The 72,089-nt window shown below is 43.7% G+C and overlaps 1 protein-coding gene across 4 annotated transcripts; it reads left to right on the plus strand.

Annotated features, from left to right (window-relative positions):
* The first annotated feature begins 20,040 nt into the window (after positions 1 to 20,040).
* Positions 20,041 to 52,091, plus strand: TGOLN2 (trans-golgi network protein 2). 4 transcript variants are annotated; one of them, XM_073622201.1, is made up of 5 exons: positions 20,041 to 20,190; positions 36,177 to 37,393; positions 37,454 to 37,948; positions 41,928 to 42,029; positions 46,511 to 52,091. In XM_073622201.1, exons 1-5 carry the CDS (start codon positions 20,118 to 20,120, stop codon positions 46,514 to 46,516), a joined length of 1,893 nt encoding a protein of 630 aa, XP_073478302.1. In that variant the 5' UTR covers positions 20,041 to 20,117; the 3' UTR covers positions 46,517 to 52,091. The 4 variants fall into 4 exon arrangements, with proteins under 4 accessions (XP_073478302.1, XP_073478303.1, XP_073478300.1 ...); XM_073622202.1 differs by having other exon boundaries at positions 36,177 to 37,363; XM_073622199.1 differs by having other exon boundaries at positions 36,177 to 37,948.
* The last annotated feature ends 19,998 nt before the right edge of the window (positions 52,092 to 72,089 follow it).

A 72,089-nucleotide genomic window follows, 5' to 3' on the forward strand; every position in this document is an offset into this window, starting at 1 on the left:
GATAGAAAACAGACAGGAGACGCAAACAGAGGCACTACAAGAACAAGCGCTGAGGTTGGAAGAGATGGAAGACCGAAGTCGCAGAAACAATTTGCGACTCAAGGGTCTCCCAGAAGCTACGGGTCCTGAGGATCTGGCAGATACAGCAGTAGCCATCTTACACAGTCTTCCAGGTATAGACCTTCCAGACCGCATCGAAATAGACAGGATTCACCGAGCCTTAGGACCTAAACCTACTGACCCTCTGAGACCCAGAGATGTTGTTTGCAGAGTCCACCATTATATACATAAAGAACAGATCCTGCGTAAGGCCTGGGAAACGGAAGACCCAGAATTAGATGGCGTCACGGTTAAGATCCTTCCAGACCTCTCACGTGCAACCCTGCAGAGACGCGCAATCTTGAAACCCCTTCTGGATTTGGCCAGGCGAAAAGGAGCGACATATCGGTGGGGGTACCCCTTATCTGCCACATTCAGAAAGGATCAAAGGTCATTCACGCTACGCAAGCCAGACGCATTACCAGCCCTATTCACTTTTCTGGATGTAGAACCAATAGATGTTCCGGACTGGCTGGGCCCCCTTCCGAGACCGCCTGGATGACCATCAATGCCGAGAATGGGAAATAATTTCCAACCGAGACAGCAAAGAAATCGCCGTCGATCCAGGGCACCTTCCCAAGAGGACGCACGTAAGTCATGAAAACTAAATATCCCAGCAAAGTTATGGTTTTTCCTTTTTCTTCCGGATTCAAAGCAATAGCTGCAGAGTTAATTGATTTTTAACTGTTGGAGTTTAATTGTTATACCTTCACAATGAGGGATACTAGTTCAAACATGCCACGCCGAAATCTGGAACCTCAATTTACCATGCAGTGTGACAGCTGTTCCTGATGGTCACTTAACGTAGCCTGAACCCTCAGCATCGCCTTTACTGATGCTGTTTTTTCAGCGACTCACAGATTGGTGTGGGGACTTTATCCTTGAAAGAGAACAAACACTCTACAGAAGTCACAAGGATAGGAGACTACCGTTATAGTCCAAGGAACTCTTGTGATGGTGAGCTAAGGCATTAACATTTAATCCTCAAGGGTTTATTCGAATCTTTGGGTCTGCCTGTTATCACCCTAAATGCTCACAGAGACTACCAACTTCCAGATCCGACATAGGTAACGGAAAAGAAGCGTCTACAAGATATCTATGAACACTTACCCTTGTAAGATGAAAGAAAGAAATGGCTTACAGAACCTATTCTGGGTGGTTCCATGGGAAAAGACATCAGCTCCTATTTGGTGGAGTGATGAGGTGTTCACCCTGTAGCCATAATGAGGTACCTCACGAAGTAGTATTCCTCTCAGAGATAGGATGTATATCAGCACAAAGAAAGGTTTCAATATGTTAGATAGCTACCTACACCTAATTTTAGGTGACAAAAAGCTAATCAGCCAAGACAGCGGGCATTGGATTGGTATAATTGCTACGAAATGGCATGATGGTAGTTTAATTTAGTTTAATCTATTTTATTTTACACTGTTTTTATTTAATCTGTTTTATGCTCTGCAACAATACAAAGAGATGACTATGCTGTCTATCCGTTTACTATTATAGAGTTTTAGAGGCTCGAAGGTTAAAAGAGATACATAGTTTTTTCATAATTCTACTATGTTAGACATGCTGGGGTGGGGGGGTAGACGGGAGGCTCCGCTTCTGAGCCTTGTCCTTCCTCTCCCCCGACTAGGTTAACATATACTCCTGGGGGATAGAGTTTGTGTCCCCCAGGAGCTATATGCAGAAATACTATCCCCTTAATTTGGGGGGAACATCATAGGCAAGACACTAGGCCTTGCTTGTGTTTTATAACTTTCTGTTCACCCCTTTTCCTATTTTCTTTTTCTTTTCTATACTTACCTTTCCAATCTTCTTCCTTCCCCTGCTCCATTCCTACCCTCCCTTCCCTCTTCCCCCATCCCAATATAAAATGGCAGCCAGCAAAATTAGTGTGATGTCTCTAAATGTAAAAGGACTTAACATACCAGAGAAGAGACGTATGTTACTAGATGACTTAAAACGAAACCATACAGACGTAGCTTTCCAACAAGAGACACATTTTAAGTCTAACAGATTACCGTACTTACAAAATAGACATTTCCCGACAGCCTTTCATTCCATGAATCCAGACTCCAAATCCAAAGGAGTCTCCATCCTCATTTCAAGTAAGATTCCCTGGCAGCACCAGAGTTCCATGATAGACCCGTCAGGAAGATATATCTTCCTTAAAGGCACAATTGGAACTATAAAGGTAACGCTTGCAACCATGTATGCCCCTAATGAACAACAAGCCACATTCTTGCAAGAGATATTAGAGAAACTGAGAGACTTCAGAGAAGGACAACTGATTATGGGAGGTGACTTCAACACCCCCTTGATCCCCTCAGTAGATACGTCGTCGGGTAAAACGTCGGTCCCACCAAACCAACTTAAACAGATAGCTAAAATACGCCACGAATCACAGTTAATAGACATATGGCGCTTACAGCACTCAGGGGAGAAAGACTTCACATTTTATTCCCACATACACCAACTTTACACCAGAATTGACTATTTCATGATTCCACCCTCACAACTCCACGCCGTTGAACAGACATCAATTGGCAACAGGACATGGTCAGATCATGCACCAATATTCTTGAGCTACCGCTTATCGGACATTTCCTCGCCCAAACATCATTTTTGGCGGCTTAATGAAAACCGCATACAAACACCGGAAGTGTTAGCAGAAGTAACTAAAATGCTAAACCTCTATTTCCAGGAAAACGACCAAGCAGACTGTGACCCAGGGATATTGTGGGAGGCCCACAAGGTAGTTCTGAGAGGAACCCTTATGTCCCATGGAGCCCGTATTAAAAAAGAAAGTAATAAAATGCTTTCACAACTTTTACAGGAACTTGCCACTTCAGAAGCCAGACACAAGCATGCCCCTACTCAGGCATCAGAAACACAGCTGTCAACTATTCGACGGCAAATCACTGACATCTTACAATACAGAGCAAAAGCGGCCCTACAAAGCGGTCGCACAAAGACTTATGAGTTAGGGGATAAATGTGGGAAGCTTTTAGCTAATACGGTCAGAAGCCATAAATCGGCAACCTATATCCCACATATTACCACATCAGGAGGCAAAAAAGCATCCCTACCCGCACATATAACAGAGGAATTTCGGCAGTTCTACTACAAACTATATAATCTGTCGCAGGGAACCTCCCCTAATACTATGATTGAAGAATACATTAGATCCTCCCAAATGTCAACCCTCGCCCAAGAGATTAGAGCAGAATTAGACTCACCCATAACCCTGACAGAAATCCAGACTGCCATAGGGACAATGAAACCGGGTAAAGCCCCAGGCCCAGATGGCTACACGCTACAATATTATAAAACTTTCTTGCCAATACTGGGACCTCATATGGTTACACTGTATAACAAGATTGGAACTGGTGCAGTTTTTGCTAGAGAAACTCTGAGTGCCCATATCTCAGTAATTCATAAAGAGGGAAAAGATCCGGCGGCATGTGGGAGCTACAGGCCTATATCCCTGTTAAATATAGATCTTAAAATATTTACTAAAGTTCTAGCTGTCAGGTTGGCGCAGCACCTCCAGAAACTTATTCACCTAGACCAGGTCAGATTTATCCCCTCTAGGGAGGCCAGAGATAGCACTACGAAAGTGCTGAATCTGTTGCATATCTCTAGATCCAGGAAGACCCCTTGTGTCTTCTCAATACTGACGCAGAAAAGGCTTTCGACCGTGTCAGTTGGCCTTTCATGAACGCGGTACTCAGACACATAGGCCTAGGGGAGGTGATGCTCAACCGGATAGCTGGAATTTACTCCACTCCCACAGCGCAAGTAAAGAGGAATGGTGTTCTGTCGGATCCCTTCCTGATTACAAATGGGACAAGACAGGGTTGCCCCCTGTCCCCCCTCTTATTTGTTCTTTCTCTCGAGCCATTTCTTTCCAAAATTAGGTTAAACCCTGACATACACGGAATATCACTAGGTCCCATGCAACATAAGGTGTCAGCATACGCGGACGACCTACTCTTTTCGCTGACCAACTCAGTAGTGTCCTTACCCAACCTCCTAAAGGAATTTGAAATCTATGGGAAAATGTCAAATTTGAAAATTACATTTCTCAAAATCGGAGGCCATGGGTATATCTATACCAACTACCGATCTCGCAAATTTACAATCAAGCTTCCGGTTTAAGTGGACCACCTCTGCCCTGACTTATTTAGGCACGAAGATACCACCAGATCCAGCACTAATATTTGACAGTAATTTTCCCCCCCACTAACTAAAATCAGATTACTACTGGAGGATTGGAATAAGGGCCTACATTCCTGGTTTGGGAGGTGTAACCTAATTAAAATGTGTATATTACCCAAATTCTTGTACCTCTTTCAAGCCCTGCCAATCAAAATACCCCCTACATACTTCAGACGTGTGCAGACACTTTTCACTCGTTTTGTCTGGGCACATAAGAAACCCCGCATCCCCAGAGCACAATTATCCAAACCTAAACACTACGGAGGAATAGCACTCCCAGACGTCCGGAAATACTACCTTGCAATACATTTAGGCAGAGTAGTAGACTGGCACAGAAATAAGGAGCACAAATTATGGACACATATAGAGCAACATCAAACAAACATACCTTTACAATCTGCATTGTGGTGCTATGATTCACTTCCACCAGAACTGAAAACCTATCCCTTTATAGGTAACACTATACTGCAATGTCTCCATCCCACATTGCAAACCTTAGTAACGTCCACAGAATCCCCCTTGACCCCGATTCTGAGAAACCCCAAGTTCCCCCCGGGGATAGCACCCGGACAGTTTCAGACACTGAGAAACTCTGGATGCGTTAAAGCCTTGCAGTTTGTAAAACAGGACAGATGGCCCTCCATTGCAGAATTAATAGACCCAGCAGGCACGTTTAAACTTGCATTCTGGAATGCAGTCCAAATTCATAATTTCCTCCAAACAATCCCAAACCCTCAATCTTATACTAAACCCCTGACGGCGTTCGAGGAGATATGCTCAGACACAGAACCAATCACACAAGTATTATCCAAGATGTATACTCTATTGAACACACCTACACAACCACCTTGTCTACCATGCATCACAAAATGGGAAACAGACCTTCAAAGTACTTTCACGGCAGTCCAGAAACAAAACATGATAATTTTTTCCCTTAAATCCTCCATCTGCACTAAAATACAAGAGACAAATTTTAAGATCCTGACGAGGTGGTATTTAACACCTAGTCGATTGCATTCTATGTTTTCTGAATAATCAAAATACTGCTGGCGATGCCAGAGGGAGGTGATGAGACATAACGATATGGAAAATATGCATATATCGACAATAATGCCACAGAACAGAGGTTTTTTATGTTATGTCTGTAAGATGTACGATGTATTATTATGTTACAATATTGGGAGGCGGCGACCTTCTACACCCCCCCCCCCCCCCACTGTTTTGTATTTTCTTTGAAAAATTAATAAAATATATATTTGAAAAAAAAAAGAAAGTCAGACGAAGGGAAGTAACCCATAATGCGACCTCACAGTGAAGTCGATCCATCTTTGGATGAAGTTACAGAACAAGAGCTCCATCACTCCTCGAGGAAACAATCAAGTGTAAAGGAACTTCATATTTAAACGGTCTCCTGACCAAATTCTTTGGCAGGGGCATTAGCTTAGAATTTTCCTGGTGGGGATAGTAAGCATCCCCCCACAAGTCCAGACACACCATGGATTGAACCGAGCATAACCTTTGCAACAAAGTAAGTCTTCCATGTGGTAGTTCGTGTGAAAGCCCAGACCCGGGCCAAGGCTACGGTGAGTAAACAGTGAAAAGGGTCATACAGCACATAACAGGTATACCATCAGCGAATCTGTGGTAGCGAGTCCAGCCAGGCGGAAGCCTCTCTCGGAGTGGTGAAGAAACGAGTTGTCTCGCCGTCCTGGACTCCAGGGAAGAGTACACTGTAGTGAATGCTGCGTGATCGGAGAGCCGCTTTAACTTGGTCAAAAGATTTCCTGAGTTTCTGGGTCACCGAATAGTCGGGGAAGATCATCAACTTCGTGTTCTGGAATCTGAGGTCCCCAATGTTTCTAGAGGCGCGGAGAACTCTCTCTCTGTCTCTGAAGTGGAGGAGACGGAGAATGAAGGTGCGGGGGGGGATCCAGGAGGCCCCGGCTTAGGTGGGATGCGGTGCGCCCTCTCCACCGTATAATAAGGTGACCAACGGGCCTCGGGTAAAAGGTCGCGCAGCAGACCCTCTATGAAGGAGGTAGGGTTGTTCCCCTCCGCCCCCTCCGGTAAACCAACAATGCGAAGATTATTACGCCGGTTCCTGTTCTCCGCGTCTTCGGCTCTGTATTTGAGGGCCTTTACTTTGGTTTGAAGTGTACGGAGTGATGCTCCATGTTCCGCAATGGTGTCTTCAGTGATACTCAGTCTTTGCTCCGTTTCAGTGACTCGCGATCTGATTTTATCTATATCTTGGCGAATTAGACCCATATCCAGTTGAACAGCTTCAATCTTTGTTGTTAACGTGGATTGGCATGTAGCAATGGCCGCCATGACATCCGCCAGCCAGGGGGGCCGAGAGTCATCCGACTCCATATTGTGCGTCTGCGGGGGTCTGTGTGCACTGCGTGTATTAAGGGCCTCCAGAGGGGGACAGGTGGGCGTCTGAGGGGAGTCCGGCTGTGGTGGGAAGGTCAACCTCTTACCCCCTTTACTATATTTTGCGCTGGAGTTCCTGCGCCTCATTCAGGTGTTAGTGGCCCAGGTCTGGGCAATAATCAACAACCGACTGTGGGAGCCTGTCCTCAGAGTCAGGGGTACTCAGGCAGTACTCAGGCAGCAGGTAGGGTAAAGCGTGTGTCCCCCTAGCAGTCTTCCCCCTCACCTGCAGTTGTACAGTGCAGAATCTGCCCACTTCAGGCCTCCACGGTTCTACAGGGATGTGCAGCCCAGCCTCCTCTCTTCACAACCAGGGTGAGTGGGATGTAGGTGATCCAGGATCTGCTCCAGTTGTTAGGCAGCTGTCTCCAGCCGTCACAGGGCCTCCCCCACTAGACCAGCAGTATCCAGCACTCCCCCAGTCAGTCCACCGGCCCAGGCCTCCAGGAAAGGCCGCGGTCGCAGCCTAGTAAAATGTGGGGAGAGAAAGAGAGAGTCCAGGCCCAGAGTACGGCCTGTATTTAGTCCAGGGGCATCTCTCCCGCCCTTATCCGCCGTCCGTGGCAGCCGTTGAGACCTGTTAGCAGAGGCGATCGCGGCAGGGGGCTCCCGTCTCGCCGCGCGGGCCGTCAGGAAAGGCCGCGGCTTCGGCCTAGTTGCCCGTGACAGGCCGGGAGCGTGCGGCGGACGCCGATTCCATCCTAAATTCTCCTCGCTTCTCAATGGACAGAGAGCCCCTGGGTCCCCCCGGGTCAGCAGAGATGAAATAAGTTAGGGTTTGGAGATGATAGATCCGGATTGATGTATGGATTAGCGGAGCTCTCTAAAAAAGCGACCGCTCACAGCACCATCTTGGCCACGCCCCTCAAGCAGCATCTTTGGAGCGGTGGAGGAGCGGTGTATACACTGAAATACATTGAAATGAATGGGCACCTCTGTCGAAGCGACCTGCAAAGCGATTCAGCAGCGGCGCCCATTCATTTTAATGGACAGGGGTGGTGAAGGAGCAGTGTATACTACCCTCCTCCACCGCTCCAAAGATGCTGCTTGCAGGACTTTTTTTAATGTCCTGCAAGCGCAACGCCCCAGTGCGAAAGCACTTGGGCTTTAACATTGGGGTGGCATAGGAGGCGTTTTTTTAGGCACTATTTTTAGCCCTTAAGTGTGAAAGGGGTCTAAGTTTACTACCGCTTTAAGTGACTTCATAGCTTAGAGGCCATCACAGTAAGGAAGATTGAAACAATAAAGTCCATATGCAAGTGGTAAATGCAAACAAAATCCAGCAATTCCTCCGGTGACATAAGTGCCATGAAAAACTTGTAGAGTGACTATAGTGAGAGCGGAACCTCCACCTTCAGTTACACAAGCCGCTCACCTCTACAGATGGACCCCTGAGTGAATCAGTCAGGTCAAAACAGCAGTTCCCTCACGGGGATAATAGCAGGAGGTGATGCATATAAGACTCGGCCAAACATCAGCAACGGGTACGTTGGCAGTAATCCCATGAAAAAAAATATGAAAAGAAATCTAGTGCTCTCTGAATACTGCTAAAAAATTTATTGTAAAATAGTGGAAACACTTACAAAACATTGCACTGTGCCCCAGTGCGAAGGATGCGAGCGTGAATGTGGATGGATGATCCACATGAGATAAACGAGCAGAGCGCGGGTGACGTCACGATCCAGTCACGTTCGTAATGCCGTACGCGCTACGTCCCTAGAAGGGGGCGGGACTTCCTCAGCGGCGACGGACAGACGTGACAACACCCGCTTTAATACATATCTGCTACTCGGAATGACCAATAAGCACCAATGCGTACCCATCTCCATGGCAACGCAGGGGGAAGTGCTTAAAAGCGCAAAATATGAACAGGAACAACAATGTCCCCAATTCAAGTCTAGAACCTATTATAAAAAACGTTGGTAAGTGGCCATAGTTAATATACTGATAAATAGCAGTGATAATTTAGTCAACGAAAACATTTTTGTTAACATTTTCGTCAGTGGTCCTTTTACAGTGATGAAAACAAAAAGAAAAGTACACCACATTTTCGTCCACTGACGAAATCTATGACGAAAATCAATTCCGTTTTCGTTAATGAACGAAAATTAAAATAAAATGTGAGGGAGGGACGTTTACTTTTGTGAACTTCCAGTTTCCAGGAAGCTCAATGCTTAGCAGTTAACACTGTGCAGCGTCACAGGACTTCTTAAACGACTATCCAGGGCAGCACTGTGCATTACAGGCCTCCTGACAAGAGTTCCAACTCACGACCATCCAGAGCAGAGCATTGTGAGTGTGCACATTACAGGCCTCCCCTCAGACCACGGTCCAGAGCACTGTGTGCATTACAAGCCTCTTCTTACCACCAGACCTATAAATACAAGTGAGCAATACACCTCTGTGCATTACAAGCCTCTTCTTACCACCAGCATCCAGAGCACTGTGCATTACAGGCCTCCTCAGACCACCGTCCAGAGCACTGTGCAGCATTACAGGCCTCTTCAGACCTATAAATACAAGTGAGCAATACACCTCTGTGCATTACAAGCCTCTTCTTACCACCAGCATCCAGAGCACTGTGCATTACAGGCCTCCTCAGACCACCGTCCAGAGCACTGTGTAGCATTACAGGCCTCTTCAGACCACCCTCCAGAGCACTGTGCAGCATTACAGGCCTCTTCAGACCACCGTCCAGAGCACTGTGCAGCATTACAGGCCTCTTCAGACCACCCTCCAGAGCACTGTGCAGCATTACAGGCCTCTTCAGACCACCGTCCAGAGCACCGTGCAGCATTATAGGTCTCCTCATACCACTGTCCAGAGCACTGTGCATTACAGGCCTCCTCAGACCACCGCCCAGAGCACTGTACATTACAGGCCTCCTCAGACCATCCAGAGTGGCTAAATCTGTATCTGAGTTTGTTCAAACCTTAATACCATAAATAATTACATATTAGAATTTTTTACTCCAGGAGTGTATTATAAGTTTGGAAATTCTAGAGAAACGCTTAAATAACGCATTACAATTTAACTAAACCCATTCGATTTTAGTCTGCTAAAATGTAGGGCATTTTAGTCTACTAAAATGTACTGCAGATTTAGTCAACTAAAAACGACTAAAACTAAAACAATTGCAGATGACTAAAATAAGACTAAAACTAAAATGGCATTTTAGTCAAAAGACTAAAATTAAATCGAAATTTGCTGCCAAAATTAACACTGAACACCAGTATGGTATGGTAGCTGCCATTGCTGACTTCTTAGCTGCTGGTGACAGTGTTGTCATTCTGGTTATAACTACACTATCCAGCAAGTTACTAACATTGTAGTATGCAGAATGGTCAGACTGGCTCCATTCTTGGTGCTAGATATTGAAGCCAGGTCAGGAGAACATCCATTAAGACAACACCTATAAATACAAGTGAGCAATACATACGGTACCATATTTGTCAACAGATGCCCTTTATTAACTTGTTTTCAGACTTGTATTGATCACTCCAGCACTACTAAAAGGAGATTATGGAAATAGGCAAAAAAGTGAGTCTTTCAATCTTCCTTACAAATCGAGTCAACCAGCGCAGACCATAAACCCTAACTCAAAGCAGCTGTAGTACTGAGGGTAAATTTATCAAATCCCAAAAAACATACACATAAAAGGCAGTACAGCGCATAAATGAATATTAATAAAAGTAATCAATAAAATCGATATGCAAGTGGTAAATGCAAATTAATAAAGTGATCAATAAAGTCCATATGCAAGTGGTAAATGCAAACAAAATCCAGCAATTCCTCCGGTGACATAAGTGACATGAAAAACTTGTAGAGTGACTGTAGTGAGAACGGAACCTCCACCTTCAGTTACACAAGCCGCTCACCTCTACAGATGGACCCCTGAGTGAATCAGTCAGGTCAAAACAGCAGTTCCCTCACGGGGATAATAGCAGGAGGTGATGCATATAAGACTCGGTCAAACATCAGCAACGGGTACGTTGGCAGTAATCCCATGAAAAAAATATGAAAAGAAAACTAGTGCTCTCTGAATACTGCTAAAAAATTTATTGTAAAATAGTGGAAACACTTACAAAACATTGCACTGTGCCCCAGTGCGATGGATGCGAGCGTGAATGTGGATGGATGATCCACATGAGATAAACGAGCAGGGCGCGGGTGACGTCACGATCCAGTCACGTTCGTAATGCCGTACGCGTTACGTCCCTAGAAGGGGGCGGGACTTCCTCAGCGGCGACGGCCAGACGTGACAACACCCGCTTTAATACATATCTGCTGCTCGGAATGACCAATAAGCACCAATGTGTACCCATCTCCATGTACCCATCTCCATGACTGATTCAATGATTTGCTTTTCTGAAAGACACCAAACACATTATCCAAATCATAGAATCAGTCAGATGTTCTCCCTCTAGTATTCTGGTCACAGCCGATGTAGGGTCCCTTTACACCATCATTGGGCATGAGGATGCTTTATCCTCTGTCCAATGGGCCCTATCCCTATTTTCGGATCTCCCAGAAAAACACAAAAAGTTCCTTTTGAAATGTTTAACTTTTTGTCTAGCCAGAAATTATTTTTGGTTCAATCGTCAATTCTTTCTTCAAAAAAGGGGTGTTGCAATGGGCGCCCGCTTTGCTCCCAGTGTGGCCAACCTTTTTATGGCCCACTGGGAGGAAGATGTGGTGTTTAAGCATCGCCCCCCTGAACTGGTATGTTACAAAAGGTACATAGATGACCTTATCATGATCTGGGAAGGGGACCAGCCTAGTCTAGATGCCTTTGTCCAGAAACTTGATAGTAACACCAAGAACATCCAGTTATCCTGGAATTTCAGCAAAGAAAAAATAGTGTTCCTAGATCTTGAGATCTGGAAAGACAATGAAGGGTTCAGACTATGTAATTACCTCAAGCCCACAGATCGTAACTCATACATCTCCTGGGAAGCTGCCATCATAAATCATGGCTATGTAACATTCCCAGGGGACAGTTTGTCAGACTTAGACGCAATTGCACTCGTGATAGTGACTTTATTGCTCAATCCACGCTACTCACATCCAGATTTGTGGAAAAAGGTTACGATACACATAATTTAAAAAGTGAGGTTAAGAAAGTGTTAGCCATGGACAGAACTTCATTGATCTCTGATAAGGTTAGGGATACTAGTTCGAGTGTCTCTGGTTTTAAAATGGTGCTTAACTATAACATCCAACACAAACAATTTGAAAAACTAGTTCTAAAAAACTGGTCAATCCTTAAGCAGGATCGAGTGCTGGGTCCCCTGCTGCCACCATGTTCATGTTCATATACAAAAAAGCTCCATTATTGCATGATCGTCTAGCCCCAGGAGTGGTGGATCCCCCCATACAATCAAAAAACAGATTATTTTCCTTTTTCTCAGGTTTCTATGCCTGTGGGCGATGTACAGCCTGCAGGCATTCTAAATGCAATAACAAAAAACGTAAAAGTTTTAGGGCCACCTCCACTGGTAAGGAATATAAAATAGATCAACTTATTACCTGCACAACAATTGGGGTTGTCTACATGCTCCAATGTGAGTGTGGCCTTCAATACATAGGAAGGACTTCTCGACCCCTGCCTGTTCGTTTAGGAGAACATGTCAACAACATTAAAAAGAGATTAAAAACACATAATGTCTCCAAACATTTTAAATTAGTACATGGTCAAAACCCCAGGGGTCTGAGTTTTGGGGGTATCGAGAGAGTAAATAAACATTGGAGGGGGGGCAACTTCCTACGTCAACTTAGTCGCAGAGAATCCCATTGGATTCACGAGACCAAGGTCCTCGTTCCGGGGGGCTTGAACGTCGACTTTGACGTCAATTGTTTTATCTCTGACCGATAGTGGCTGATTTTTTATTTTTAATTTCTCTATTTTGAGTGTTGAATATGTTTCGTTTATGTGTTTTTAACATGTATTATTGTTCATGTTTCGGAATATGGATGATCCAGGGTATTGAGCTCGAGCGCGGGTTTAGTGTCAAATTTTTTTTAATTAATTTGGTTTGCCTTAGTTTTCATAGATTGATTTATCAGTATGTTAACTATGGCCACTTACCAACGTTTTTTATAATAGGTTCTAGAGTTGAATTGGGGACATTGTTGTTCCTGTTCATATTTTGCGCTTTTAAGCACTTCCCCCTGTGTTGCCATGGAGATGGGTACGCATTGGTGCTTATTGGTCATTCCGAGCAGCAGATATGTATTAAAGTGGGTGTTGTCACGTCTGGCCGTCGCCGCTGAGGAAGTCCCGCCCCCTTCTAGGGACGTAACTCGTACGGCATTACGAACGTGACTGGATCGTGACATCACCCGCGCTCTGCTCGTTTATCTCATGTGGATCATCCATCCACATTCACGCTCGCATCCATCGCACTGGGGCACAGTGCAATGTTTTGTAAGTGTTTCCACTATTTTACAATAAATTTTTTAGCAGTATTCAGAGAGCACTAGATTTCTTTTCATATTTTTTTCATGGGATTACTGCCAACGTACCCGTTGCTGATGTTTGACCGAGTCTTATATGCATCACCTCCTGCTATTATCCCAGTGAGGGAACTGCTGTTTTGACCTGACTGATTCACTCAGGGGTCCATCTGTAGAGGTGAGCGGCTTGTGTAACTGAAGGTGGAGGTTCCGTTCTCACTACAGTCACTCTACAAGTTTTTCATGTCACTTATGTCACCGGAGGAATTGCTGGATTTTGTTTGCATTTACCACTTGCATATGGACTTTATTGAACACTTTATTAATTTGTATTTACCACTTGCATATCGATTTTTATGATTACTTTTATTAATATTCATTTATGCGCTGTACTGCCTTTTATGTGTATGTTTTTTGGGATTTGATAAATTTACCCTCAGTACTACAGCTGCTTTGAGTTAGGGTTTATGGTCTGCGCTGGTTGACTCGATTTGTAAGGAAGATTGAAAGACTCACTTTTTTGCCTATTTCCATAATCTCCTTTTAGTAGTGCTGGAGTGATCATGCTGTCAATAAAAGTCTGAAAACAAGTTAATAAAGGGCATCTGTTGACAAATATGGTACCGTATGTATTGCTCACTTGTATTTATAGGTGTTGTCTTAATGGATGTTCTCCTGACCTGGCTTCAATATCTAGCACCAAGAATGGAGCCAGTCTGACCATTCTGCATACTACAATGTTAGTAACTTGCTGGATAGTGTAGTTATAACCAGAATGACAACACTGTCACCATCAGCTAAGAAGTCAGCAATGGCAGCTACCATACCATACTGGTGTTCAGTGTTAATTTTGGCAGCAAATTTCGATTTAGTTTTAGTCTTTTGACTAAAATGCCATTTTAGTTTTAGTCCTATTTTAGTCATCTGCAATTGTTTTAGTTTTAGTCGTATTTAGTTGACTAAATCTGCAGTACATTTTAGTAGACTACAACGTCCTACATTTTAGTAGACTAAAATCGAATGGGTTTAGTTAAATTGTAATGCGTTATTTAAGCGTTTCTCTAGAATTTCCAAACTTATAATACACTCCTGGAGTAAAAAATTCTAATATGTAATTATTTATGGTATTAAGGTTTGAACAAACTCAGATACAGATTTAGCCACTCTGGATGGTCTGAGGAGGCCTGTAATGTACAGTGCTCTGGGCGGTGGTCTGAGGAGGCCTGTAATGCACAGTGCTCTGGACAGTGGTATGAGGAGACCTATAATGCTGCACGGTGCTCTGGACAGTGGTCTCAGGAGGCCTGCATTGCACAGTGCTCTGAGTGGTGATCTGAGGAGGACTGTAATGCTGCACAGTGCTCTGGACGATAGTCTGAGGAGGCCTGTAATGCTGCACAGTGCTCTGGACGGTGGTCTGAGGAGGCCTGTAATGCTGCACAGTGCTCTGGACGGTGGTCTGAAGAGGCCTGTAATGCTGCACAGTGCTCTGGAGGGTGGTCTGAAGAAGCCTGTAATGCTGCACAGTGCTCTGGACGGTGGTCTGAGGAGGCCTGTAATGCATGGTGCTCTGGATGCTGGTGGTAAGAAGAGGCTTGTAATGCACACAGTGCTCTGGACCGTGGTCTGAGGGGAGGCCTGTAATGTACACACTCACAATGCTCTGCTCTGGATGGTTGTGAGTTGGATCTCTTGTCAGGAGGCCTGTAATGCACAGTGCTGCCCTGGATGGTCGTTTAAGAAGTCCTGTGGGGCTGCACAGTGTTAACTGCTAAGCATTGAGCTTCCTGGAAACTGGAAGTTCACAAAAGTAAACGTCCCTCCCTCACATTTTATTTTAATTTTCGTTCATTAACGAAAACGGAATTGATTTTCGTCATAGATTTCGTCAGTGGACGAAAATGTGGTGTACTTTTCTTTTTGTTTTCATCACTGTAAAAGGACCACTGACGAAAATGTTAACAAAAATGTTTTCGTTGACTAAATTATCACTGCTAGTGCTCTAACATATTCCCTTTGATATGGGACTTGCTTTTTAAAACACAAATATAGATATGAAAAATTGCATGATTACAGTTCTGAGTCATTACTAACACTTAAGTCTGTTCTCTATATAGGCATGGTAATATGGGCAGAAAGGCTATCATGGGTTCCATTCAGCACCACAGAGTCTGCAGAAGAACGGTTGTCCTCCCTGAGTATGATGACTGATATATTATGTGAGGAAGATGATCAGGAAAGTGATTGTGTAGACTTTATTTATCTTAATCCTCTTTTGTTTTGTCTATAGAACTTTAAGTGGCTCTAAAAGTTCTCCCATCTTTCAGTTGGGAGACATCCTCTCTACAGAGGTGTTCATGGGCACTCAAAACCATATCAGACTGATCAGGTATATTGACCGATATGTGGTCACCATATCTCCTGATCCCAGCTCCCCTCCTACTTATGACATCATAACAGACAATGGTTATGTTCTTGTGAAGGGGTTGGGGTTCCAGAATGAGCTCACTCTTAACTGCCCATCCTCTGCAGGTGACTGGTGGATGAAATTCAAGATGACTCCTCCTCAGCCTTCATCTCCACAAGGGTCAAGCCAGACAAGCTACAGTTCACAGTTTTTACTTTCCAATTCCTAGAAAAAGATGTGTCAACTGTGAGGATTATTTGAATTGGTGCAACAGATAGGTGACTCATAAAAACTGGTAATCTATTAAAACATTCTGATTACAGATCTATATAACCTGCTACCCGAGAGCAGATGCAGAAACCCAGGTCCCCAATTCCAAGACGAAGGCCTGTTCCTACAGCAAAAAATGTTAGTATCACGTACCTGGTAGAAGAGCCTGAATGGACGAGCAAGGCCTCCCTTACAGCTCTGATTTGAGGCCTCTGATAGTGGGAACAGAAGGCGCCAAGGTACAGAGTCGCACGAGTGCCAAGAGTCTTTAACTGGTAGCTGGACGGCAATCCTGGAAAGGCTGAGAAGACAGCGGCAGGCTTAAGCAGGAAGGACCGACAGGCAGGCAACTGGTGCGGTTGGCAGCAATGAAGAAGCAAGGTCAGGAAGGCTGGGTCATACACGGCTAGGACAAACGGATGCAGGGTGCAGGCAGGATCGTGGTCTGGAGGCAAGCCAAGGTCAAAAGCCGGATCAGCAAACAGGAGCCAAGGAGAAGACAGGAGGATGGTCACAGGACAAGCCGGGGTCAGTGCAGGCGGAGATCAAGGAATAGTCAAGACAAGCCGGGTAGGTAACTGGGATCAAGATACAGGTTTCAGGAAACAGGATGCACAGAACTGAAGACGAAGCAGCACTGGGGCTAGATACTGGCTGTGTTAAATAGACTCACTGGCGCCAGCGTCACTCACGTGTGCGCGCGAGCGTTGACGCACACGTGGGTGCGCGCGAGCGTTGACGCACACGTGGGTGCGCGACAGCTTTTGTTTGCGCGCCAGTTCGCGCATGCGCACTTCTATGCGCCACGGACCGATTCCTATGGGCAACAGGAATGCGTGCATTTCTGTGCCTCAAAGCTCTTGTAGGAGGGCGGATTTCTCTGCTGGAATGTGCATCCTGACAGTTAGGCTGTATTAAAATGGTCATTAATGTTCATAGATTGCTGCACACTGCCCATAGCCATTGAATTAGTGCATCTCATGTGGGCTGCAAATGGGTCACATGAGTTCTGCACTCCTCTGACCTACTGAAGAAGTATAGCCAAAATAGCTGTGGCCATGTTCAGGGATTCAGCGCCTTCCTGAATGGAGGGGGTAGGGAGGCAAACACACAGAACTTTCCCTTTTGCCAAGAGGGTAAACCTCATTCTAGCGAGTCCCTATCAGTTCCTAGGTCAGGTTTGCACTCAACTTACTACTTCAGAATACATCCCATGCTATTGGCTGTGCTTCTGGCCTCCTAGAGGCATACCCAGTACCCAATGTACTCTGAAACAGAAGAAATGCCTTGTAATTGTGTGACAGACTCTTTTAATGAGTAAAGTACTTGAACTGACAATCTGCATCATTCGGCAAAGTTCCATGTATTGGCAATAATGGTTCCAAATAATGGGTGGTGAAAGTTAGTCTATGGCATATTCTAGTGCATGGTAAGGTAATTGATGCAGTGATACAGTTCAATGCAATGGCGGGGTTGCTTTGGTGTTTATTCTGCAGCTCATGATCTCCTTATAAACTTCTCCAAGTCCTTGAATTAACTACACATTCCCAGAGGGGAGTGCACCTTGCAGACCACAATAGATGACTTCTGACTTCCTCAGGAGCGTAAAGCTGCCCCATGGCTGCGGGCAGCCGTATTGGAAAAAGCTGACAACTTACAAGGCGACTGCTGTCCCTCTGATCTCCATGAATGACCCTGCATAAAATAGTGGGCACATGATGTATAAATTGCTGCCAAGCCAAAGACAGGCCCTGGCTTTACAACAATAGTTCTCTGGAAATGTTTGGTTCTCCGTGCTCCGAATGATCTCCAGGGCGCAATACTACCTGGCAGCAGACCTGAGGAAAATGGGCTGTGCCTGAGAGTGCTGCACCTGCCCCCTAAAGCAACACTCCCCTGTATCTGGTGGTAATGAGCTCCAAGTTCTCTTCCACTTTCATAAGGTAAAATGTGTAACTACCCTACAGCACTGATCTCTCACCAAAGCTTCAAGTGTAAAATGATCACTGTCTGTCCTTCTCTAGCTGGTCTGCAGTTGAGCCCCCCCCCCCCCCCCCAGTGTTCTCAGACCAGCCTCTGAAACCCTACTGGTCAGACTCTGACAAGAGGAAGGAGCTGATTTGGAAGAATGAGAGTCTTTGGGAAGAGGGAAGCCTTGGATGGTGAGACATGGCTCCCAACTGTCCCCGATTTCGAGTGACTGTCCCTGATTTGGAACAAAGTCCCTCTGTCCCTCTCTACTCATTTGTCTCTCATTTTGGTCTGATCTATATAGTTGTACATAAAATGCACTTTTTATCTTTCAAAAACTGCTTCTCAGTGCTAAACCTTTCATCCAAATTCTAAATTGTTGCATTTGTAAATTTCCAAAGCCAATATAAAGGAATAGTAGTGGTTGAAAAAAGCACTAGTGGGTTTAACTAACCATTTTTGTTTGTATAATTCTCCTTTAAGGGGGTGTGGCAGGGGGTGTGTCTTATGACTATATACTGTTGCTAATAGGTGTCCCTCGTTCCCATCTCAAAAAGTTGGGAAGTATGTAAATACAGTCATGGTTTGACTGCACAGACCTGTACCACAGAAATTCAAAAAACCTACAGAAATACAAATGCAATGATCTCATTCAAATTTGCATAAACCCATATTAGGCCCATACCCAAACCCATAGGGGCTTCATGTACAGTACAGGGGTGCAGGAGGAGGAGCTTCATATACAGTACAGGGGTGCAGGAGGAGCTTCCTGCACAGTATAGGGGTGCAAGGAGGAGGAGGGGTTTCATGTACAGTACAGGGATGGAGGAGCTTCCTGTACAGTACAGGGGTGCAGGAGGAAGAACTTCCTGTACAGTAGAGCGGTACAGGAGGAGAAGGAGCTTCATGTACAGTACAGGATTGGAGGAGGAGCTTCATGTCCAGTACATGGGGGGAGGAGGGGCTTAATTTATAGTACAGGGATGGAGGAGCTTCATTTACAGTACAGGGGAGGGGGAGGAGCTTCATTAATAGTACAGGGGTGGAGGAGGGGCTTCATCTACAGTACAGGGATGGAGGAGGAGCTTCATGTACAGTACAGGGAAGGAGGAGGAGGAGGAGGGGCTTCATTTATAGTACAGGGATGAAGGAGGAGCTTCATGTACAGTACAGGGATAGAGGAGGGGCTTCATTTATAGTACAGGGATGGAGGAGGAGCTTCATGTACCGTAAAGGGATGGAGGAGGGGCTTCATTTATAGTACAGGGATGGAGGAGGAGCTTCATGTACAGTACAGGGGTGCAGGAGAAAGGAGGGGCTTTGTGTATAGTACAGTGATGGAGGAGGAGCTTCATGTACAGTATAGGGGTGCAAGGAGGAGGAGGAGCTTCATGTACAGTACAGGGGTGCAGGAGAAAGGAGGGGCTTTGTGTATAGTACAGGGATGGAGGAGGAGCTTCATGTACAGTATAGGGGTGCAAGGAGAAGGGGGGGGCTTCATGTACAGTACAGGGATAGAGGAGGGGCTTCATTTATAGTACAGGGATGGAGGAGGAGCTTCATGTACCGTACAGGGATGGAGGAGGGGCTTCATTTATAGTACAGGGATGGAGGAGGAGCTTCATGTACAGTATAGGGGTGCAAGGAGAAGGGGGGGGCTTCATGTACAGTACAGGGATAGAGGAGGGGCTTCATTTATAGTACAGGGATGGAGGAGGAGCTTCATGTACCGTACAGGGATGGAGGAGGGGCTTCATTTATAGTACAGGGATGGAGGAGGAGCTTCATGTACAGTACAGGGGTGCAGGAGGAAGGAGGGGCTTTGTGTATACTACAGTGATGGAGGAGGAGCTTCATGTACAGTATAGGGGTGCAAGGAGGAGGAGGGGCTTCATGTACAGTACAGGGATAGAGGAGGGGCTTCATTTATAGTACAGGGATGGAGGAGGAGCTTCATGTATAGTACAGGGGTGGAGAAGGAGGGGCTTCATGTATAACACAGGGGTGGAGAAGGAGGGGCTTATTGTACACTACAGGGTTCCTCTACAAGGCTTGTATGCAAAGCAATACATTGATCGTCTGATATCTCTACACACATGGTTTAACCCCACGCTTACCCCAAGATGGCGCACTAACCCGTTTCGGAGCACCGCCATCTTTTTCCTCTCACATCATGCTGGGTGTAGTAGGTGGGCCGCCTCTGCCGGAAGCAGGATGTGTTGCCGGAAGTGTGCGCACAATCCTGTCTGGAGTCATGGAACGTCGTGTGTTGTGCGGAGTCGGGCTGGTGGTAGTGCTGTTGTTGGGCGTTGTGTTCCTGGTCCGAGGTGAGGAGACCTTTCCTATCATTATATAGAAGAAGGCCGGGGAAAGCTATTGGCTCGTATGTGTTTTTTGACACTTTATAGCCATTTCCGGCCATCGTTCTATCTTCTCCCTCCCCCCTTCCTCCTCCTCCATAGTCCTGATTGAATGTGGAAGTAGAATGATGACATTACTAAGGATCACCAAGGAAATGATCAGCCATTTACTACAATCTGATTTCCTTATCATAGACCAGTGAGAACTCCTATATTGGATGCTCATCACACACAGGACAATCTGATTGTACAATCTCCTTTATATCTACCAAGACACTATATAGTGCCAGGGGCTGCCAGATTGTATTCACATTGTGATCGTGTAGGTTGGTCCTCATATGACATTGTTATGGTAAATATAGAATGGATTGTACCAGGGTTGCCACATCATCCCTTTAATCCAGGACACACATTAATTACACGGGTTCTGTGGCTGATTAAGGTGGTAATTAGACACAATTGGTGCCCTATATGCATTAAAATAGCCTCAGAATCTGTGTCATTCATATGTGTCCTGGATTAAAGAGATGATGTGGCAACCCTAGATTGTACAGAGATTGTTCGGTAAGATTGTACCGTGTATGGTGAGCCTTAAAGTGGAGGTCCACCCTAAAAAAGGAAATGGCATTAAAATTCATGAAAAAAAAAAAATTTAACTTACCTGAAACCCCTGTTGCTAGGCAGTCTTCTTAATCTGCCTCTTTCTATTCCGCGGCGCTTCCTCCTCCTCCTAAGGTGAGCGGCCCCGTTGCCTTCTGGGACATGTGTGTGTGTGTCCCAGGAAACAACAGGGCCATCCACAGAGCGCCGCACCGCTCGTGCATGTGCAGTAGGAAACTGGCAGTGAAGCCGCAAGGCTCCACTGCCTGTTTCCCTTAGTTAGGATGGAGGCGCCGCCGGCCGATCCGATGGACGGATCGGCCTCGGGTGGGGGGGCGACGACATTGCGGGCTCGCTGGACAGGTAAGTGTCCTTATTAAAAGTCAGCAGCTACAGTGTTTGTAGCTGCTGAGTTTGAAAAAAAAAAATGTCCAGAACCCCCCTTTAACTACTTCCTGTTCATGTAATGGATGGGCAGCAGTTATACCAGGATCCCACAATCCTGGGATCACGTTTTAGAGCCATCGATCGGCTTTACAGACACCCCATCACTTTTTTAGGGCCCCTCCCCCCTCCTGGATTTGCCACCAGGGAACTCAGTACCGCTGTAGGATCTCATTCACACCAGCCTCTGCGATGCTGCTCCAGCTGTACAGTTCAGTCCGGTCAGACCAGAGCAATTGCACTGTTCACTATTTTTACAAACTTTATTGAAACGTTACACAGTGTTCTATCAGGCGGCATGCGGTAACCCACACTGCACTGGAAGAAAGTACATCCCATAGTACTTATTCTCTGCGCACACCACCTTAACGCAGTGGTGTGAGCCGGCCACACTAAGGACCAGGGATTTTGCTTTGCCTTGCGGTGGAGGTGCACTGGAATAGTCACCTAATGCAGTTCCAGTGCACCTGTTATAAATGGACCCTTAAGCCTGGTACACACTGTGAGCTTTTTTTTTTTCGTTCAACCCAGCAGGCTGAATGAAAAAAAAAAAAACTGAAGGGCTCAGCAGGAGCCGCTGTACTAACGATCTGATGTTAGTACAGCGATCTCCCCCGCTGAGCTATTGTGTTTTGAGAGGGGGATCCCCCCCCCCCCCTTTTCCTTAACAGTTCACACCAATCAGTGCTCACAGCCATTGGCTGAGAGTACTGATCGGATGCCAGTCAGCAGAACTTTTTCAGTCATGCGCCTTCAACAGAAGCCGGCCCGGCCATCATACACACGGGCCAGCCTGTTTCTATTGAACGGGCCAATGACGGCCGACATGAGGCCCATTGTGTACTAGGCTTAAGCGGTTGAGTCAGCTGTCCAAAGAGGACATCCGTTCTGCGATCTCCTCTGTGACTTAGGCCCCTTTCACAATTGCAGACCATGGGTTTCATCAGTACTGTCACGTTTCTTCAAAGAAAAAAACAGAAGTTTACAGTTTTTCATCCTTTTTGTTTTTTTTTTATATATCCTCCAGCTAGAGTCCTTAGCCACTTGAGTCCCGGAGCTATTTTTTCATGCAAAAATTGATAGTTTGTCCGTTTTTAAGTAGTTTTTTTAACAGAAGAAAAATAGGGCTTTGATCTGTACCAAAAAACTGATGTTGATGTAAATGAACGATCATCCGTTTTTCCATAGCGATGTAATGCAGTGCATTACATTCATTGGAACACAGGGGAGATATGCAGTGTCTTTCAGACCCTGGATGTCTCATTAAAGAGAACCTGTCACCAAAAAATATCATCACATAGAGGACTTTTTGTCCCCTGTGTGATGGGGAAAAAAAAATTACGTAAACAAAATGTAATAGTTTTTTTAACTGTAAAAAGATTAAAGTCACACCCAAGCACATATGATCTCCCCCCCGGCCCCCCCCAAAAAAAACACAACTGAGGCCCACCACATAACGTTAGCAGCATGGTGCCTATGATTAAAACCATAGATTGTGATACACACATTACATATGGCTGGCACACTGGAATGAGAGCAATAATTCTAGCAACAGACCTCCTTCATAATGGTGAACTGATGACCTATAGGGGGCTTTTATATTTTACCAAATAAATTGGGTAATTTCTTTGCGTTTTGTGCCCCCTAAAATTAACCTTTAATGTGTTTTTTTACTTACATTTTGTATTTCGTGCACCTTTGTGGTAATATCGTGTGACATAAAAAATTGGAACTATCACTATTTTATTTTCTAGGGTGTATGCTTTCAGAAAATATATAAGGTTTGGGGGTTTTATGTAATCTTTCGGCCCATATGATTTTTTTTAAACGTGTGCAAAAAAGCACAAAAACGTCTCTGACTGAAAGGGTTGCAGGGGGCTTCAACCGATGGCCCTCCAGTTGTTCAGGAACTACAATTCCCATCATGCCTAGTCATGTGTGTGAATGTCAGAGTTTTACAATGCCTCATGGGATGTGTAGTTCTGCAACAGCTGGAGCGCCGTAGTTTGGAGATCCCTGGGTTAAAGGATAAATTCACCTTTGGGAACATGTTACACATTCTACCCATAAGATTTGTTAGTTAAAAACACTGGCTCCTAACTTTTAGCTGTGTCCTAGATTCAAAGCAAATTCATTAAGCCCTGTGTCAATGGATGGATCGAAAAACGGACAAACCATCTGCATGTGTGAAAGAGGCCTAAAGAAGCTGGTGTCCTGTCGAATAGAGCCTCCCGTCGAAAGATGGCTCTGAAGGGACTGCTCATGTGCAGTACGCAACGTCACTCCAGCTGATATGTTGATCAGCTGGCATGACATCAACACAGCGCATGCGCATATCATTGGACACAATATCCGACGATCTGCAAAGCGCATAGGGAGAACGTAATTGTCAGATTCTGCCTCACTGTTGTGGGGTGGGTTTTTGGTGTATTGAAGGGAGTGTTTTCTGTCTGTTGCAGGGGGGGTTTTGGCTGTGTGTAATGGTGGGTTGCAACACACCTAAAACCCACCCCGCAACAGCGACCCACAATCCGATGATTACAGTATCTCACAAAAGTGAGTACACCCCTCACATTTTTGTAAATATTTTATTAGATCTTTTCATGTGACAACACTGATAAATGACACTTTGCTACAATGTAAAGTAGTGAGTGTCCAGCTTGCATAACAGTGTAAATTTGATGTCCCCTCAAAATAACTCAACACACAGCCATTAATGTCTACATTGGTGGCAACAAAAGTGAGTACACCCCTAAGTGAAAATGTCCAAATTGGGCCCAAAGTGTCAATATTTTGTGTGGCCACCATTATTTTCCAGCACTGCCTTAACCCTCTTGGGCATGGAGTTCACCAGAGATTCACAGGTTGCCACTGGAGTCCTCTTCAACTCCTCCATGACGACATCACGGAGCTGGTGGATGTTAGAGACCTTGCGCTCCTCCACCTTCCATTTGAGGATACCCCACAGGTGCTCATTAGGGCTTAGGTCTGGAGACGTGCTTGGCCAGTCCATCACCTTTACCCTCAGCTTCTTTAGCAAGGCAGTGGTCGTTTTGGAGGTGTGTTTGGGGTCGTTATCATGTTGGAATGCTGCCCTGAGGCCCAGTCTCCAAAGGGAGAGGATCATGCTCTGCTTCAGTATGTCACAGTACTTGTTGCCATTCATAGTTCCCTCAATGAACTGTAGCTCCCCAGTGTCGGCAGCACTCATGCAGCCCCAGACCATGACACTCCCACCACCATGCTTGACTGTAGGCAAGACACACTTGTCTTTGTACTCCTCACCTGGTTGCCGCCACACACGCTTGACAACATCTGAACCAAGAAATACAGGCTGCTCTGGAAAAAGATGGTGTGGCTGTTTTTAAGGAGCACAATACGATGATTTTTGAACAAAAAAAAGCTGCCATCATGGTCAAGTTGCCAGAAAGAAGCCTTTTAGTGTACAAGTTCCACAAAAAAGCCTGGTTACAATATGCCCAACAACACCCTGACATGCCTCATTGGGCTTTTTTGTGGCATTGGCACAGTAAAGGCTTTCTTCTGGCAGCTCAGCCATGCAGCTATTTTGTTCAAGTATCGTTGAATTGTTCTCCTTAAAAACAACCACAAAGTCTTTTTGGAGAGCAGCCTGTATTTCTCCTGAGGTTACCTGTGGGTTTTCTTTGTATCCTGAGCAATTCTTCTGCGAGTTGTAACTGCAATCTTTCTTGGTCTACCTGACCTTGGCTTGGTATCAAAAGAGCCCCAAATTTTCCACTTCTTAATAAGGGATTAAACAGTACTGACTGGCATATTCAAGGCTTTGGGTATCCTTTTATATCCTTTTCCATCTTTATAAAGTTCCATTACTTTGTTACGTAGGTCTTTTGACTGTTCTTTTCTACCTCCTTATGGCTCTGAGAGCTAACAAACTCATTGACTATTTATACACAGACACTAATTGCGATTTAACCACTTCTGGACCGGCTCATGCCGATATATGTTGGCACTTTGAAGAGGGATATTCTCGTATCCTCTTCCTCAGTGGGTGGTCTGGTTTCAGATAAAAGTGGTCTCTGCGGCAGATTCACCGTAAGATCACTTTAATCAGCAGCTAGAGAGGGGCCCCCTCTCCCGCAGCTCTCTGGTGCCCTCCGCCGCTTACCAGAGCCATCGGTAGCAGAGGAGGCGATCAGGTCCTCTCCCTGGCTTGGTATGTCTTCATACCATTGCAGGGCGGAAACGACATCAAATTGTCACTCCTGCCCATAGCTCTTAAAGCAACATGTTTTTTTTTTTTTTGCATTTTAGTGTAAATATAAGATCCGAGGTCTATCATATTTAAAAGGTCCTGTCCATGTTTACATCCCTTGTAATAGGAATAAAAGTGACACAATTTTTTTTTTTTTAAGAACAGTGTAAAAATAAAAAATTAAAAGGTAAAATAAATAAGAAAATATTTTTTTTTAAATGTGCCCTGTCTGGCCGAGCTTGCGTGCAGAAGAACACATATGAAAACGGTGTTCAAACCACACATGAGGAATCGCAGCGATCGGTAGAGCGAGAGCAATAATTCTAGCCTTAGATCTCCGCTGTAAGTCAAAAAAAAATGTTGCCTATGAAGATATTTAAGGGTAAAAGTTTGTCGCCATTCCACGAGGGGGCACGATTTTGAAGCGTGACATGTTGGGTATCAATTTACTCGGTGTAACATTATCTTTCACAATATAAAAAAAAAATTGGGCTAACTTTACTGTTTACTGTCCAAAAAAAGTGCACTTGTGTAAGACGGCTGCGCAAATATGGTGTGTCAGAAAGTATTGCAACGACCGCCATTTTATTCTCTAGGTCTACGGTGTTAGAAAAAAAAATATATAATGTTTGGGGTTTCTAAGTAATTTTCTAGCAAAAAAACTGTTTTTAACTTGTAAACACCAAATCTCAAAAAGAGGCTTGGTTCTTAACCACTTGCTGCCCGCCCGCCATCATATGACGGCGGGACGGTGCAACTGTTGTTCTGGGCCGCCGTCATATGACTGCGCAGCCTTCCAGGTAGCCCAGGGGGTGCGCGTGCGCCGCTGGGGGCGCGCGCGCCCGGCGCATCGCTTGGGTCCCGGTGCGCGTGCCCGGTGGCCACGATGTCTGCCGGGCACCCGCGATTGCCCGGGAAACCGAGCAGGACCGTGGGTCTGTGTGTGTAAACACACAGATCTACGTCCTGTCAGATGGGAGGAGACCGATGGTGTGTTCCTTGTACAGAGGAACACCGATCAGTCTCCTCCCCTTGTGAATCCCCTCCCCCACGCAGTTAGAATCAATCCCTAGCAACACATTAACCCCTACAGCGCCCCCTCCTGGTTAACCCCTTCATTGCCAGTCACATTTACACAGTAATCAATGCATTTTTATAGCACGGATCGCTGTATAAATGTGAATTGTCTCAAAAATGTGTCAAAATTGTCCGATGTGTCCACCGCAATAAAAATCCCAGATCGCCGCCATTACTAGTAAAAAAAAAAAAATAAATAAAAATGCTATAAATCTATCCCCTTATTTTGTAGACGCTATAACTTTTGCGCAAACCAATAAATATACGCTTAATGCGATATTTTTTACTAAAAATATGTGGAAGAATACGTATCGGCCTAAAATGAGGAAAAAATTTGTTTAAAAAAAAAAAATAATTGGATACTTATTATAGCAAAAAGTAAAAAATATTGTGTTTTATCAAATTTGTCACTCTTGTTTGGTTTATAGCACAAGAAATAAAAAACACACGGGTGATCAAATACCACCAAAAGAAAGCTCTATTAGTGGGGAAAAAATTATAAAAATGTCATTTGGGTACAGTGTTGTATGACCGCGCAATTGTTATTCAAATTGCGACAGCGCTGAAAGCTGAAAATTGGCTTGGGCAGGGAGGGGGTGAAAATGCCTTGTATGGAAGTAGTTAAGTGGTTAAAAAGCCACAGATGTGAGAAATTAACCTTTAATTGCAATTTTAACCTGTGTGTGCCACCTTCTGTGTCTGTACCAAGGCCAAACATTCCAGGGTATGTAAACTTTTGATCAGGGTAATTTGGGTGATTTCTGTTATCATTATGATTTTAAAAGGAGCTAAGAAATGTGATAATAATTGGCTTCATGTGATCACTATCCTTGATTAAAAGATAGTAGTTTTTTGGCACCATTAGTCATATTTTCAATATAAATGCCCAAATGTCACAATTTCTGCCAGGGTATGCAAACTTTTGAGCACAACTATATATATGATCAAAAGTCTTCCAATAACTAAATTTGATTGATCAAAATAGAAGTCACTTCAGTGTGATAAATGCCTGAACAAAAGGGGATTCACATACCCATCCAGTCCAGTGTACTGTCCAGAACTACACCTCCAGGGGAGACTGGCTGTGCATCTGGACCAATCCTCGTAAGAAAATCTTGTACATCCCAATGAAGAGTTAGAAGTCCCTACAGGTGGATTTAGAGGGGAACAGGCAGTAGTGGTCATCCAATAGATGTAGATACAGTGTATAAATGCCCATAAGCCATGGTGAGGTGAGAAAATATGCAAATACTTAGCAGTCCATTGTTTCTCTAGCAGATAGCTCTGGGGCCACCAGGGTAGCCAAGTGAGAGGATGCCTGACCAGTTTTACCAGTAAAGGACCAACTGCGTCAGAGGCTGAACTAGTTCTCTTCTATTTTTTCGCCCTTAAACACGTACCTGATTCCTCCACCAATCCAGTGCTGTCCCATCTGCAGCATCACTCTCCTCTCTTCCTCTTCTCACAGGAGACATGGGCAACAGCGGGAGCCATAGGCTACTAATGCTCTCAGTCAAATCCTCTGAGGAGGGAGTGGGGACGTGGCCAAGCCACGCTATGCTGTGTGTGTGTGTCAATGGACGCACACAGCGCAGCTTGGGAGTGCACCTGTACGTGTTTCCTTTCAGCACACGGCTTTCTGAGAGGACAATTGTAGGGAGGAGGGTCAGAGAGTGCTGATGGGGGACCCCAGAAGCGGAGGTAAGGACAAATGTGTGCAATACTATTACACAGAACAGGCAGGAATAACATCTTTTTTATTTTATGTGAAAAAAATATTGTTTGCAATTACATTAAAGCAGGTCTTTCCTCCTTCTACTAAATTTAACATCAGTATGCATCACTTGTAATCTAACACGCCAGAACTCATCCATGCTATGTAGTGGAAGGACTTGTTTGACTGGATAGAAAGTGATTGGAAACATTAGGTGTGTCCTCATGATACAGTTTTGGTAGATCTAAAGTTCGTATGCACAGATTGTAATGATCTGACCAATGGGATGGTCTGAGTAGTGGCCAGTGGAATGTTGGTGTTTATGACCATGTAGCGGCCACTCCTTTAAAATACATTTTTTGTACAGCTATTTAAAGGGATTGTAAAGTCTCAAGGTTTTTCATCTTAAAGTGTAAGTTCACCTTTTACAGAAAATTTGTAGGGGGAACTTACACTGGACCCTGTCCCCATCGCACCTGGTCCCACTTCTGACTGATCAAATAGCCGCTTTACCAGTCAGGAGTCAGGGGATTTAAAATCTCCGTGGCTTCCTCTCCTCTTTGCCTGTGGCTATGCAGGTTCTGATTGGTTGGCACCACCCATGTGACAGCGCTGACCAATTAGAATGGTCCTAAACGTACCTCCTGATGAGGTACGTTTAGGAGATTAGGCTGAGGAGATTTCTAAGCCCCGGACCGGTGGGACTGCTATACGAGGTCTCCTAGTGGGTGGGTGCCGGGCTCGAGGTCAGCGCGCGGGGGGGGGGGGGGGTCCTGTGTAAGTTCTCTTACAGATTTTTTTGTAAAGGTGAGCTTACCCTTTTAAAGTGATTATAAAGGTTCTTTTTTTTTTTTTTTTTTGTAACGAACATGTTATACTTACCTCCTTGAGCCCCGATCCTCCTCTTCTGGGGTCCCCCAGTGGCGCTCCTGGCTCCTCCTCTTCATCGAGTGTCCCCATGAGAGCTGCATGAGGACTTCGATCTCAGGTGAGTATTACATAATGAGCTAGTATGCATAGCATACTAGCTCATTATGCCTTTGTCTTGCAGGTCTTTTTTTTTTTCATGTGGGCACCACAGCGAGGACTTCGATCTCAGGTGAGTATTACATAATGAGCTAGTATGCATAGCATACTAGCTCATTATGCCTTTGTCTTGCAGGTCTTTTTTTTTTTTCATGTGGGCACCACAGCGAGGACTTCGATCTCAGGTGAGTATTACATAATGAGCTAGTATGCATAGCATACTAGCTCATTATGCCTTTGTCTTGCAGGTCTTTTTTTTTTTCATGTGGGTTTACAACCACTTTAAAGCCCTGGAAATCTAAAAATGTTCCCTAACAGTGGGGCTGCACCTGCACTGCAAGAATGAACTGCTCATTTATTCTAGGGGAGAGCAAAAGCATTTTGCTTCTGAATCCTCCACTCCCCGGGCGCACTCCCAAGTCCTGCTGCTGCATCCATTGACAGCAGGACTCGGTCCCCGGCTCCCGTGTCACTGAATTTGATTGACAGCAGTGGGAGCCAATGGCTTCCGCTGCTATCAATCTATCCAATTAGGGCCAGAGACAGCGGCTGGAGCTGCTGGACTCATTCTTGTCGCTGGAACGATCAGGTTTAGGTAAGTATAAGGGGGGGGGGGGGCTCTGGGTGGGCAGCTGCACCACAGAAGGTTTTTCACCTAATGCATAGGATGCATTAGGGTGAAAAACCTTGAGAATTTACAACTCCTTTAATGCACCTCTCTATGTATTAAGGTGAAAAACCTTTGCTGCAGCTACCCCTAGACCCCACCTTTTTCTTACCTGAATCTGATCCTGCGATGTGCATGAGCCCAGCGGGTGTGTCTCTCCTCATTGGACAGATTAATAGCAGCAGGAGCCATTGGCTGTATATTATTGTCCAGCATGGAATTGCCATTTGAAGAAATAAAATATGATGGGTATCGGGTGGCTATTTTACCTAGGAGAGGTAATAGAGCTGCACTATTAATCGTCAAGAATAGAGGTCGACCGATATATCGGCCGATATTTGGCTTTTTTTACTTAATCGGCATCGGCCGATTGTGCTGATTAAAAAAAGCCGATTATACCTTCAGTGGGACTTGCAAATGACTTCTGTAATATAAGTCAATGCAAGTTGTCTGAAGTTTTCTTCTCTCCTCCTCTGGGCAGCCTGCCAAGTCTGATAAGAAGATACATTGTATCTCTTCAGGTTCTTTTATCAATAGACTGAACTCCTGGAGAAGTTCTCAGTTTAACCATTTAAAGACTAAATCTTTTCTGACACTTGTTGCTTACAAGTAAAAATCCTGTATTTTCTGCTAGAAAATCACTTGGAACCCCCAAACATTATATATATATTTTTTCTAGCAGAGACCCTAGGGAATAAAATAGCGGTTGTTGCAATATTTTATGTCACGTGGTATTTGCGCAGCAGCCTTTCAAACGCAATTTTTTTTTTTAAAAATACACTAATGAAATTAAAAAAAAAAAAGCAGTAAAGTTAGCCCATTTTTTTCATCCAAAAGTTTTGATTATCTGTTTTTGTGTATTTAATATTTAAGATATAGTTATTTTTTTTAATCTAAATTCTACATACAAGTGAACTGATTGGAGGTTTGTTTTGTTTAATAAATGTTTAAATATAAAAAAATTTCTGTATCACTTATTACTTAAGGCTGCTTTCACACTGGAGCGGGCATGCGTTGACGGTAAAACGCTGTTCGTTTTAGCGGCGCTTTACCATCATTTTAACGGCGCTATTCGGCTGCTAGCGGGGCGCTTATAACCCAGCTAACGGGCGAAGAAGGGGTTAAATGCGCCCCTGAAGCGCTGCTGCCGAACCGCTTTGCAGGCGCTTCAGCAGCGGTGCGCATTAATTTCAATGGGCAGGAGTGGTGGAGGAGGGGTATACACCGCTCCAAAGATGCTGCTTGCAGGACTTTTTTTTTAACATCCTGCCAGCGCATCGCCTCAGTGCGAAAGCACTCGAGCTTTCACACAGACTGCAGGGGAGCCGTTTTACAGGCGCTATTTTTAGCCCAAAAGCGCCTGAAAAACGCCCCAGTGTGAAAGGGGTCTAACTGTTAGATTTTATGAGATGAAGGGAAAAAAAAAAAAAAAAAATCGGCCTAATATATCGGCCCAAAAAAATTGGCATCATATATCGGCCACCGCGATTTCTAAATATCGGCTTTGGCATCGGCCAGAGAAAAACCCATATCGGTCGACCTCTAGTCAAGAATCGTTATCGTGATTAATCGTCAAGAATCGTTATTGCGATCTTAACTAAAGTGTTTCACAATTCTTTCTATGCAAAGAATTCTCTCTGCTCTTCTGAAGCCACAGCCCTTAAAAGAAAGGAAGAGAAAAACTGGGCAGTCTGCCAAGAAACAAAACATTCTTTATCAGTTGAACTTAAAGAGGAGTTCCACCCAGGGGGCCCATGAAAAAAAAAAAAAAATTAAAAGTCAGCAGCTACAAATACTGCAGCTACTGACTTTTAATTGGACACTTACCTGTCCCTGGGTCCAGCGATGGGGGGGATTGAAGCCCCGCTCGTCTCCCCCTCCGTTCAGCGGCGCCGGCATTGCAACTGTGGGCGCCAGGCTGTGGCTTCACAGCCTGGCACCCACTGCGCATGCGCGAGCGGCGCCGCGCGCCGTGATTGCCCGCTCAGTCACTTGGGACCTGTAATGGGTCCCAGATGATTGACAGGAGGGAGGGAGCAGAGCGGAGCCCTTCCTGTGCTGAGGGGGAAGTGATGTCACCAGCCCAGGCACTGGAAGGGGCAGACTACGAGGGACCCCTTAGCAACAGGCATTTAGAGGTAAGTTAAAAAAAAAAAAAATCCCTTTTTTTTTTTTAGGATTTTTCATGTATATTTGTTTTTTTTTTTGGGTGGAACCCCACTTTAAGTATAACCTTTTTCTGACATTTGTTGGTTTCAAGTTAAAATCATTTTTTTTGTGCTAGTAAATTACTTAGAACCCCCAAACATATATATTTTTTTAGTAAACACCCTAGAGAATAAAATTGTGGTTGTTGCAATATTTTATGTCACACTGTATTTGCGCAGCGGTCTTTCAAATGCAATTTTTTTGGAAAAAAATAGTTTAATGAATAAAACAAAAAATCTAACCAGTAAAGTTAGCCTTTTTTTTTTTTTTGTATAATGTGAAAGATTTTACGTTGCGAGAATTGTGATCTTTTTATACTAAGCAAAAAAATCTCATTTTGGCCAGAATCGTACAGCTCTAAGAGGTAATGGGTCCAGTTGGCCTCCAGTACCTTCTAGCATAGTGGTGTTTGGACTTAAAATGCTGCCAGTTAAAATTACAGTTACATTTATGTCCTTGCTCTGGTCTTACTATCATCAGTTCAGGAGTTATGAAATACACTGAAGTTTGGATTCTTTGCTAATAACAGCCAACCAGAAATGCGTATCCAGCCATTCCACCAGCTGAGCTATTTACGACAGGTGATAAATCTGATGCTATTAGGCAGGCGATACATTGTGTGAATTTCTTTCCTGCAACCACAAGAAATTCGCATGATTCCCCCATCAACACAGACAGTGCTGACAGGGGAATCGGCAATTGTGTTCTTCCGGCAGGGAAAGCAGTCCCAGCCAGGAGAAGACAGTGATTATCACTAGTGGCTATAGCAGATGCTAGCGATAATTGTGAGAATCCAGAAGGCTGGTTGTACCCAAGTTGATTGATTGATCGATCGATCGATCAGCTTGGTACATTCAGCTTGCCCATCAATGGTTCGAATCTCGGCAGTTTAGTAGGAACCGGCCAAGATTCAAACAGTGTATGGCCGGTGTTCTGTCGAGAAGTGCCCCCCATCCAATAGTGCCCGCAGATGCGCCGGACAGAGCTGCACTTCAGCTGATTTGCCGATTAGCTGGAGTGACGTGACCTGGGCGCAAGCGCACATCGTAGGAGGCATCTCTCGATGGGAAATACCATTTCAGGGCCAGAATTGAAACCTATACAAACAGTGGGGGGAGACCATAGTTCTCTCATTGTGCCTTACTGTTGCGGGGTGGCTTTACAGTGTGCTGATGGTCCAGTTTTGTCTGTGTTGCAGGTCGGGTTTGCTGTATTGAACGGCCGGTTTTGCCTGTGTTAAAGGGCGGGTTGCAACACAGACAAAACAAGCTCTTCAACACAGCCACTAGCCGCCCTCCAGCAGCAGCGATGCACAATCTGAGAACTATGGTCTGCCCCGCTGTTTTGTATAGGTTTAAATTGTGCCTGTAAAATGGTATCTCCCATCGAGAGATGCCTCCTATGATGTGCGCATGCGCCCAGGTTACGTCAGCCCAGCTGATAGGCAAATCAGCTGTTGGGCTGCTCCGTACGGCGCATGCACAGTACATACCGGCCACTATTCTATGGGGGGCACTTCTCGACAGAACACCGGCCTTAGTGAGGAGAGATGTCTATTAGGCTTCTAGTTAATCAAGCCTGACAGCCTGAAAGCTTAGGGTGGCCCTTAGACTGAGATGTATATTGTGTTAGCTTCTGCTAATCCTTTCGAAGTACTGATAAGGGTCTTCTGGAATGCAGCTAAAAGGATGAAGTCCTAATGTAGCCATGTCCAGAAAAGGGGGATCACTGCTGCTAAAAAAGAAATGTCAGCTATGAATTTCAAACATTGTGGCTGCCCTGTCTCACACCAGTTTGTGGGGTGGCCAGTTGTCATTATCACACTGACATCATTAGGCCCCATGCACACTGGACGTTAAAATGACGTTATAAAAAACACCAGTAGCTTTGCAGTGAGTTTTTCAACATTTTTGCAATAGCATTTATTAGTGTCTTTTAGCGTTTTTTTTTTGTTTTTTTCAATGGATCAAAAACGTCCCCTCTGGCTTGTTCTATGTACATCGCTGGGATTTTACCAAACTTTGTTGCAGAGTCCTACCTGTTTCCGCTGTAGCAATATCTTTGTTGGATCATGTCTTGTGCAGGACTGATTTGGAATGGGAGCAACTTTTTCATTTTTGATCAGCTGATGCACTTGCAGGTCTCTAACGAGGAGAGAGGCAGGGTCTGCATTTCTTTACGCATCACGTGATTAACCCTTTAGGCAAATCTCACCAAAACTGAAAGTCTTGTTGTAGAGAATGCCTACAATCTGACTTATATCTTAGTGCACAATTGTAGGAAAACCAGTGAGCCAATCACAAGCAGGAAACAACATTTCTGGTCCATACACCAGCTGTGTACAGAACGACTCCAGGTAGCCATATTGCATTTAATTTTACAGAAAATTGCAGCGCTACAGATTAAAAAGGGAAATACATTTTTAATGCCAATATATTACAATATGGTTTGTGTCAAAATTGTATATGCTATATATATATGCCGCAAAAGTGGAGTTACCCTTTAAGATCAATTTTTTGTTGTCCTACAGAGGGGCACCACTGCTCAGTGTGGGGATTGCATGTGCTGGGAAGCTGACATGAATGTGACAGTTCCAGTTCAGGACTAGTGGGTTGCCTAGCAATCAGTGATTCATCCCTAACCCCATTAAGCTGCTGGTGACTCCCTTGCCATTAGCTGATTGTGAACAAGGGGCCAGGGATGCTGGCTGATGTCATTGACCAAATAGGGCCATTGCCATAAATAGGTAATAACCGGATTCTCCTGCCCAGGGATGCATCCTCAGGGGACCAAGTGCATATAGCATAGCTGCAGCTCAGAGTGATCTTTTATAAATGAAAAAGCAGTGTTAATTGTTCATTCTTAATAATGACAGATCGCCCTGCACTGTGGGTTGTGTGATCTATCTGCCAGCTGCTTGTACACATGCAGGGCACTGGCAGGTCTATTCCACAGAGCTCTGATGGATATATGACTAATATGAGGCTGGGTTCACACTAAACACAGCGCAGCTGACAGCAGGGGTCCGGTGCGTCCCTGTTCTCCATTTCAGGAACAAATCGGGCCCCAAATTTTTCCTGAATTTGGACCTGAAACTGAGCCAAAGACATACAGAACCCATGTGCAATGCACTTCGCAGCCGCTCTGGAGATGTGTGAACCGGCTCTATAGAGAGCCGGTCACAATCTCCTGTCATGCGAATTGGATGCAGAGAATGCTCATCCAATTCGCACTAGTGTGAACCCAGCCTGAATGAACAAGCCGCGCTGATTGTTCATAAAAGTGAGATCACTTAGCTTAGACAAGGGACAGGGAATCTGTGTTGTCTGTACCCTCCCACATTAACAGACAGTCCCAGCCAATAGATCACACATTGCCACAACACTGTGTGATCTTTAACTTTTACTAATGATTGATCACCAATATTGGGTGGGGCCTGGTATGGCACAGCCCCCCCCCCCTCCAGTGCTGATCATTCATTCCTAAAAGTGAAAGATGGCCCAGCATTGCAGCACTATGTGATCTATTGTCCATTGCTGTGTATGTTTAGATGCAGCCACAGATACTGTAGATCGCACAGCACTGCAGGTCCGGTGATCTTTGGTAAAGGCAGCACTAGTCACCAGAGCTGTCACTCACTAATCCATTTAGCAACCAAGGGACGGATTTAAACAGGCTAAATGCACTTTATCCCCTGGGGGAATAGATACGTTTAATGTGTGCTTTGTTATTGTGTCACAAAAAAATGAATAATTTTATAACTGAACTAACAATATTTCAGTTATTCATTGTAATGATGAATTACTGGGAAATGTCCCCTATAATCCGGTGGTAGCCAGGGTAATAGTGGAGCACTTGTTGTAAGGTCTGATGTAAATAGGTCTAGGTGCCCTGCAAAGTGGTACGTTATGTGTTATATAGTGTTATCACAAAATTAAGCCTTCATTAAACTATGTATGCATTGTTCTTTTATATTTCATTAGCTGCTCCTGTGGATAAAGATCATGCCAAGACTGATGCTCCTGAAAAGGTTGACGCCAAGCCGGGCGATGGTGAAAAGGTTGACGCCAAGCCGGGCGATGATGAAAAGGTTGACTCCAAGCCGAGCGATGGTGAAAAGGTTGACGCCAAGCCGGGCGATGGTGAAAAGGTTGACGCCAAACCGAGCGATGGTGAAAAGGTTGAGGCCAAGCCGGGCGATGGTGAAAAGGTTGAGGCCAAGCCGGGCGATGGTGAAAAGGTTGAGGCCAAGCCGGGCGATGGTGTAAAGGTAGAGGCCAAGCCGGGCGATGGTGAAAAGGTAGAGGCCAAGCCGGGCGATGGTGAAAAGGTTGCGGCCAAGCCGGGCGATGGTGAAAAGGTTGCGGCCAAGCCGGACGATGGTGAAAAGGTTGAGGCCAAGCCGGGCGATGGTGAAAAGGTTGAGGCCAAGCCGGGCGATGGTGAAAAGGTTGAGGCCAAGCCGGGCGATGGTGAAAAGGTTGAGGCCAAGCCGGGCGATGGTGAAAAGGTTGAGGCCAAGCCGGGCGATGGTGAAAAGGTAGAGGCCAAGCCGGGCGATGGTGAAAAGGTCGAGGCCAAGCCGGGCGATGGTGAAAAGGTCGAGGCCAAGCCGGGCGATGGTGAAAAGGTCGAGGCCAAGCCGGGCGATGGTGAAAAGGTCGAGGCCAAGCCGGGCGATGGTGAAAAGGTCGAGGCCAAGCCGGGCGATGGTGAAAAGGTCGAGGCCAAGCCGGGCGATGGTGAAAAGGTCGAGGCCAAGCCGGGCGATGGTGAAAAGGTCGAGGCCAAGCCGGGCGATGGTGAAAAGGTCGAGGCCAAGCCGGGCGATGGTGAAAAGGTCGAGGCCAAGCCGGGCGATGGTGAAAAGGTCGAGGCCAAGCCGGGCGATGGTGAAAAGGTCGAGGCCAAGCCGGGCGATGGTGAAAAGGTCGAGGCCAAGCCGGGCGATGGTGAAAAGGTCGAGGCCAAGCCGGGCGATGGTGAAAAGGTCGAGGCCAAGCCGGGCGATGGTGAAAAGGTCGAGGCCAAGCCGGGCGATGGTGAAAAGGTCGAGGCCAAGCCGGGCGATGGTGAAAAGGTCGAGGCCAAGCCGGGCGATGGTGAAAAGGTCGAGGCCAAGCCGGGCGATGGTGAAAAGGTCGAGGCCAAGCCGGGCGATGGTGAAAAGGTCGAGGCCAAGCCGGGCCATGGTGAAAAGGTCGAGGCCAAGCCGGGCCATGGTGAAAAGGTTGCCGCCAAGCCGGGCCATGGTGAAAAGGTTGCCGCCAAGCCGGGCCATGGTGAAAAGGTTGCCGCCAAGCCGGGCGATGGTGAAAAGGTTGCCGCCAAGCCGGGCGATGGTGAAAAGGTTGCCGCCAAGTCGGGCGATGGTGAAAAGGTTGCCGCCAAGCCGGGCGATGGTAAAAAGGTTGCCGCCAAGCCGGGCGATGGTGAAAAGGTTGAGCCTGAAGAAGATGAGGAAATGGATGAGAAGCAGCCTGGAGAAGATGATAAAATGGATGAGGATGATGAAGTGGACGATAATCTGAAAGAAGACACAGGTGATACTGGTTTGGAAAATATTGATACTGTGGATACAGCCGAAGAAGAGAACCCAGACTCTCTGGACAAGAAGGAATACTCACCTCCCAATAATAATAAAGAGATTTCAATACTCCAGGACGAATCAGCAAGCAGCCATTTCTTTGCCTATCTTGTGACCTCAGCTATTCTTGTGGCTGTGCTGTATATTGCATATCACAACAAACGCAAGGTAACCTAACGTGATATACACTTGAAAAACTTATTTAGAAAACATGTTACCTGTTATAACTTTACTACATTTCAATCATTTCCTTTTGATCAGTGGCAAATCCAATTAGGCTGAAAATAGAGTACTACTAGTTGGAGAGTTCCTCCTTTTATTAACTCTTCCTCGAGTAATAAAACCCATTTAGCAAAACTTTGACCGTTTCCTAATGTAATTGATGAGTTTCACATGCAGCAGGAATCTGTTGGCAGTGTTTAGGGAATTCCTTGGGCGAAAGGACTTGATGACAAAGGCATAGAGGAAATCCAGAGCAGTGCAGATACATAATGTGGACACCCAGGATATTGGGTTCAGGTTCAAAATACACATACTAAAGTATACTGTGTTGCCAGGTGATGTCACACACATTGGGGTGCAGGGACCAGGAGCATCTAGTTCTTAAAGAGGAGTTCCAGGCTCCTTCAGAAAAAATAAAAGTCAGCAACTACAAATACTGTAGCTGCTGACTCAATATTGGGGCACTTACCTGTCCAGGAATCCAGCAGTGTCCTCACCCGAGCTGATCTTTCAATCAGCTATCAGGTGCTACCGCTGCCATCTTGCTAAGGGAAACCAGCTGTGAAGCCTTCCGGCAGAGCCCCTAAAACAGTTTGTCAGTGTAGCTCTGCCTGGGAAAACACTACCAGACGCATGACACTGATGAATGGGATTTAGGCAGCATTCAGTTCAGTAAAGTGGTCACATGTCTACAGTAGGCTGTACCTGTTATAACTGCTTGGAAGTAGTTTTTTGTTTTTTTTTAATTTCTTCTTTTATATTTTATTTTAAAACACCTAAGCCCAAAAAACAAAATGTAATATATTGCAGCTTGCTAGTCCCTAAATTAAGTGCCAGCATTATTATTATTTTTTCAGTCTTTATCCTGCGAATAACACACACTGCGCCCTTTCTTTTAGAAGGCCACCCTAATGCTACAATCTCTACATCTACAGGCTTCCATGATCTAAGACTAACCTATCTAGCCCTGTAAAGAAGAAATAGCTATACATACCGTTTTTGTAGCCGGTCCAGTCTCCAGAGGTGGAATCTCTGCAGAAGAGACAGTCGACAATGGCTGGGAAAGTGACGCCACCCATAGAGTCACTATGGGGTTTCCGTTGTCGGCTGCTTCCTCTACACCCACCTCCACAGCGAAGCCGCAGCTAATAGCTCTGCCTGGGACCGGATCGGAGCTGCTTCAGAAAAGGTATGTATAGCGATTTCTTTTTTACAGGGCTTGATGGGTTAGCATTAGATCATGGATGCCTGTAGATTTAGAGATTTTAGTGTTAGGGTGGACTTCTACTTTAAACTCACTTGAAGTGTCAAAGACGCTGCATTTCTGACTAGATTAAAAGTTATTTTCTGTACTTGCCTGATATAGTTCTTGAAAAAGAACATGCAGCCACCACATCGAAGGACTGGTAAGCTGCAATATATTGCATTTTTGTTTTTAGGTTTAGATGATGATATAGAAAGTCAAGTCACTAGAAGCATATATATGACTAGATATTTACAGTACTTGTGGACCATACTTTGTCATGTTGTGAAATGAAACTGTGTTCATGTAAATGCACATTCCTGAATTCACTCATGTTTAATGATCTATGTGACATTCATAGTAGGGCTGCAACTAACGATTATTTTCATAATCGATTGGTTGGCCGATTATTGTTTCGATTAATCGATTAATAACCTTAAAAAAAAAAAAAAAAAGCGTGGTGTATAATTTAGTTAATATGTAAAGTTTTGAAAAAAGGCAATTTATTCTTAAATATCTCTATGCAATGGTAAATATAAATAACCAACTATAAGGTTAGGGAGCAAAATATCTAATCCACTCTGAGAATAACAGAGGAGATATACTGTATATACTATTAGAAGAGATATACTGTATATACTATTAGAAGAGATATACTGTATATACTCTTAGAAGAGATATAATGTATATACTATTAGAAGAGATATACTGTGTGTACTATTAGAAGAGATATACTGTGTGTACTATTAGAAGAGATATACTGTGTGTACTATTAGAAGTAGGGTTGTCCCGATACCGATACTAGTATCGGTATCGGCACCGATACCAAGCATTTGCCCAAGTACTTGTACTCGGGCAAATGCTCCCGATGCTTCCGCCGATACCTTGACTGTCAGCGGTGATGGACGTGTGGGGGAGTTACAAGCTTCTCCCCCAGCGGCTTTCAGCTGCTTAGTGACATACAGCGGTGATCGGTGCTTGTAATTCCCCCACACGCGATCACCGCTGACTGTCACCTCCTCCTCCTTAGTCCTCCTCCGTTCCTCTGTCCCCCTCCGCTGTCCTGCTCCATTGCTGTGTCCCCCTCCGTTCCTCTGTCCCCCCCCCGCTGTCCTCCTTCTTTGCTCTGTCCCCCTCCGCTGTCCTCCTCCGTTCCTCTGTCCACCTCCCGCTGTCCTTCTTCTTTGCTCTGTCCCCCTCCGCTGTCCCCATCCGTTCCTCTGTCCCCCTCCGCTGTCCCCATCCGTTCCGGCTTTCCGTTGTCCCCCTCTCTCTTCGTCTGTCCCCTCCGTTCTGCTCTCTCTCCGCTGTGTGTATGGAGAGAGTCAGCTGACTCTTTCCATTCACATAACTGAAACATTGTAATCTTCTGTGATTACAATGTGTCAGTTTATGAATGGAGAGAAGCTGCTGTGTTCTCTCCATTCATTCTCAGTGCAGCTGACGCTGCAGAGAAAGGGACTGGGGAATCTCTATCCTCAGTCTATTTCTCTGTCTCAAGGGGGAGATATCAGAGGTCTGTTAAGACCCCTGATATCTCACCAAAGCCCCCCAACAGGGCTGATTAAAAAAAAAAAAAAAAACACACACATAGTGCAATAAAGAATAAAAAAAAAATTGTAAAAAATAATAAATGTAAATGAAAAAAACCAAAACAAAAAACACACACACAGACACCGTTCACTATACCACCACCCCCACCCCACCCCCCCCCCCCTCAAAAAAAAAAAAAAAAAAAAAAACTGTCACGTGACATTAAAAAAAAGTATCGGTAATCGGTATCGGCGAGTACTTGAAAAAAAGTATCGGTACTTGTACTCGGTCCTAAGAAAGTGGTATCGGGACAACCCTAATTAGAAGAGATATACTGTGTGTACTATTAGAGGAGAGATATACTGTGTGTACTATTAGAGGAGAGATATACTGTGTGTACTATTAGAGGAGAGATATACTGTGTGTACTATTAGAGGAGAGATATACTGTGTGTACTATTAGAGGAGAGATATACTGTGTGTACTATTAGAGGAGAGATATACTGTGTGTACTATTAGAGGAGAGATATACTGTATATACTATTAGAGGAGAGATATACTGTATATACTATTAGAAGAGATATACTCTATATACTATTAGAGGAGAGATATACTGTATATACTATTAGAGATATACTGTATATACTATTAGAGGAGATATACTCTATATACTATTAGAAGAGATATACTGTATATACTATTAGAAGAGATATACTGTATATACTATTAGAGGAGAGATATACTGTATATACTATTAGAAGAGACACATAGATGTGAACCAGGTGTCAGATGTTTAGTAATATAATGGGGTTAAAAAAACTAAAATGAGCTCTTTATAGTACAAAAAAAAAAAGAAGCAGATAATCACTAATGTAAGGGGTTCATTTTTTTTACTGTATAACTGTGAAAGTAATATTTACAGTAGCGATTTGCTCTTTTTGCACTATAACAGACTCATTTTAGCTTTTTTTAACCCCATTATGTTACTGGCCGATTATTCGATTATGAAAATAGTAATCGATTAGTCGTCGATTAATCGATTAGTTGTTTCAGCCCTAATTCATAGATAGTTGATAAGGTGTATATTGGGTGGGTCGGGTATTCTTTATAATTCATGCATGGCATACACACTGTAAACATGAATGTTCAGTTTTTTTCTCCCCTCCAGATCATCGCCTTTGCACTTGAGGGAAGACGCTCCAAAGGTGGCAGGAGGCCTAATTCAGGGGAATACCAGAGACTGGATCACAAGGTTAGAACTTTGTAATGATTGATTTCAAGAAATTGATACTATTAGAGCGGATCTGCTTACAGATGACCGCAATAAAAGGAGGTTTCTAAGAAGAACCTAAATACTTCCATATAACTTGGATATATACGGCGACAAAGTGGCACAGCTGCCTAGTACGTGATCCGACACTTCGGGTCTGGGACACACATGCGTGCTGATCAGTGGGTACTGTGGACTCCATGTCCGCTTGCACCCGCCAGTCCTTTAGTACAGAGGGAGAACGACGGTCTGCCTATGTAAACGAGGCAGATCGCCGCTCTGTCAGTACAGAAGGCATGGATTCTGTGTTCCTGCAAAGCAGGGATATGAATCCATGCCTTCCCCTAGAAAAAGTGCCTCCCTCACAATAAGAAAACACTAGCTAAGCACACATTGAACCCTTTAATCGCTCCTGATATTAACCCCTTCCCAGCCAGTTTCATTAGTACAGTGACAGTGCATATTTTTTAACACTGATCACTGTATTAGTGTTGCTGGTCCCCAAAGAGTGTCAGTTGTGTCCGATTTTTCAATATCGCAGTCTAGTAGTCGCTGATCGCAGCCATTACTAGTAAAAATAAATAAATAAAAATTCCATAAATATATTCCAGTAAACGCTATATCATTTTTGCGTAAACCAATCAATATGCACTTACTGGGATTTTTGTTTACCAAAAATATGTAGCAGAATACATATTGGCCTAAATTGAGGAAGACATTTAGATTTTTTTACATTTTTTAATTGGATATGTTTTATAGCAGGAACGTAAAAAGTATTATTTTTTTCAAAATTGTTGGTCTTTTTTTGTTTATAGCACAAACAAATAAAAACTGCAGAGGTGATTAAATTCCACCAAAAGAAAGCTCTATATGTGGGAAGAAAAGGACATACATTTTATTTGGGTACAATGTCACACGGCCGCGCAATTGTCAGTTAAAATAACAGTGCCGTATCGCAAATAAATGGCCTGGTCATTAGGGGGGTAAAACCTTCCAGGGCTGACGTGGTTAAAGACAGTTTTTTGGTATGATCAGTCATATTTTCAATATCAGTGCCAAACTTTCACATTTTCTGCCAGGGTGTGCAAACTTTTGAGCATAACTGTATTTTAAATCTCCCTTTTCCACTGGATTGCAGTGGAAGAGGTTAATGTTGTCGGACTGAACATTACAAACTGTAAGACCCCTTTCACACTGAGGCGTTATTCAGGCGTTTTAGCGCTAGAAATAGCGCCTGAAAAACGCCTCCCCAGTGTGAAGGCCCGAGTGCTTTCACACTGGGGCGGTGCGCTTGCATGATGTTAGAAAAAATCCTGCAAGCAGCATCTTTGGGGCGGTTTGGGAACGATGTATACAGCGCTCTTAAACCGCCCCTGCCCATTGAAATGAATTGGCAGCGCTGCCGTAGTGCCTGCAAAGCGCTTCAGCAGCGGCGCAACAGGGGTACTTTAGCTGCTAACGGGGGTTAAAGCGCCCCTCTAGCGGCCGAAAAGCGCAGCTAATACGACGGTAAAGGGCCGCTAAAACTAGCCGCTAACACCGGGCACTTTCAGTGTGAAAGTAGCCTAAGGAAGGATGGAACTTCCCAGGTGCCCTTAAATTAGGGTTGTCCTGATACCACTTTTTTAAGACCAAGTACAAGTACTGATACTTTTTTTCAAGTACTCACCGATACCAATTATCGATACTTTTTCTAATGTCATGTGACAATTTGACTAATGGGCACTGATAGGTGGCACTGAGTGATGGGCACTGATAGATGGCACTGACCGATGGGCATTGATAGGTGGCTCTGATAGGCGGCACTTATGGGCATTGATAGGTAGCACTTATAGGCACTGATGGCACTTATGGGCACAGACAGATGGACACTGATATATGGCACTGATAGACGGCACTTATGGATGGCACTGATAGGCGGCACTTATGGATGGCACTGATAGGCGGCACTGATAGGCGGCACTTATGGGCACTCACAGATGGCACTGATAGGCGGCACTTATGGGCACTCACAGATGGCACTGATAGGCGGCACTTATGGGCACTCACAGATGGCACTGATAGGCGGCACTCACAGATGGCACTGATAGGCGGCACTTATGGGCAGGCACTGATGGGCACTGAAATGCAGCACTGATTGGCAATTGCATAATAAATTACATGAATGATGAGAGGAGAGGAAGGATTTTGCAATGCTATATGGCATATAGGATTGCAAAATCCTTCCTTGGCTCTCATCAGTCATATCATTTAACATCTAGTATGTATGCTGCAACGCCCATCTTGGTACACCTTGCACTTGGCTGCAGTAAGCCAGCAGCGGACATTTTGTTACACCCAGCCCAAACTATGTGGGCTGGGTGTAACAAGATGTCCGCTGCTGGCTTACTGCAGCTGAGTGCAGGGTGTACCAAGATGGGCGTCGTGATGTTTACCCTCCGACGGACACACGGAACGTCACTTCCTGTACCAAATGTGACGGCTCCGGTCACCGTTTTGGAGGAAATATGCGGCGGCGCCCTGCATCCCTGCCCCGGCCAGCTTACCCTCACGAGGTTCCACCGCTACCAGACCGATCCCCGCTCCGCCCGCCGACTTCCGGTACCAGGTATCGGATCTGTCATTGGGAGCATTTGTGCGAGTACAAGTACTCGCACAAATGCTCGGTATCGGTCCCGATACTGATACTAGTATCGGTATCGGGACAACCCTACCTTAAATGCATACAAATAATTATAATAAAATCAGTTTTTGTTACGGAGAACTTGTACAAAAGTTTTATATGTTCATTTAAAGTGGTTGTAAACCCTTTACAACCACTTTTTACTACAGGCAAGCCTATAATAAGGCTTACCTGTAGCTACACTGGATATCTCCTAAACCTGCACGGTTTAGGAGATATCCCTGTATTTGCATGTGCCAACGTCATCGGCACATGTGCACCTAAGCAAACTGAAGCAATGGCACGTACGTAGACTGTGCCGTTTCCGCGGCTCCCGCGCTATGCATACGTAGCTCATTATGCCTTTGTCTTGCTGTTTTTTTTTTAAGGTTTACAACCACTTTAAAACCGTGATCATGGAAACTGAACAAAGGTACACTAGTTCATAGGCAAACTCCCAGGTGCTGAAATGATTCAGTTATCACTTCACTTATCTGTTGTAAGCAGATACAGAATTTTACTTCTCGTTTGTGGTTTCAAACTTTGGCACGAATGTGTCACTTTCCAGACTAGAGGGATGTTTTCTGGCCTTTGCGAGCTCTTGGAAGTCTTGGAAGCATTCCTTATTTACAGCTTTTTTTCACACTTGCCTAAAACTTTTGCACAGTACTGTATATGGAAATGTCTGTTTCAAAGTTTTATCCAGTTTTTAGCATGTACTATATGTAAAAGTGACACTGCATGTAGTAACCACAAGAGGTCACTGCAGTGCTTGAATATACCGTACTAGCTTTTCTGTCTCTATAACAGACATAGCCCAGCACTGTACCAAAGCATCAATGGGCAAACTGTCATAGGTTTTAAAGTGTTTGTAAACCTTCGTTTTTTGGGTTTTTTTGTTTTTTTTTATATATATAAATAAAACAAACCTGTTATACTTACCTGCTCTGTGCAAGGGTTTTTCAGAGAACAGTCCTGATCCTTCTTATCTGGGGTGCCCCATTGGTGCTCCTGGCTCCTCCCTTTCATTGGGTGCCCCTATGGAAAGCCGCTTTCCATGGGGGCACCCGGACGGGCTCGCTCCCAAGTCCCGCTGCTGCGTCCATTGACACGGACCGTGGGACTCAGCCCCGCCCCCCTGCTCCCTTGTCACAGGATTTGATTGACAGCAGCTTGAGCCAATGGCTCCTACTACTATCAACCTGTCCAGTGAGGCGAGAGACAGCGGCTGGAGCTGCTGCACTCGTGCACATCACTGGATCAGATCGGCTCAGGTAAGAAAAAGGGGGGGTTTGGGGGGTAGCTGCAGTGCAGAACGTTTTTCACCCTAATGCATAGAATGCATTAAAGTGAAAAATCTTGATGCTTTGCAACCACTTTAACTCTTCTTCACACTACTCGGTATGTTCTTGCTGCTACCTTTTATGTGTATTTGAAAGATTTTTGCACACTACCTGTTCTTTTGACCTGGTACCCTGGATTCATGTGGGGAAAAGTTATTACCTATTTGATGTCATGAGAAAACCTGTATAGAAAGCTTGAACGCTCCCTAAAGCTGCTATTGTTTAAGCGAAAGAGCACAAATATGTGCATTTTTTTCTACGCAGGCAGCCGCTGTCAGTCAGGTATGTAACCAAACTGTAAGATTGTATCCAGAGAGGGACTGCTTAAGATGATATTGAGTGCAGTTTACTGTAAAGCACTTCTACAAATACTCAGTTACTTATATTGTTTTTGTTTTTACAAGGTGGTTGTGGCCTAAAATTGGAGATCCATTTTAATCCCTTGTCCTGTTTTTCAGATCTGAGCTTTCTCTCGGAGTCTACTTGAACCATACGTCATCCAAAAAGAGTCCAGGTTCTGCACACAAGTCACTTCACCTGATTATTTTAAAAATCCTTCATCCAGCACCAGCAACCAGGTTTCCTGCCTGTGTAGATCTGTACTGGGAAAATTGGAGTTTATTGTCCATATTTATAGTTCACAATTAGATTGTATTTTCACATGCATAATTGTTAGATTGGCCTACTACTATTATGCCCTGTACACACGATAGGATTTTCCTTGTTGTTGGAAATTCCGACCCGTGTGTAGGCTCCATCAGACATTTTCCATCGGAATTTCCATCACACAAAATTTGAGAGCTGGTTCTCAAATTTTCCGACAACAAAATCCGTGGTTGTCGTAAATTCTGATCGCGTGTGCACAATTCCGACGCACAAAGTTCCACGCATGCTCGGAATCAAGCAGAAGAGCCGCACTGGCTATTGAACTTCATTTTTCTCGGCTCGTCGTACATCTTGTACGTCACCGCGTTCTTGACGTTCGGAATTTCGGACAAGATTTGTGTGACCGTGTGTATGCAAGACAAGTTTGAGACAACATCTGTCGGAAAAAAACATGGATTTTCTTGTCGGAAAATCCTATTGTGTGTACAGGACATAAGAGGGCTACTCTGTGATACTAGAGCAGTGCATACATGGAGATTTTGTGCCTATACTGTTTGTTATTTAATTATTTGATAATATTTGATCTTTTTTTTTTTTTAACCCGTAATTTCACAATCATAGTAGTAGCTTCAACCTGCCAGAGGTTTCATACATATGGTTCAAATATCATAGGCTAAATTGCTATTTTCTTTAAATAACATATACAGAAATAATGTCTGTCTTTTTTTTTTTCTTTAAAATTATTTTCCAGGATATTTGGAATTGGGTTCTGCTTTTGGATTCTAACAGCCAATGTTTCTCCTTGATTACATGGCAGAGGGGTGTGCCGCGAATAGACTATTTCTGCTGTATACAAAATAGGGTTGATTTGCTAAAACTAAAGAGTGCAACATCTGGGGCAACTTCTGCATAAAAACCAATCGGCTTCCATTTTTATTTTGTCAAGGCTTAATTGAACAAGATGAATTTAGAAGTTGATTTACTACCATGTACAGCTTCACCAGATTTTGCACTCTCCAGATTTAGTAAATCAGCCCTATTACCTGCTAGAAACAGGTTGCAGAGAAGTATGTTTGACCTGACTTTTTAGGTCTACTTTATGCAGGTCCTGTGTATATACGAAAGAAACATGCATGAATGGAAAGCAATACTAGCTCAGTGTATATAGCCTAAATATAGCATGATAGCTAGCCACTTTGGTGACAGTCTCATGTCTATCACACTAGCACATGACTGCTTGCCTTTTGTTATTACCCTTATACCACTTGGCTGAGCTAAGTTTCTGTGTCTAAGGCAACACCCACCGCCTGAGATGCTAGAAAGAATTTTTATGTCTGCATGAACAACAGCCGCCTTGTCTCTGAGCACCCAAGTCCCCAGTGCCATCAGTTTTTTTTTAAAGGAATGTATAGTCTTAGTGTATATTTTTTTACGTGTTTAAAACAGATCTGTTTTTGATGTAAATAGTTTTTGTCTGTGTTAATATTCTAAGAATCTTTGTTTACAACAGGGAAGCCATATTTCCTTATTACTTATGTAGGCTCTGCAGTGCTACACAGTACTCCTGCTTTACTGCTTCTTCTAATACCATTCACCTAACTTAATGTTAAAGGGGTTGTAAACCCTTGTTTTTTTTTTTAAATACCAAACATGTCATACTTACCTCCACTGTGCAGTTCGTTTTGCACAGAGTGGCCCCGAACCTCGTGTTCTGGGGTCCCTCAGCAGCGCTGGTGGCTCCTTCCTGCATCGAGTGTCCACATTGGAGAAGACTCTCCTAAGGTGGACACCCATGCGGGCACACTCCTGAGTCCTGCATCTGTGTCCATTCACACAGAATGCAGGACTCGGCCCTCGGCGCTGCGCCATTGGATTTGATTGACAGCAGCGGGAGCCAATATCTGCGCTGCTATCAATCTATCCAATCAGGACATGAGACACCAGCTAGAGCTGGTGTGCTGGTTCCCGGCCAGAGGACCACAGCGTTCAAGTAAGTAAAATGGGGGGGGGGGGGGGGGGGGCAGCACTAAAGAAGGTTTTTCACCTTAATGCATAGAATGCATTAAGGTGAAAAACCATGAGGATTTACAACCCCTTTAAGCAGGGTGAAAGAGTAGTTGTAATGACTTATTTTACCTGCTTCTACTCACTTATCTTCAGTTCCCTATATTAAATACAATTAAAAAAGAGACCCTTAATAGCTAAAAAATATATCATTGCTAGACCTTTACTACACTTTCTGTTTAGAATTCACTTTCTAAGCTGATGTTATGGACAAAGGGTGTAATGGCATTGAGGGACCCCTTTTTTTGCATGCAGAGGCTTCATTCACACATCCAGGTTTTAGGGAAGAGTGTTAATCCATGTGCCTATATGGATAAGGGATGGGATGTATCTAAAACCTATAACTATTAACTACATGAAAAGCTCAGGTGTGTGAAGGAAGCCTAGAGGATGGGACAATTGCAGTTATCATCCAAATCTGGTCTACACTTTAAACCATTTGGATCCCATTTACACCTGTGCTTTTTAGGTATGGTATGTTAAAAAAAAAACAATGCTTGCGGCATACACATTCATCAAAACGCACATTATATTGAGTACAATGATAATGCAATTAAAATGCTTGCAAAACAAATTGCAGAAATGTGAAATGGCCCTTATTTTTGTGAAAGCTTTTTATTTTATAATGTTTACCAAAATTCCGTTATGTCGTTCGTGAACTGCATCGTGTCCACCTAGCAAAGTTGGTCCATTGGGTGTGTGTGTGGGGGGGGGTGGGATTTGGGGTTGTATACCAAGCAGACGTGGGATATAGAGCATTTTTATTTTTTTGCCAAATCGTGCTAAAAAAAGACATACAAAAAGAAAGATGGATGTATTACTTCTTTATATGACTGCATTATGTGTTCAGCCTAATGTTCTCCTTTTGATATGACACATAAAACACATGTGGTGCTATTTCACCTGAGGCAATTTACTCCATTTATGCTCTGCTTTATTTTATAGCAGCACATGCTTTGCATAGTATGAATAGCACTTTTTAATGTTTTGTATGTCCAAATGACAGAGGTGCAATATTTCCTCTAGTAGCTGATTATCTTGTAGGTGTAAATGAGATTGAGACCTCTCCCCACAAACTATATTTGTCTAGAGCAGGAGTCTCAAACTGGTGGCCCTCCAGCTTCTGCGTAACTACAAGTCCCATGATGCATTGCAAGGCTGACAGTTAAGAGCATGACTCCCAGAGGCATGATGGGACTTGTAGTTTCGCAATAGCTGGAGGGCCAACGGTTGAGTACAGAGAGCTTAGCCTTGATTGGACAGCTTTAAAGCTGCACAATGTTGTCAAACTGCTTCTGCCAAGGTGCTTAGCTTACCTCATTCAGCTAGTACAGTGGCAGAGCATCAAGAGATATAGTTTGTGAATGGCTGTGCTGTTTTACCTGTGCTCGTGCCTTTTGTTGTAGGACTGCGTTTCGCACTATGGTAAAAAAAAAAGTTTTACATGTTCCCCTTGTGCTATAGAATGTTGTCTTGCACTAACCACACAATTCAGCATTGTAAGGTGTTGTCTTAAAGCAGCTCTAAATATAATATATTCCTAATGTCATCATGTAGATATTACCCATTTTACGTCATGATCATGGGTGGCACATGTAAGTTTGGGCGAGCGAAGATTTTCATTTATCCATGTTGTGGCATAGCTAGTAGTAGTTTGTCATGTTCTATTGGCCTTTTTTGCCACTCATGCTAGTGGCCTTCTAAGAGTCAGAAATATACCCAGAATTTATAGTCTTGCTGGTGAATCAGTCACCTTAATCCAGTCTGTGAAATGTTTCGTGGCGGATGTTGACTATCCAAAGATATGATGAGAGGTAGGGTTGCGCTGATACTAAGCATTTGCACGAGTACTCGTGCAAATGCTCCGATCCCTAAAACCAATACCTTTTGCGATGCGATATGAGCCCATCTTGGCTGATTCTTCACCGTTCTCATGATCCATCAAACTCCATGAGGTGAGATCTTGCATAGAGCCACAGACCGAGGAAGATTGACAGTTATTTTGTGTTTCTTCCAATTGTGAATAATAGCACAAAACGTTGCCACACTCTCGCCAAGCTGCTTGGCGATGGTCTTATAGCACATTCCAGCCTTGTGTAGATCTACAATCTTGTCCCTGACATCCTTGGACAGCTCTTTGGTTTTGGCCATGGTGGAGAGATTGGAATCTGTGGACAGATGTTTTTTTTTTTTTTACAGGTAACACGCTGAGATTAGGGGCACTAAGGGAGTGCTCCTAATCTCAGATCTTACCTTTTATAGAAGACACCTGGGAGCCAGAAATCTTGCCAATTTGATAGGGGATCAAATACTTATTTCACTCATTAAAATGCAAATCAATTTATAACTTTTTTGAAATGCGTTTTTCTGGATATTTTTGTTATTCTGTCTCTCGCTGTCAAAATAAACCTACCATTAAAATTACTATTAAAAATGATTATTTCTTTGTCAGTGGGCAAACGTACAAAATCAGCCGGGGATCAAATACTTTTTTCCCTCACTGTAAATGTAGCTCGTTCCTTTCTTCTACAGATATGTGGAATGACTCCTGCTTCCAATCTTACTAGTGCTACCCTGATCCGAGGTAAAATTCTAGGTAAACTTGAAAAATTGTAAACAAACCGCTACACTCCTCTGCTAGAAATAGTTTTATATATGTGAATACTTTTTTATTTGATTTTGTGTTTTTCTTTATTTTTTGTTCAAGATTTTACATTCTGCTGTCAAATGAATGTGACATGATTTGTACATTGTTGGGGAATACGTTATAAGTTATTTAAAATATAATAATATATAAGGTTTCCGGGTAGATTTGTGAATCGTCTACAGGGGATCAAATTATAGTGCAGTTGTCAACTAGTCCACAGTGGGCACGTTTTTGTGACCTAAACACATTCACATGCATGAGGCCTGTTTATTTACACCTGATGCCACTAGAATTTAAAATGGCTGTCACTGTGTGGTATGGAAATCAAAGACACTTTGATCAAAGACACTTTGAGGGACAGCATTGTGTTTGTGTCTGATCACTCAGTGTAACTAGACTCAGGGACCACTGATGCATCCTTTTGTTAACCATAGAATGCAGGCATGCACTGCATGCATAGGTAAAATGATTTGTGCACCCTTTATTTATGATTTACTAGACCAGTAATGTGGTTCAAAGGTGAAGCCTACTTGGAGCGCAATGTCACTTCCTGTGGAACATTGAATGGTACTTGGCCACCTTAAAATGTTTAGATGGGACTTACCAATCAGAAATAAATTGATTAAACACTGCTTTATAAATTAGAAATATAACATTAAAATTTGTTGGTTTTTTTTTTTTATATGTTTGATTGAAATAAAACTGGGGAATTTGCACCTTTTGATGAGTGGTGTGTTATTAATTTCTAATAATTAAGGAGCATTGGTTATCGGACCCATTTGCCACAGATATATTTTTGCCTTTGTAGTTGAGGTTGTAGTAGATTTATTAAACTGTGGCAGTGGTGGAGAAGGTGTCCATATCAACTGATCCGAATACTTGATTGATGTCCTTGTGAGATTGGTTGCTTTGGGCAAAACGCAATGAATGACTGCAATAAAGTCTGAACAACAATATAAATGAAAGCCGTATGAGTGCAATCTACTTTGAGGTTCAAGTTATGCACCGCCATGAAGATTCTAACTTTTGTTTTCCATCTTTCATTCCATTGGAAACATTTTTCTTGTCTATATATAGTGGCCTTTTTTCAACCAGGGTTCCTCCTGAAGTTGCAAGGGGTTCCTGGGTGCTCCATTAACAGTGAGCTTGAGCAAATTGATCTCCCTACACTAACCACCAATACAGCATCACAATTATTTCTGTCTGCATTTCTTTCTGTTATTATTCTTATAATTTCAAGATTATTACTAAGCAGGTCAAACAGAGCATGCATAGTGTCATACATGGTGTCAAATATGCTAGGCATGTTACATTCTATTTAGAAGGTTCTAAAATGTAGTAATCACACTAATGTTTTGCAAAAATGTATTATTTCTCAAGGGTTCCCAGAGATCTGAAACAAATTTCAAGGGTTTTGGGGTAAAAAGGTTGAAAACGGCTGGTGTAGAAGTATTACTGTTGATCGGTATGGACTGGTTTAGTTCTGTAGAGCTGGGGGCAGTAAAAACAAGCAAATGAGCTGTGTTTTGGCGACCTACCTAAACTGTAAAATTCAACCAGAGAAGACTGACAGGTAGCTCCGCCTGTTCCACTCATCCATTGACATCAAATAGGACTGCAACCGCACTTTAGCCCCATTATAAAGTGTCATTTGGCAAAAAAAAAAAGAAACAGGCTTTCAAGAGGTGCCAGTATCTCTAATGGACACTGAACATGGGGATTGTGGTGTGAACTAGCCCTCAATTGATGAGAGAAGTATGTTTGTTTTTTCTGAATCATACTTATCTAGGTGGATGCAGCATCGGTCCCCTGTCAGCTCTAACACTGAGAACCGAGGGATGAAACACCGCTGATCGCTCAGTTCTCAATTCTCCATGAGCAGAGAGCTGGTGACTGTCAGTCACCGCTGTCTGCTCTGCCCCCTCCTTGCTCATCGGAGTCCTTGGCTGTGGAGGGGGCAGGAGCAGCTGGCTAAGGCTCTCGGTGGCTTGCTGAGATTCTGAACAGGGTGCTGGTCCAGGCATGTGAGCGGATCCTGACTTCATTGTTGTGATCTTGACAAAGCTTGGGTCGGCTCTTTGATGTCAGCCAACAGGGGCTTCAGTCTGCTGAAAACGGGTCACAGGAGTGCAGAACAAACTGCACTCCTGTGATCCAGAGAAGTACAGCTAAACGAGGTTGTACTTCTCCTTTAAGTGCCCCACTAAATATAGGTGCATTTGAAGTTGTAGTGGATTTTTTTTTGCGGGTATTGCCTTTTTCAAGCATTGGCCATTTGAGTGTGTATGCTCACATGTCAGCATTCAGGTATTTGCAGCCCTCCTGAGCTTCTGCAATAATAAGAAGAGAAAAGTCACATATACATACACACTAAAAGGAATGTATGTTTCCTTTGTGTGGCTATATGGGCAGAATAGCAGCAATAGCATGAAATACACTATATTGTTAAAAGTATTGGGACGCCTGCCTTTAAACACACATGAACTTTAAGGTGGTTGTAAAGTCAGAAGTTTTTTTTTTTTTTGTTATCTTAATGCATTCTATGCATTAAGATAAAAAAAAAAAACCTTCTGTGTGTAGCAGCCCTCCTAGTACTTTTTAGCCCTTCTCTATCCAGCGATGTCCATGAGTGCCTCGGCCATCCCGGGACTCTCCCTCCTGATTGTCTGAGACAGCAGCGACGACATTGGCTCCCACTGCTGTCAATCAAAGTCAACCATTCAGGAGAGAGAGCGGGCCGGGCCATGACTTCATGTCTGAATGGACACATGGAGCTGTGGCGCGTCAAGCTGCTCGCTGTGGGGGCACTCACCAGGAGGAAGGGGGCCAGGAGAGCTGAAGAGGGACCCGAGAAGAGGAGGATCCAGTTGCTCTGTGCAAAACCAACTGCACAGAGCAGGTACGTATAACATGTTTGTTATTTTTATCTTTATTTAAAAAAAAAACGAGACTTAATCACTTTAATGGCATCCCAGTCTTAGTTCGTAGGGTACAATATTGGGTTGGCCCACCCTTTGCAGCTATAACAGCTTCCACTCTTCTGGGAAGGCTGTCCACAAGGTTTAGGAGTGTGTGTATGGGAATGTTTGACCATTCTTCCAGAAGTGCATTTGTAAGGTCAGGCTTGAGAAGGCCTGGGTCGAAATCTCCTCTCTAATTCATCCCAAAGATGTTCTATCAGGTTGAGGTCAAGTTCCTCCACCCCAAACTCGCTCATCCATGTGTTTATGGACCTTGCTTTGTGCACTGGTCCAAATAATTTGGTGGAGGGGGTATTATGGTGTGGGGATGTTTTTCAGGGGTTGGGCTTGGCCCCTTAGTTCCAGTGAAGGAAATTCTTAAGGCGTCAGCATAACAAGACATTTTGGAGAATCTCATGCTCCCAACTTTGTGGGAACAGTTTGGGCATGGCCCCTTCCTGTTCCAAAATGACTGCACACTAGTGTACAAAGCAAGGTCTGGGATGCCATTAACACTCATGTGCATGTACAGTTAGGCGTTCCAATACTTTTGACAAAATAGTGTAGATCTTTGGAGAAATTAGAATACCTTTACCAGAAGAGATCACATTTTTCTAGTGTCCCCTCCAAAAAAAAAAAAAAATACTGTTTGTCTGCGGCAGAACAATCCAAATAACTTTTTCCAGTGGTATTCAGTGAAAGGAGGTCCGAGAGATTAAAGTGGTTCTAAAAGCAGAAGGTTTTTTTTTTTTTTTTAAACCCTTACTGCATTAAAGTGTAAACGAAACCCAAAAAAAAAAGACTGTCACAGTCCCAGATTATGCTATCTGCCAGGCTTTACACATTGAGTGAGCTGAGCATTTTTTTAAATCATGTATGGTGTTGCAGTCCTAGCATACCTGAAACAACATGACCACATCCATCTGTGGCCAAGTTAAATTTCCCTATTTTCACTTCATCTAGAATCAAGCTGAATTAGTAGTACGGATTACCTTTGTACACGTAGCCGTGTGCTGGCATGGCTGAACAATACTGACTTTTTTCTAGTAAGCATTCCCATTTCTCGTAACTGCACTTTCATGGATCTGGGACAAGCCTAACTTACAGTGTCAGCATATACAATATTTATTTTATTCCTTAGCCATATCTGGTACAAACAGCACAAGATAAAAGGAGACATTATCATATTGGACTTGTTTAATGATTCTGGTCATTAAAGTGGGAGTGTAGCAGGGTGGCATATGAGTGTGTACAAGGTGAATAGTGGGAGGAGGTAAGAGCAGGACGACTGAAACTGGTTGGTGAGGTCAGCAAATATTCCAAACTGACCTGGAAAGTCCAGTGACCACACATGAACTCCATTTGTCTGTGGCCTTCCAAGTAAAGCAATACTAAAATATTAAAGAGAACTTGTGATATATCCTTATCATTTTCAGGTAATTGAAATTCCAGACATAAATATACAGTTGGTTAAAGGTGGTTGATCATTTTCTTGCCTTTTCAGAAGCGCATGACATGGACCCTTATTCCTCCAGCCCTCAGAGTCCCTTCTTTTGTATTAGAATTTCATGGGCATCATCCCCTTCCTCACTATTTGTCTGTGGGTAGAGCTAAGAGAACATCCTTTTCTAGCTGCCCATGTATTAAAATGCTGCCACTAACCTGCTCTATGGCTGCTGCAAGTATTCAACCTGTTGGGTGGGTAGTATATCTGTTACCCCTGCTCCAAGTTGTGGTTCCTCCTGTGGACTTGTATCTCCTGTAGTGATGTACCAGCCAGCAGGAGCAACCACTGTGTGTGGCAGGGGAGTAGATATTCCACATACCTAGAGGTGTGGAATGCTTGCAGTGGCTAGGGAGCAGCGAAGCGGCATCATTTCAACCCACAGGCATCTGGAAAGGTATCTTCTTTTACAGGTATGATATTGTATACAAATGACCCCTTGCTCGCAGGGTCACTTTAATCCTTTTGTGACCAGAGGCCATTGATGCCCAGGTTGCCTTTAGCTCTATAAAACCTATAGGTCCTGTAAGAACTGACATTCACCCAACATTTGTGTGCGGGCTTCTACAATTTAACAATAAAAAACTATTTGTAATAAGAATGAGGTATTTCATGGTATAATAGACCAACGTCATTAGTCCTGCTGCACAACATAGAGGGTTGGCACTTGGAATGTATTGGAAAAAATAGGTATTTCTATATTTAATGTTTCTCGCTTATTACTAGCACTGACAGCAAGTCCAATTTTTACCAGATTGGTAAAATTAGGTGACAATCCCAACTTCAGCACTCCCAGAGATGGGTTTGTCATACAAGCAGTGTGAGGATGATGCAATTGCACTCAGTTTCTGGTTTATTGCTCTGTGTGTCTCAATCCTGTACATTACATGGAATGCTGTTCACCTACTTTCAGTTCCTGGGGTCATGGGTGAGTAGACAGCACTTTCCTGTGAACTCATCTCATACAGTACAGAAAACATTGCTTCTGTGATATCATGATAGCTGTACATTTCCCGGGGGAAAAAAGGTGTATTTTTTTAACATAATAATTGTCATTATTATAAGTGGTTATAAAAGAAGAATTTGCACAAAACTTCTACAACAGGAATGAAAGCCTGATCTTGGGATTCATTTTTTGCTCTACAAACCTTCTCCATGCTTGTTGCCACCCACTTCATGTCTTTGTTATCAACCTACCAATATCAATTAACCCTTTCTAGCACATACTAACTCCTTTTTTTTTTTTTCCTCCTGCCCTCCACCAATCTGTACAACTGCCAAGTATCGTTCCAATTGGAGCTTACACAGGGCTGAGGACTCCCCCCACCGAGCACCAGCTCTGTCACATGAAGAACTTGTTTACACAGGAGTACTATAGCGTAAGTGTAGGCAGGGTGGTTTGTTCGCATAGCTGTCACATTGGGAGCAGCAGTCCATGCCCATACACTGAGTCCCAATTGACGTGAATGGGACTACCTGCGCATCTCCATATGGGCGACCACGACCCTCGCACAAGCTATAGTATGCCCATGTAAACAATATCAAGGAGAGCAAGCCACACTCACATTTTTTGTAGAGTATTGAATTGGTGGTCTCTGCCCCCATTCCCATCCTCCACCAATCAGCAGCAGGTGGGTGGGGCCCATTATTTCTCATTCTGCTCTTGAGTTCAAATGGGCGGCGCCTGCCCCAGCCCTCCAATTAGCAGCAGGTGGGCAAGGCACAGAGTTTTTCTCCTTTTGGAGTTCAGTTGGCCAGTCCCTACCCGTCCGACCCTCCGTCACCCCTTTCTACAATCAGTGGCAGGTGGTGGGACCTAGAGTTTCTCACTCTGCTCTGGAGTGTGCAGATCCAGGAAAGTTATCCATAGAATACCCAGGGCCACAATTTAAAAGGAAGATGTTGCTGTACTGAAACTGCCCACAAGCAGCCTCTGGTGGGCCTGGGCTCGCTCCCCCTGTTCATCTGATCTGCCACCAAAAAGTATCTAGTATTTTCTTTATTGCTGTCCTCAATAAAACCTTCATGATCAATTGATTGATACTAATATACTGTATGTACTAGGTTTCTGTGATCTTGTTTTGTTTCCGCATGGAAGATCTTACCATTTACCATACTATGGGCCTGCCATGCTGCATTACTGTTTTCACAATACATGGTTTTTAATATGTGATTGCATATTTACTCATTGCATTTATGTTATGCTGTGATGCTTTTTGACAATAAAGGTATCCTTTTCAAAAGCGACTTATCATTTAGCCACTCTCACCCACCTCATTCAAAGTCCCGAAATTCCCCCCTCTTTACTAAGATATAGGGATGGAGATGTGTTCCCGCATGTTTTACTCAAAGTCCCAAATTTTTCCTCTTATACACTTCATTATCAATGTTTTTTGTTCTGATCATTTCCTGAAACTCATTTATTGCAGTGCACTTTTTTTTAAATAGGATTGAGGTGTTTCAAGGAAAAGCTTCACTGCTTATGAAATATTACAGGAAAGGCCATCTAGAAGGATCGTTTTTCCCCCTTCCTGAGAATTACAGAGCAGACTGCACCCAGTTTTAGTCACTGATCATGTGTTATGAACGTTTATGGTAAGTCATTTCTGCAATGTACTAGGTACAAAGGTGAGGAAACAAATCAGGCCTTTTTTTATCATAAATTATGACTGGCAGAGTTTACTGTGTACAGTCGCCAAACAATACTCACACTTCTGTTCATACTGTAATTGCATATTCTCTGTCTAAAGAAAACCTGTCATGGAAAATTCTGAAGTCTGACTTCTCTTCCTGGAACCTTGTCCGTGAATGCACAGGGACCTAAATGCCAGTACAAGGATTCAGCCCTTTATAACTGCAGCCTGCCATAGACTTTGACAGGTTGCCTGCTGGATGCCGTACCCATCCCTCCTCAGCCCAGTGAAACAAAGGAGAGATGCACCGCAGCTGTATGATCCTGTGTGCAAGGGGCATTACTGATTTTGTTACTCCCACTTCCTGTGATTGAACTCCAATTCACATTGGAGTGAAAGGAGAGTCGCTTTGCAGGCGCTATTTTTTGCGCTATAGCGCCTGTAAAGTGCCTCAGTGTGAAAGGGGTCTAAAATTGAATTATTTGGCCCCCTCACCAAACGATATGTCTGGCAGAAATCCAATACAGCTTCCCATCCAAATAACGCTATTCCTAGAGTAAAGCATGGGGGTGGTAATATCCTGTTATGGGGGAGTTTCTCTGCAGCAGGGACTGGAGCACTTGTCAGGATAGAAGGAAAAATGGAAGGGGCAAAAAACCATCAAATTCTTGAGGAAAATCTGCTGTCCTCTGCCAGAAAGTTGTCAATGGGAATAATGTCCTTGCATGGCCTAGTCAGAGCCCAGACTTAAACCCCACTGAAAATCTGTGGAATAATATGAAGACTGCAGTCCACAAATGGTCACCATCAAATATAACTGAACTTGAGCAGTTCTCCAAAGAAGAGTGAGCAAATTTTGCAAAGTCCAGATGTGCAAAGTTAGTAGAGACATATCCCAACAGACAAACAGCTGGTTCGACAAAATACTGACACAGGGGGGTGATCTTTTTACAACTCTGTGATTCTGTTTTTCTTCTTTTTTTTTTCTGACATGTTGGGGTTATATCTTTCACTTGGATGTTATAAGTTGCACTGAGTAAATAGAGCTGGATAAAACAAAGACTGTGTCTGTCTTCATTTCATACTGCAAATCAACAAAATGTGATTACAGTGCCTTGAAAAAGTATTCATACCCGCTTGAAATTTACCACATTTTGTCATGTTACAACCAAGAACCTAAATGTATATTATTGGGATTTTATGTGATAGACCAAAACAAAGTTGCACATAATTGTGAAGTGGAAGAAAAATGATAAATGGTTTTCACAATTTTTTATAAATAAATATCTGAAAAGTGTGGCGTGCATTTGTATTCAGCCCCCTTTACTCCGATACCCCTAACTAATGGAACTAATTGCCTTCAGAAGTCCCCTAATTAGTAAATAGAGTCCACCTGTGTGTAATTTAATCTCACTATAAATACAGCTGTTCTGCGAAGCCCTCAGAGGTTTGTTAGAGGACCTTAGTGAACAAACAGCATTATGAAGGCCAAGAAACACGCCAAACAGGTCAGGGATAAAGGTGTGGAGAAATTTAAAGCAGGGTTAGGTTATAAATAAAATATCCCAAGCTTTGAACATCTCACGGAGCACTGTTCAATCCATCATCCGAAAATGGAAGTATGACACAACTGCAAACCTACCAAGACATGGCCATCCACCTAAACTGACAAGCTGGGCAAGGAGAGTATTAAGCAGAGAAGCAGCCAAGAGGCCCATGGTAACTCTGGAGGAACTGCAGAGATCCACAGCTCAGGTGGGACGTGCACTCCACAAATCTGGCTTTTATGGAAGATTGACAAGAAGAAAGCCATTGTTGAAAGAAAGCCATAAGAAGTCCTGTTTGCAGTTTGTGAGAAGCCATGTGGAGGACGCAGCAAACATGTGGAAGGTGCTCTGCTCAGATGAGACCAAAATTGAACTTTTTGGCCTAAAAGCAAAAGCTATGTGTGGCGGAAAACTAACACTGCACACCACTCTGAACACACCATCCCCACCATGAAACATGGTGGTGGCAGCATCATGTTGTGGGGATGCTTTTCTGCAGCAGGAACATGGAAGCTGGTCAGAGTTGATAGGAAGATGGATGGAGCCAAATACAGGGCAATCTTAGAAGAAAACCTGTTAGAGTCTGCAAAAGACTTGAGACTGGTGTGGAGGTTCACCTTCCAGCAGGACAACGACCCTAAACATACAGCCAGAGCAACAATGGAATGGTTTAGATCAAAGCATATTCATGTGTTAGAATGGCCCAGTCAAAGTCCAGTCCTTAATCCAATTGAGAATCTGTGGCAAGACTTGAAAATTGCTGTTCACAGACGCTCTCCATCCAATCTGACAGAGCTTGAGATATTTTGCAAAGAATAGGAAAAAAATGTCTCTCTCTAGATGTGCAAAGCTGGTAGAGACATCCCCAAAAAGACTTGCAGCTGTAATTGCAGTGAAAGGTGGTTCTATAAAGTATTGACTCAAGCGTCTGAATACAAATGCACACCACACTTTTCACATATTTATTTGTAAAAAAAAATTGAAAACCATTTATCATTTTCCTTCTACTTCACAGTTATGTGCCACTTTGTGTTGGTCTATCACATAAAATCCCAATAAAGTAAACTTACGTTTTTGGTTGTAACATATCAAAATGGGGAAAATTTCAAGGGTATGAATACTTTTTCGTGGCACTGTATTTTAAAGGGTGGTGATTTTTTTCTATACCCACTGTATATAAGGGTTTACAACCACTTTAAACTTTAGGATGCTTCTATTTCTATGATTGAACCAGCTCATATCCCTTTTCCTTTATCCCTTCCATTCCACCTCCCTCTCCCCTATCCTTCCTTTCCCTCTCCTCTCCCCTTTTTTTTCCCCCACTTCCGTACCTTTTTTATTTCCCTTTTTCCTCCTCCTTTCGGCCTCTTTCACACGGGGCAGATCAGTCATGATCCGCCCCGTGAACACACGCTGGCTCAGCGGGGATCGCTCCGCCGATCCCCGCTGAGCAGGAAGATGACAGGTGCATCGCTGCACGCTGTGCAGCGACGGACCTGTCAGAGCGCCGCTCTCCCCTATGGGGGGATCGGATGATGACGGTCCGTAGTGTCCGTCGTCATCCGATCCGATCCGAAAACGGAGGGAAAAGTAGGTTTTTCCTCCGTTACACTTTTCGGATCGGAGCGGGGTCGGATGTCAGCGGACATGTCACCGCTGACATCCGACGCTCCATAGGGATGACTGTATGTCCGTTTTTCATCCGAAAACGGATGGATGAAAAACGGACATACGGATCATCCGTGTGAAAGAGGCCTTCCTTCTCTTTTCCATTCCCTTTCTATTACTTCCCCTTTTTTTCTTTTCTCCTTTTGATAGTGACATTATGTCTTCTTCAAAAAATGATTATAAATTTCAGATTATGATTATTATCTTCTTAGCAATAACTAAGGATATTTTAAATCTTTATTTTGTTTCATTGGGGAATTGTATTATTTCTACACATGCTTAAAGAGGAGCTCTAGTCATTGTGAAAATAATTAAAAGTCAGCAGCTACAAAAACTGTAGCTGCTGACTTAAAATATACAGACACTTACCAGTCCAGGGATCCATCGCTGTCATGACCCGGGCCAGTTCTTCGCAGTTCTTCGCCGGGTCTTTGGTCTCCGGCGGATCTATCCTGCTTGTGGCAAGCCGACTGTGATTTCTTGCAGCTGCACAGCTGGCTCTGCCATAGACCCATAGCCTCATGTCCCAGGAAATTGCAGTAGGGAGGGGGTACCTGTCAAAACTAAGTACCCGCCCCTCCCTAAAAAAAAGAAAAATAAACACAAAAAACAGTTTGCAATATTTAGAGAGAGGGGGGACGAGAAGAATGAGCGTAACTTCCTTTTTAGGTGAAGTTCAGCTTTAAATCTAAAAAGCTATAAAGAAATATGTGTAATTGGATAGTTTACACCCTGTTCATTACCAGGCCATTTTTCAGTTGCTAGAAATGTGATAGTTTGACTGACAATGACTCAGTCATACAACACTTTACTCAAATACATTTTATATCATTTTTTGAGACAAATAATGAGATTTCTTTTGGTATTATTAATAGCCACTGGGGTTATTTTTTACTATATAAAGAAAAAAAATAGCTTTCCTTACTCTCTGTATTAAAACATATCAAATAAAAATGCCAGGACAGTAAGAAAAAAATGCCCTTTTTTTTTAATAATAGACACTCCCATGTGATCTGATTTTTGATACAATTTTTTGGAAATTAAAAAACATGTCAGTATCGAGAGGGTTAAAACATGGAGTTTAGTAATAGCGCACAAGATACAGTATATACACAGGTCATGCCCAGAGGGATTAGGAGGTGAAGGGGCTAATGTACACCTCAAATACAGTTGGAGGTGAGGGGTTAATACAGGTCAGATCAGAGAAAGACTGGGGCTGGCATACACTGTGGAGGGGTTAATGAAAGTGAAGGGGTGGATTTTAATATTGCTGCTGCTGTGCTGGATTGCGTGGGTGCTGACTGATGGTCAGGAGGCTTGCTTTCCTCTAACCCACTAATCGGGGGAAAAAGTGAGTTTGGGGTGGAGGAACTTGACTGGTCTGCCCAGAGTCCTGACCTTAACCCAATAAAATACCTTTGGGCTGAATTAGAGAGGAGGCTGCGAGCTAGGCCTTCTCATCCAACATCAGTGCCTGACCTCACAAATTCGCTTCAGGAAGAATGGTCAAACCTTCCTATAGACACACTCCTAAACCTTGTGGGCAGCCTTCCCAGAAGTGGTAAAGCTGTTATAGCTGCAAAGGGTGGGCCAACTCAATATTGAACCCTACGAACTACGCCCCAAAAGATTTACCCCCTTAATGACCAGATTTTTTGCAATACGGCACTGCGTTATTTTAACTGACAATTGTGTGGTCATGCGGCGATGTACCCAAATAAAATTGATGTCCTTTTTTTTTTCCTACAAATAGAGCTTTCTTTTGGAGATATTTGATCACCTCTGCAGTTTTCATTTTTTGCGCTATAAACAAAAAAAGACTGACAAGTTTGAAAAAAAAACAATATTTTTTTACTTTTTCCTATAATACATATCCAAAAAAAAAACCTAAAAAAAATAAATTTATTCTTTAGTTTAGGCCAATATGTATTCTTACTTATTTTTGGTTAAAAAATAGCAATAAGCGTATATTGATTGGTTGGTTTGTGCAAAAGATATAGCGTCTACAAACTATGGGATAGATTTATGGCATTTTTATTATTATATATTTTTTTACTAGTAATGGCGGTGATCAGCGATTTTTTAGCGGGATTGCGGCGGACAGTACGGACACTTTTGATACTTTTTTGGGACCGGTGACATTATTACAGTGATCAGAGCTAAAAATATCCACTGATCACTTTATAAATTACACTGGCAGGGAAGGGTTAATACTAGGAGGCGATCAAGGGGTTAAAAGTGTTCCCTGGGAGGTGTTTCTAAATGTCGGGGGAAGTGGACTGACTGGGAGTACAGAGAGATCGCTGTTCCTGATCACTAGGAACAGATGAGCTCACTGTACTCTCCTGTCAGAATGGGGATTTGCTTTGTTTACATTGGCAGATCCCTATTCTGCCTGTCTTAGAAACGAGTGAACACCACAGCCACTGGACCCGTGCATTAGGTCCCTCGTTGTGCAGTGGGCGCGCACTCACCCGCAGTGTCTCGTGCACAAAACGACATACAGGTACATTGTTTCACGCAATAGGGCCACCCTGTCGCATTATATAAGTGGTGGGCAGTCCTTAAGTGGTTAAAGTTCATGTGCGTGCAAAGGCAGGTGTCCCAATACTTTTGGCAATATAGTATATATATATATATATATATATATATATATATATATATATATATATATATATATATATAATATTTTATTATATCTTTTCATGTGACAACACTGAAGAAATGACACTTTGCTACAATGTAAAGTAGTGAGTGTACAGCTTGTATAACAGTGTAAATTTGCTGTCCCCTCAAAATAACTCAACACACAGCCATTAATGTCTAAACCGCTGGCAACAAAAGTGAGTACACCTCATGGCAAAGAACTCTCTGAGGATCTGAAAAAAAAGAATTGTTGCTCTACATAAAGATAACCTAGGCCAGTGATGGTGAACCTTGGCACCCCAGATGTTTTGGAACTACATTTCCCATGATGCTCATCGACACTGCAGAGTGCATGAGGATCATGGGAAATGTAGTTCCAAAACATCTGGGGTTCCAAGGTTCACCATCACTGGCCTAGGCTATAAGAAGATTGCCAAGACCCTGAAACTGAGCTGCAGCACAGTGGCCAAGACCATACAGCGGTTTAACAGGGCAGGTTCCATTCAGAACAGGCCTCGCCATGGTCGACCAAAGAAGTTGAGTGCACGTGCTCAGCATCATATCCAGAGGTTGTCTTTGGGAAATAGACCTATGAGTGCTGCCAGCATTGCTGCAGAGGTTGAAGGGGTGGGGGGGTCAGCCTGTCAGTGCTCAGACCATACGCCGCACACTGCATCAAATTGGTCTGCATGGCTGTCATCCCAGAAGGAAGCCTCTTCTCAAGATGATGCACAAGAAAGCCCGCAGTTTGCTGAAGACAAGCAGACTAAGGACATGGATTACTGGAATCATGTCCTGTGTTCTGATGAGACCAAGATAAACTTATTTGGTTCAGATGATGTCAAGCATGTGTGGCGGCAACCAGGTGAGGAGTACAAAGCCAAGTGTGTCTTGCATGCAGTCAAGCATGGTGGTGGGAGTCATAGGCGTGCACACAGGGTGTGCTGAGTGTGCCTGGGCACACCCTAATCACCCTGTCCGGTGGCAATTCCCCCGGCTTCTTGGCATCCCCTGTCTCTCCACTGCAGTGCTGCCAGCTTTCCTCTCCCACTGGCTGCTGCAGGGATGTTTCAGGATGGATGAATGAATGAACACAATGAGTGATCTGTACCAATCACTCCTGTGTTCATTCTTAACTGAAGCATACTAAACAATGTTTAGTATGCTTCAGTTTGTGAATGAACAGGAAGCGGCTCAACAAAGAGAACTTCCCATTCATTCACTTTCCAGTGCAAATGAGGCTGCAGAGAAAGGGACCAGTGAAGCTCTGTCCTCAGTCCTTTCAAACCTGTTTAGACCCTTAAAATTTCACCAACGAATCTCCAAAAAAAAATTGTTAAAAAAAAATGTAAAAAAAATAAATAAATAAAAACTACTGACACTGTCCACTGCTCTACTGACAACAATCTTTGCTCTACTCACATTGTCCACCCTGCTCCGCTCTGGGGGGCACACCCTAATGCAATAGGCTGCTGACACCAATGGTGGGAGTGTCATGGTCTGGGTCTGCATGAGTGCTGCCGGCAATGGGGAGCTACAGTTCATTGAGGGAACCATGAATGCCAACATGTACTGTGACATACTGAAGCAGAGCATGATCCCCTCCCTTCGGAGACTGGGCGGAGACTGCGCCGTAGGGCAATATTCCAACATGATAACAAACCCCAAATACACCTCCAAGACAACCACTGCCTTGCTAAAGAAGCTGAGGGTAAAGGTGATGGACTGGCCAAGTATGTCTCCAGACCTAAACCCTATTGAACATCTGTGGGGCATCCTCAAACGGAAGGTGGAGGAGCGCAAGGTCTCTAACATCCACCAGCTCTGTGATGTCATCATGGAGGAGTAGAAGAGGACTCCAGTGGCAACCTGTAAAGCTCTGGTGAACTTCATGCCCAAGAGGGTTAAGGCAGTGCTGGAAAATAATGGTGGCCACACAAAATATTGACACTTTTGGCCCAATTTGGATATTTTCACTTAGGGGTGTACTCACTTTTGTTGCCAGCGGTGTAGACATTAATGGCTGTGTGTTGAGTTATTTTGAGGGGACAGCAAATTTACACTGTTATACAAGCTGTACACTCACTACTTTACATTGTAGCAAAGTGTCATTTCTTCAGTGTTGTCACATGAAAAGATATAGTAAAATATTAACAAAAATGTGAGGGGTGTACTCACTTTTGTGAGATACTGTATATATATATATATTTTTTAAATATTTTTTTTGTGCCACCCTATGTAGTTTCTTCTGTAGCTAGTCCCCCTTCATTCACCTTTTACCAGTCTGGGTGCTTTGGAAAATAAACCAGTTTTATGAGGAACTAACTGTTTATTGTTTTAGGCAAACAAACTCAGACGATTTGAGAACTTGCTATATACAACTTTAAAATAATGAGATATATTACAAAGGTTGAGTTTGGACACAACGTCTTAGGTGACTCCCAGCTTGACGTCTGCATATCTTTATGGACATTAGATGATGATGATACCAGAGAAAGTGCAAATAGAACATTTTTTGCAACTCAAACTCCTGTCGATAAAGAGGAATATTCAAAAATCTTTTGGCGTTTACAGAAACTTTTAATCATGGAAATAAGGTGGGGTATAGCAGCATTGACTGAATACCGTGCATGAGAAAAGTTATTGTGCAATCTAACAGTAAAGAGATTTCCCTTGTTTCAGGTGAACTAAACCCGTTAATTTATCAGGTTCAAAAAACGGTTTCATTCCCGGTATGTCGGGAATGCTAACTGTCACATTGGTTGTGCTCTCAACCAAACTGTCAAACCACCAAATGGCTAGAGGCATAGCTAATCACATGTGCAGCATCATGGCAGTTGCAAATCAAAAAGAAGCTAAGATGGCAGCTTCCTTGGCTGAAAATGATAGAAGGATTTAGTTCTGCTTTAACTGCTTGTTGACCAGCCGCCGTATAACGGCGGCAGGTTGGCTCTCCTGCACGGATCACCATAGCTGTACATCGGCTCACGCAGGTGCAGTTGCAAGCAGGAGCGTGCCCGCGGGTCGAGCGGACTCGATGTCCGCTGGCGACACGCGATTGCCTAGTACAGAGGCAGAATGGGGATCTGCCTTGGTAAACAAGGCAAATCCCCGTTCTGACAGGGGACATGACAGAGGTACTGCTCCCAGTCATCGGGAACAGTGATCTCCGTCATGTCCCTGGCAGATCATCCTCCCTACAGTTAGAACACACCCAGGGAACACAGTTAACCCCTTGATCATCCCCTAGTGTTAACCTTTTCCCTGCCAGTGTCGTTTTTACATTGATCAGTGCATTTTTATAGCACTGATCATTGTATTTTGGGGTCAGATTTGTCCACCGCAATGTCGCAGTCCCACTAAAAATCGCAGATTGCCGCCATTACTAGTAAAAACAATTTTTAAAAAAAGTCCCTAAATCTATCCCATAGTTTGTAGATGCGATAACTTTTGTGCAAACTAATCAATATATGCTTTTTGGGATTTTTTTTACCAAAAATATTTAGAAAAATATATATCGGCCTAAACTGATGAATAGATTAATTTTTTTATATTTTTTGCGGATATGTATTATAGCAAAAAGTTAAAAAAATTTTTTTTTTTTTTTTTTTTGTTTACAGCTCTTGTAGCTATTTTTTTGTTTATAGCGCTAAAAATAAAAAACACAGAGATAATCAAATACCACCAAAAGAAAGCTCTATTTGTGGGAAAAAAAGGACATCAATTTTGTTTGGGTACAACGTCACACAACCATGCAATTGTCAGTTAAAGCGACGCAGTGCCGTATCGCAAAATATGGCCTGGTCATTAAGGGGGCAAATCCTTCCGGGGCTGAAGTGGTAAAGTATAGGATGATCCGTTTAAGGTGGAGTGGGAAGCTTTATTTGTAGAAACCTTGATGAAATTTAAACTAATGAATAATGAATTTTCAACAATCCAAACTTGACGAGTTACTTAAAGCGGAGGTAAACTCAAAATTGAATGAGATATTAAACATCTTGAGAAGGAGGTCACACAAACTCAGATATCAAAACTTTTAAAGGATAGAGAGCATTATGAATCTGCCTAAGTTATTAATTCATGGAGTTGTAGAACTTATACATTGGATAAGAATTTGCATCAAAAATCCTCTTGAGAGGAAGATTCAAACTATCCCGGTGATTAAAATCACATCAGTATTTCAGACACAGAAATAGAAACATTTATTTCACAGACTTTCATATATGAAGAAAAATGCTGACAGGAAATGGAAGTTGATGGACATGTTTTCAGAGGGCTAAACATACACAGGGCTGAACATGCACTGTCCGGTTTGGACACTCCAGCCTCAGTTTCTCCCCCCATTGTGTTTCCATGAGCATTGACTGAGGCAGCCATCCCAATTAGCCTCATTGGCAGCATGACTTTGCGTGTTATTCACAAATTAGAAAAATCTCAGTGGTGGTCTTTACCAAAAGTGTTATCTCCCTTTCCTTCTCCCTTTTTTCTCTTTTCTTTTTTCTTCTTCTGCCTATCCTTTTCCTTCTTGGTGAGCTTCTCTCTTTGGCAAGTTTTTCTTGGTTGTGACATATTGTCCTCTTCAAAAAAGATTATGAGGACATGGATCATGATAAACAAACGTTTGTTGCCGATTCTACATGACAGAATGGCCTTCTTCGAAAAAATATGGGATTGCTGGATAAAATACATTTCGGATTGCTCATGAGAGGGACCTAAACCTGGTGTTCTGGCAGTGGTGGGTGCACCTCTTTTTCTTTTCCTATTTTCTTTCACTTCACCTTGTTTTTCTACTTCTTCTTTCCATTCTCTTCATCTGCTATCTTTTATTTTGTTGGGTTTCTCCATTGCATTTACTACATCGTACTTAAGCTGACAAGTTTTGTACAGTGTAATGTAGGAGAAAATTTGTTCTGTGGAGCTGGTGTGATGCACACTATCAGCGACTCCTCCGGTGGGAGATGTGGATCTGTCCCTTCTTTCTCCTGGATGGAGGAGGTCAGGTTTACGCCATGGTTGATATATCCTGATGTTGCCATATTTTTCACCATAGTCGAACCTCTAACCGAGGGGTGGAGAATCTACTTAAAGGGATTCTCTTCTGTTATGTAGTTATTTTTTTAAGCTAAACGTATAGCACTACAGATGTCCCTAGGATCAATGGACACTGTCTGAACTTTGATTATTGTACTATTGTAAGCATGAATGTATCCAGAGATTGTTATCCAACTCTTTCAGCCACGTTTTCCAGTTGGCTTTTGTACCTCTTTGAAATTCATAATAAAAAGTAATGGAAACAAAAAAATTATTATTAGTTTGGAATTATCATCATAATCTTTTTAAAGCGGTTGTTCAGTCAGATCTGAAAAACGTAAGTCAGCAGCTACAAAAACTGTAGCTGCTGACTTTTAATAAACAGAAACTCACCTGTCCAGGGATCCTCACCCAGTCCGGTTCTTCACCGGTTTCCAGGTCCCCCGCGCCAGCATTTAAACTATGGACAGCTGGCTGTGACTCCTTGTGGCTTCACAGCTGGCTGCCCATTGTGCATGCACAAGCCACACTGCACTTTGTGAATGGTCCTGCAGCCTTTTGGGACCTGTCATGAATCCCGGAATACTGTGGGCAGAGAGGGGGGAGGGGAGGAGAATTTCGCCTAGGCGATCAGAGTGGAAGTGGAACTGGGTACCTGTCAAAACTAGGAACCCTCTCCCCTTCAAAAATATTTTTTTTTTCCAAATAGAACAGAGGAGGGGGAAGAAGGAGGAAGAGTGAAACTTCTCCATTTGGGTGAAGTTCTGCTTTAAAAAAAATATTAAAGGAATGTATATTTTTTGGTTTTATACTATTTTGTTTATCGCCTATTAAAGAATATTGCTTTTATTATAAGTTAGATATATTAATGGGGGAATGCTATTATTATACCTACAAACGCTTAAATCTAAAATGTTATAAGGGAATATGTATAGTTGGATAGTTTATATTTATATTAAAATGCATTTATACAGTCTCTGTTCCCCTACAAGTCCATCTCCAGCCAGGGATGTATTCATGATTTGCATAAACAATAACCTTTTTGGCGTATGGCTATAGGATGGATCCATGAAGAGCCTTCAAGCTCCTGTAGTCTGTAGTTGAAGGTTACTTGGGCCAAGTGCAGTACCGGAGATGTGTAGCCACCTTCTCGATTAAGGCTGATACCAAGTCACATACAAGTACTAACACTGCTTATATTTTTTTTTAAATGTTAATGGTTAACCTCTGTCCTACCACTGTACAAGCTCACATACGAGAGTAGAAACTGCCCTAAAAAATCGATGAGGTCTGGTCCCAATGGGTTTATGCACATGGATAAAGCCTTAGCGCTCATAGGGAAACCTTATGCTGTTCCTTAGAGTTATCTCCTGGTTATGGATAAGAATGCTACTGTATTATGTGTCTAAGTAGACCCCCCTCCTTTTCTCCCCCCCTTCCCCTCCTTTCTCCCCCCCCTTCTCTTCCCTAGCCGTTTACCCTCCTCTTCTCTCCTCTCCCCCTTTTATTTTTGATCTGAAGACATCATCAGGAACAATATTGTTGTTCTTGCACTGCAGAACAGATATGTCCATATATACATTGTGATTTTAGTAATAAATGTACCTTCCATTCAGGTATCGCTGGCTGTTGCTGTCCCAGGCAGAGTGCATTTGGTATCAGTCTGCCTGTGACAGGAGCCGGAGCTCTACAGGAAGCATTGGCTTATGGCTCTGCAGCCGCTTGCTTCCTCTACCACCAGCTTCAATAACAACACTGATACTCTGCGATGGGGGGTTGTCAATCCACGATCTTGGCTTGCCAACCCGCCATCCCAGAGCAGGAGGTTGTGGGCCACATCATTAGGTTCCGCGGGCCACATGTGGCCCCCACACCACTGGTTGGGAACCCCTGGTATAGATGATGAATAAACTTAAATTGAGTAAATTGATCAGCAGTACTAATTACATCCTGAAAACAAACATCAGTGGCTTCCTCGCAATCCTCAGAAAGCCCAGGCAGTAACAAGAGCCACTTGTGATAGGAGTTCAGAAATTGATTAGTCCCTGCCAATTGAAGATGACTATAAAATGTAGTTAATAATTTAGTGAGTTCTGAATATGATAATAAATCTTCCATTGGGGGTTCCGTGAGCCCTAAAGTCAAAGTCCCAAACTGCATCCAGATGGCATGAAGAAACAAAGATATTTAAAAAAGAATTCATTATCCACACCATGAAGACCCTTTAGGGTTTCAGAGGACACAAAAATATTGCTGCTAACAATGTAAGTGGGTAATACCAAAGCAACCCCACCAGGTCGAGTCAGGATGACCACAGAGCTCCAGGAGATTAGGGTTATTCCATAGGGGAACCTGTGACAACACCCCTTGAGATGACTGCTGGAGTATTTGTCCCCCCTCTTGCCAAGCCAAAAAGCCCACATCAACAGGAGAGTATTGAGAAAATCTAGACCCAACCGACCTGTGTAGTTCATCTTGAAGAGAGGTGGAGAGGCCAAAAAAAGCAGAAAAGAGAGCAGTGGAGGGGCAGAATGTAATCAGTCATAGACATAAGTAAGCTGAGATGCAATGAAATAATTTCGTAGATTTGGGCAGGCAAGGCCACCATCCGATTTAGGCGCCTGTAGGGAAGATCTGGCAATACGAAGTTGAGTACCTATCCAGGGGAAAGAGGACAGGGAGAAGTCAATGGTCTGAAATAATTTCTTTGTGAGAAAGACTGAGGCTGCTC

Source organism: Aquarana catesbeiana, linkage group LG03 (genome assembly GCF_042186555.1).
Source record: "Aquarana catesbeiana isolate 2022-GZ linkage group LG03, ASM4218655v1, whole genome shotgun sequence".
NCBI classification, from domain to species: Eukaryota; Metazoa; Chordata; class Amphibia; order Anura; family Ranidae; genus Aquarana; species Aquarana catesbeiana.

Excerpts from the sequence above, each read along its gene's own strand:
- TGOLN2 (XM_073622199.1), top strand. The coding sequence starts at position 20,118 with ATGGAACGTCGTGTGTTGTGCGGAGTCGGGCTGGTGGTAGTGCTGTTG. Across the intron at positions 20,191-36,176 it reads CGTTGTGTTCCTGGTCCGAG|CTGCTCCTGTGGATAAAGAT; the intron begins GTGAGGAGACCT and ends ATATTTCATTAG. Across the intron at positions 37,949-41,927 it reads CATATCACAACAAACGCAAG|TTTTTTTCTCCCCTCCAGAT; the intron begins GTAACCTAACGT and ends ATGAATGTTCAG.